The 72089-nt window shown below is 45.9% G+C and overlaps 1 long non-coding RNA gene across 1 annotated transcript; it reads right to left on the bottom strand.

The window, feature by feature from the left end:
* Window positions 1-28911: 28911 nt before the first annotated feature.
* LOC143813488 (uncharacterized) lies at window positions 28912-29450 on the bottom strand. The gene is made up of 3 exons (XR_013223611.1): window positions 29283-29450; window positions 29147-29199; window positions 28912-29021 (listed from the first exon to the last, which is right to left on the bottom strand). It is a non-coding gene; the product is annotated as an uncharacterized LOC143813488 (long non-coding RNA).
* Window positions 29451-72089: the final 42639 nt, after the last annotated feature.

The following is a 72089-nucleotide window of genomic DNA, read 5'->3' as shown; positions in this document are numbered from 1 at the left end:
AACCAATAATCACCCCATGTAAAGGTATCTTTATAAGTTAAAGATTCAGAATACTATGACTTTTATCATATCCTGAACAGTCAAGTTTTTTATGAACCGTTAAGGTTTTCTGGTTGAAGTAAAAAAAACTCTGAGTGTTTACAGTTTGAAACCATAAAATGTTGAAAAATTATGTCATTCTTGAGTATATCACTCAATGGTGCTCATAAACGTGTCAAATTTGATCTATAATATACTTTAATATACGTTACTTTAATCTTTAATATACTTAAGAACAGGGCCCCAGACATCACACAGGGGGTCTGAAACACCGCACAGTGGTCCAAAATATCGCTGTGCTCTGCCTGGGGCCCCATATGCTGCCTGGGGCCCCTGTGCTCTGCCTGGGGCCCCATATGCTGCCTGGGGCCCCTGTGCTCTGCCTGGGGCCCCTGTGCTCTGCCTGGGGCCCCATGTTCTGCCTGGGGCCCCTGTGCTCTGCCTGGGGCCACTGTGCTCTGCCTGGGGCCCCATATGCTGCCTGGGGCCCCTGTGCTCTGCCTGGGGCCCCATAGGCTGCCTGGGGCCCCTGTGCTCTACCTGGGACCACTGTGCTCTGCCTGGGGCCCCATATGCTGCCTGGGGCCCCTGTGCTCTGCCTGGGGCCCCTGTGCTCTGCCTGGGGCCCCATGTTCTGCCTGGGGCCACTGTGCTCTGCCTGGGGCCCCATATGCTGCCTGGGGCCCCTGTGCTCTGCCTGGGGCCCCTGTGCTCTGCCTGGGGCCCCATGTTCTGCCTGGGGCCCCTGTGCTCTGCCTGGGGCCACTGTGCTCTGCCTGGGGCCCCATATGCTGCCTGGGGCCCCTGTGCTCTGCCTGGGGCCCCATATGCTGCCTGGGGCCCCTGTGCTCTGCCTGGGGCCCCTGTGCTCTGCCTGGGGCCACTGTGCTCTGCCTGGGGCCCCATAAGCTGCCTGGTGCCCCTGTGCTCTGCCTGGGACCACTGCGCTCTGCCTGGGGCCCCATATGCTGCCTGGGGCCCCTGTGCTCAGCCTGGGGCCACTGTGCTCTGCCTGGGGCCCCATATGCTGCCTGGGGCCCCTGTGCTCTGCCTGGGGCCCCATATGCTGCCTGGGGCCCCTGTGCTCTGCCTGGGGCCCCTGTGCTCTGCCTGGGGCCCCATGTTCTGCCTGGGGCCCCTGTGCTCTGCCTGGGGCCACTGTGCTCTGCCTGGGGCCCCATATGCTGCCTGGGGCCCCTGTGCTCTGCCTGGGGCCCCATATGCTGCCTGGGGCCCCTGTGCTCTGCCTGGGACCACTGTGCTCTGCCTGGGGCCCCATATGCTGCCTGGGGCCCCTGTGCTCTGCCTGGGGCCACTGTGCTCTGCCTGGGGCCCCATATGCTGCCTGGGGCCCCTGTGCTCTGCCTGGGGTCCCATATGCTGCCTGGGGCCCCTGTGCTCTGCCTGGGGCCCCATGTTCTGCCTGGGGCCCCTGTGCTCTGCCTGGGGCCACTGTACTCTGCCTGTGGCCCCATATGCTGCCTGGGGCCCCTGTGCTCTGCCTGGGGCCCCATATGCTGCCTGGGGCCCCTGTGCTCTGCATGGGGCCCCTGTGCTCTGCCTGGGGCCCCATGTTCTGCCTGGGGCCACTGTGCTCTGCCTGGGGCCCCATAGGCTGCCTGGGGCCCCTGTGCTCTGCCTGGGACCACTGTGCTCTGCCTGGGGCCCCATATGCTGCCTGGGGCCCCTGTGCTCTGCCTGGGGCCACTGTGCTCTGCCTGAGGCCCCATATGCTGCCTGAGGCCCCTGTGCTCTGCCTGGGGCCCCATATGCTGCCTGGGGCCCCTGTGCTCTGCCTGGGACCACTGTGCTCTGCCTGGGGCCCCATATGCTGCCTGGGGCCCCTGTGCTCTGCCTGGGGCCCCTGTGCTCTGCCTGGGGCCCCATATGCTGCCTGGGGCCCCTGTGCTCTGCCTGGGACCACTGTGCTCTGCCTGGGGCCCCATATGCTGCCTGGGGCCCCTGTGCTCTGCCTGGGGCCACTGTGCTCTGCCTGGGGCCCCATATGCTGCCTGGGGCCCCTGTGCTTTGCCTGGGGCCCCATATGCTGCCTGGGGCCCCTGTGCTCTGCCTGGGGCCCCGGTGCTCTGCCTGGGGCCCCATGTTCTGCCTGGGGCCCCTGTGCTCTGCCTGGGGCCACTGTGCTCTGCCTGGGGCCCCATATGCTGCCTGGGGCCCCTGTGCTCTGCCTGGGGCCCCATATGCTGCCTGGGGCCCCTGTGCTCTGCCTGGGGCCCCTGTGCTCTGCCTGGGGCCCCATGTTCTGCCTGGGGCCACTGTGCTCTGCCTGGGGCCCTATAGGCTGCCTGGGGCCCCTGTGCTCTGCCTGGGACCCCTGTGCTCTGCCTGGGGCCCCATATGCTGCCTGGGGCCCCTGTGCTCTGCCTGGGGCCCCTGTGCTCTGCCTGGGGCCCCATATGCTGCCTGGGGCCCCTGTGCTCTACCTGGGACCACTGTGCTCTGCCTGGGGCCCCATATGCTGCCTGGGGCCCCTGTGCTCTGCCTGGGGCCCCATATGCTGCCTGGGGCCCCTGTGCTCTGCCTGGGGCCCCTGTGCTCTGCCTGGGGCCCCATGTTCTGCCTGGGGCCCCTGTGCTCTGCCTGGGGCCACTGTGCTCTGCCTGGGGCCCCATATGCTGCCTGGGGCCCCTGTGCTCTGCCTGGGGCCCCATATGCTGCCTGGGGCCCCATATGCTGCCTGGGGCCCCTGTGCTCTGCCTGGGGCCCCTGTGCTATGCCTGGGGCCCCATGTTCTGCCTGGGGCCACTGTGCTCTGCCTGGGGCCCCATAGGCTGCCTGGGGCCCCTGTGCTCTGCCTGGGACCACTGTGCTCTGCCTGGGGCCCCATATGCTGCCTGGGGCCCCTGTGCTCTGCCTGGGGCCACTGTGCTCTGCCTGGGGCCCCATATGCTGCCTGGGGCCCCTGTGCTCTGCCTGGGGCCCCATATGCTGCCTGGGGCCCCTGTGTTCTGCCTGGGGCCCCATAGGCTGCCTGGGGCCCCTGTGCTCTACCTGGGACCACTGTGCTCTGCCTGGGGCCCCATATGCTGCCTGGGGCCCCTGTGCTCTGCCTGGGGCCACTGTGCTCTGCCTGGGGCCCCATATGCTGCCTGGGGCCCCTGTGCTCTGCCTGGGGCCCCATGTTCTGCCTGGGGCCACTGTGCTCTGCCTGGGGCCCCATAGGCTGCCTGGGGCCCCTGTGCTCTGCCTGGGACCACTGTGCTCTGCCTGGGGCCCCATATGCTGCCTGGGGCCCCTGTGCTCTGCCTGGGGCCCCATATGCTGCCTGGGGCTCCTGTGCTCTGCCTGGGGCCCCATATGCTGCCTGGGGCCCCTGTGCTCTGCCTGGGACCACTGTGCTCTGCCTGGGGCCCCATATGCTGCCTGGGGCCCCTGTGCTCTGCCTGGGGCCACTGTGCTCTGCCTGGGGCCCCATATGCTGCCTGGGGCCCCTGTGCTTTGCCTGGGGCCCCATATGCTGCCTGGGGCCCCTGTGCTCTGCCTGGGGCCCCTGTGCTCTGCCTGGGGCCCCATGTTCTGCCTGGGGCCCCTGTGCTCTGCCTGGGGCCACTGTGCTCTGCCTGGGGCCCCATATGCTGCCTGGGGCCCCTGTGCTCTGCCTGGGGCCCCATATGCTGCCTGGGGCCCCTGTGCTCTGCCTGGGGCCCCTGTGCTCTGCCTGGGGCCCCATGTTCTGCCTGGGGCCACTGTCCTCTGCCTGGGGCCCCATAGGCTGCCTGGGGCCCCTGTGCTCTGCCTGGGACCCCTGTGCTCTGCCTGGGGCCCCATATGCTGCCTGGGGCCCCTGTGCTCTGCCTGGGGCCACTGTGCTCTGCCTGGGGCCCCATATGCTGCCTGGGGCCCCTGTGCTCTGCCTGGGGCCCCATATGCTGCCTGGGGCCCCTGTGCTCTGCCTGGGGCCCCATAGGCTGCCTGGGGCCCCTGTGCTCTACCTGGGACCACTGTGCTCTGCCTGGGGCCCCATATGCTGCCTGGGGCCCCTGTGCTCTGCCCTGGTGTAGGACACTGGTGACGTCACTTATCTCCGGACATTAGCTCCGGACATTAGCTCCGGACATTAGCTCCGGACATTAGCTCCGGACAAAGCCACGGAAGTTGGCACAAATTGCAGGAAGTAGTATTCTAGGCAATTAATCTCCGGACATTAGCTCCGGACATTAGCTCCGGACATTAGCTCCGGACAAAGCCACGGAAGTTGGCACAAATTGCAGGAAGTAGTATTCTAGGCAATTATATATTAGATACATTTATGCAAGCTTATGAAATGTTTATATTTGTATTTCAGTAACCATAAAAACATTAGACTCAAAAATATAAAAACACCCCGAAAACCAAAATATGTGTCAGTCTCAAAACTTTTTGCCATGATTGTAGAAAGCACTTACGGTACTTCAGGCTTTTAAGTAAATTTAAGGGCATCTGTCAGTAGGATCAGCCTTCCTCAGCCATTTATATGGGCATGTAGGTCATAGGAAGCTGAATAAAATGATACCTTTATATCTGCAATCTGGTGTCTGGTTCCAGAGAAATCCACGTTTTTCTTATATGTAAATGAGCTGTTAAACTCTATGGGCCGGACATAGATCTCCCGGAGAATCTGCCCCCAGAGGTTATTGTAAATGAAGGAGGAGTCACCAGTGTGATGCGTGATGGCCGCTCTCTACTCTCCTGATCTCACAGCAGAGCTGTGTGTGATTATACCTGACACATCTGCAGGTTTCTCTCAGCTTCAGCTGAACATTTTCCTGCCATGACAACTGCTTTAATGGAAAGATGAAGATGCTTTTACCAGAGATGCCAGTTTTCTCTTTTAGATACTGGACTGAATTGTCTGGCCTAGCCGACGGGCTTTCTGGATCTCCAGATTTATATGCGGTGGTGGAAACAATATATTGGTGAGCTACTAAAAATTTGTTTGCTGTCTGACCAAACTCATCAATGCAAATCTATGGAAAAAAGTGGATAGCACTCGGTTGCCATCCGTGCGCTCTTTTTCACATACTATTTGATAGAAGAAGCTTGAGAAACCTCCATTTTTTTTTTAATCCTAGAAAAACTGGTGAAATTCAGATCAAACCCTGCTGGTAAGGCCACATTCACACATTCAGTATTTGGTCAGTATTTTACCTCAGCATCTGTTAGCCAAAACCAGAAGTGGGTGATAAATACAGAAGTGGTGCCGTGTTTCTATTATACTTTTCATCTCCTGTTTTTTGCTTACAAATACTGACGTAAAATACTGACCACATACTGATAGAGTGAACGTGGCCTTCAGCTGACAATGACCTGATCTGACTAGGATTACACTGGTCAAAAAAACGGAAATGTGAAGAAGCCTTAATAACTTACAGGATAACTTTCTTGACCTGCTCAGTGTGACTGATGGTGCGGATTTTAAATCTGCAGCAATTAAATTTATACCACAGATTTAACAGCAGCTGTCATAATTTTCCTTAGGGCAAAAATGTTACGCATATGTAACTTTAAATTATATTCACACTCAAGTCATTTCACCACAAACTTCAGCAGTTGTCCTATTCATCTAGATGATGCATGCGGGAATCCATGCACCTCCTTCAGATTTAACAAATTAGTCAAATTTCTGTAACAAGTCTGCTGTGTGTAAACCTACCATAGCTCTATTCATGCACAGCTGTATGTCCTGTGTGGCTGCTGTACAGGCAGTTGCATTTCTGGAAATATTTATCCATAACAGCAATACATATAGAATCCAGCAAGCGACACTACTCTATTCTACTCCTCCTGGACTTGTCCTCTGCCTTTGACACAGTGGACCATTCCCTATTACTACAGACCCTCTCATCCCTTGGCATCACAGACTTGGCCCTATCCTGGATCTCGTCATACCTAACTGACCGAACATTCAGCGTCTCCCATTCACACACCACCTCCTCACCTCGCCCCCTATTTGTCGGAGTCCCGCAAGGTTCAGTTCTAGGGCCCCTGCTCTTCTCCATTTACACTTTTGGCCTGGGACAGCTCATAGAATCTCACGGTTTTCAGTATCATCTCTATGCTGATGACACACAGATCTACATCTCTGGACCAGATATCACCACCCTACTAACCAGAATCCCTCAATGTCTATCCGCTATTTCATCCTTCTTCTCCGCTAGATATCTAAAACTTAACATGGACAAAACAGAATTCATTGTCTTTCCCCCATCTCACGCAACCCCCCCAACGAACTTATCCATTACAGTAAACGGCTGCCCACTCTCCCCAGTCCCACAAGCTCGCTGTCTCGGGGTAATCATTGACACTGATCTCTCCTTCAAACCGCATATCCTAGCCCTTTCCACTTCCTGCCGCCTTCAACTCAAAAATATTTCATGGATCCGTACATTACTAAACCAAGAATCTGTAAAAACCCTAGTCCATGCCCTCATCATCTCCCCCCTCGACTACTGGAACCTCCTGCTCTGTGGCCTCCCCTCGAACACTCTCGTACCCCTCAATCTATTCTAAACTCAGCTGCCTGACTAATCCACCTGTCCCCCCGCTATTCCCTGGCCTCTCCCCTCTGTCAATCCCTTCACTGGCTCCCCATTACCCAAAGACTCCAGTACAAAAGCCTAACCATGACATACAAAGCCATCCACAACCTGTCTCCTCCATACATCTGTGACCTCATCTCCCGGTACTTTCCTGCATGCAACCTCCGATCCTCACAAGATCTCCTTCTCTACTCCCCTCTTATCTCCTCTTCCCACACTTGCATGCAAAATTTGTCTTGCGCATCACCCCTACTCTGGAACTCTCTACCATAACACATCAGACTCTCACCTACCATCGAAACCTTCAAAATGAACCTGAAGATCTACCTCTTCCGGCAAGCCTACAACCTGCAGTAATCACCGATCGACCAAACCGCTGCACGACCAGCTCTACCCTCACCTACTGTATCCTCACCCATCCCTTGTAGATTGTGAGCCCTCGCGGGCAGGGTCCTCTCTCCTCCTGTACCAGTTGTGACTTGTATTGTTCAAGATTATTGTACCTGTTTTTATTATGTATACCCCTCCTCACATGTAAAGCGCCATGGAATAAATGGCGCTATAATAATAAATAATAATAATAATAATCCCACAGAAACATATCTGTGTGCAACAGTAATGTCCCACAAGGTGAAACAACTGCAATAACAATAAGTGCAATAGGTTTTTATCCGAGTAACAGTGGGGAGACCAGAGGCAATGGTACTCACCTGGTGTGGTTGTGTAAGCACCAACCAGAAGAAAGGCTCAAGGATGCTGTAGACCCACAACTGAAAACATGTGAATTGGAATGAAAGGGTTAATTCTGTGCCTCCGGTAGATCAAGGATGGAAGATGAAAGCAGTATCCAGATATGTGGTTTATTAGTCAGCGCGTTTCGAAGTTACAACGAAGTTTGATGAAGTAACTTTGAAACGCCTTGACTAACAGACCGCAGTTCTCGATACCGCTTTCATCTTCCATCCTTGATCTACCGGAGGGGCAAAATTAACTCTTTCATTCCAATTCACATGTTTACAGTAATGGCCCGCACACTTGTAAAGGTATGGTAACAAGACCGTTTTCTCCAGGTCCGAGAAAAACGGTCCGATTATTCTGATCAGAATCTGATCACAGAGACATCAGTTTTTCTCGGACGTGGAGAGAGAAAAAAAATCTAAAACATGTCTCATCATCACCATTCTGTCAGTCCATGAAAATCAGACCATAGACTTGCATTGTCCATTTTGATCCGACCCTCAGATCGAAATAGGACATGTGCTCAGCCCCATAGAATATGATGGGTAAGAGTGCTATCCATGAAAACCACAGATAGCACTAGTACGAGAAAATCAGCTGTCTGCACAAGCCTTTAGGGTGCTGCACGAGATTAAGACCAGATGTGCAGTTTTACCTTTATACATCACCCTTACAGGTGTATTGGTCATAGAATTGTGCAGCTATTGGCTATCGCTCACTCACTATTACCAATACCAGAACGACTTTTATACCAACCCCATGTTTGGTCTTTCCTTTCAGCTCTATACAACTGAGCTTTTCACACCAAAAGGAATGATCTACCACTCAACTTTCAATAATAATGAATAGCAAATTTTCAAGCAGTTTTTTTTTTTAAAAAAAAGGGGAAATGTTAGAGAAATGCTGCAATAATTAAATTAGTTTGACAAAATGAATGCTTTAATCAAAATATATGCAGGAGAAATTGGGGAATGAGTTAGCAGATGTCACATATCTCATTGTTATGCTGAAGAAGGAGTAAATGTCATATGTGAAGAGTAATCTGTCTGCAGAAGACATTGTACTGGGTGTTAGTTTCTGAATGCAAGACGTCGTTCATTTGTGAACGCAGCATACGCAGTGATCACTAGATCTCTTTCTGTATCAGATCATACTGGTTTCTGATTTATCATTATGTGCCATACTGGTATGTAGCACCAACATGCGGCTGCTATTTCATGCCATTCGACATATCTTTTAAAATGTTTCACCCTCTTTTTGACAAGTTGTAAAAAGGTTCTGGTGAGCTAATTGCTTGTGAACTTTTAGGGTATGTGTCCACGGTCAGTAAACGCTGCGCAGAGCTGCAGCGTCAAACACGCAGCATCCAGATGTTCCAGCATAGTGGAGGGGATTTTATGAAATCCCGTGTCCACTATGCGTGGAAACCCGCACGCGGCGGGCCTGCGACTCCGGACATGCTGCGCGTCTTTTCAGATCGCAGCATGTCCGTACACCTTGCGGGGACGCAGCGTCCCCGCAAGGCATAACACAGGGCCCTATGCGAGGGTGCGATGATCCCAGATGTGTACAGTTAACACATCCGGCATCATCGCGTCCCAGAAAGGGGGCGGGGCTTAGCGCGGAGCGGCTTCGCCGCTCCGGCGATACCGCCGGCCATCCTGACCGTGGACACGTACCCTAAGAAAGATTAGTTTACATTTGTATATACAGTTAGGTCCATATATATTTGGACAGAGACAACATTTTTCTAATTTTGGTTATAGACATTACCACAATGAATTTTAAACAAAACAATTCAGATGCAGTTGAAGTTCAGACTTTCAGCTTTCATTTGAGGGTATCCACATTAAAATTGGATGAAGGGTTTAGAAGTTTCAGCTTCTTAACATGTGCCACCCTGTTTTTAAAGGGACCAAAAGTAATTGGACAGATTCAATAATTTTAAATAAAATGTTTATTTTTAGTGCTTGGTTGAAAACCCTTTGTTGGCAATGACTGCCTGAAGTCTTGAACTCATGGACATCACCAGACTCTGTGTTTCCTCCTTTTTGATGCTCTGCCAGGCCTTCACTGCAGTGGTTTTCAGTTGCTGTTTGTTTGTGGGCCTTTCTGTCTGAAGTTTAGACTTTAACAAGTGAAATGCATGCTCAATTGGGTTGAGATCAGGTGACTGACTTGGCCATTCAAGAATATTCCACTTTTTTGCTTTAATAGACTCCTGGGTTGCTTTGGCTTTATGTTTTGGGTCATTGTCCATCTGTAGTATGAAACGACGACCAATCAGTTTGGCTGCATTTGGCTGGATCTGAGCACACAGTATGGCTCTGAATACCTCAGAATTCATTCGGCTGCTTCTGTCCTGTGTCACATCATCAATAAACACTAGTGACCCAGTGCCACTGGCAGCCATGCATGCCCAAGCCATCACACTGCCTCCACCATGATTTACAGATGATGTGGTATGCTTTGGATCATGAGCTGCACCACGCCTTCGCCATACTTTTCTCTTTCCATCATTCTGGTAGAGGTTGATCTTGGTTTCATCTGTCCAAAGAATGTTCTTCCAGAACTGTGCTGGCTTTTTTAGATGTTTTTTAGCAAAGTTCAGTCTAGCCTTTTTATTCTTGATGCTTATGAGTGGCTTGCACCGTGCAGTGAACCCTCTGTAGTTACTTTCATGCAGTCTTCTCTTTATGGTAGATTTGGATATTGATACGCCGACCTCCTGGAGAGTGTTGCTCACTTGGTTGGCTGTTGTGAAGGGGTTTCTCTTCACCATGGAGATTATTCTGCGATCATCCACCACTGTTGTCTTCCGTGGGCGCCCAGGTCTTTTTGCATTGATGAGTTCACCAGTGCTTTCTTTCTTTCTCAGGATGTACCAAACTGTATATTTTACCACTCCTAATATTGTAGCAATTTCTCAGATGGGTTTTTTCTGTTTTCGCAGCTTAAGGATGGCTTGTTTCACCTGCATGGAGAGCTCCTTTGACCGCATGTTTACTTCACAGCAAAACCTTCCAAATGCAAGCACCACACCTCAAATCAACTCCAGACCTTTTATCTGCTTAATTGAGAATGACATAACGAAGGGATTACCCACACCTGTCTATGAAATAGCCTTGGAGTCAATTGTCCAATTACTTTTGGTCCCTTTAAAAACAGGGTGGTACATGTTAAGGAGCTGAAACTCCTAAACCCTTCATCCAATTTTAATGTGGATACCCTCAAATGAAAGCTGAAAGTCTGAACTTCAACTGCATCTGAATTGTTTTGTTTAAAATTCATTGTGGTAATGTCTATAACCAAAATAAGAAAAATGTTGTCTCTGTCCAAATATATATGGACCTAACTGTATGTGAAGCTGATCTGAGTTTGTCAGTGCAGTGAAGAATTGGCTACCTGTGACAGCACGGGATGATATCACAATCAGGTTTTTTGGGTGGTTTTAAGTGTAATTTTATCTCAGTTTAGTAAGTTCTTTCACTATGTATGTTTAGGCCTAACTCTGGGCTGCACTGGGACAATCTGTTGAGCTGACTCTTGGAGAGGCAATGGTTACTGACATCACAACCAGAAACATAACCTGAAATCTCCCCTGTACCTGTCTCTTTGGGATATCATCCATCATTGCCACAAAAAACCTGAATCAAGAAGTATATTTTGACATCTACTATAGTCAGGGGCCAGCTGGAAAATTTTATCCTGAATTGGCAAGCACAAAGCACTGACCCTTGAGTGGCACAGACTTTTATATTGATGGCCTACCATTGGGATATGTGATCAATATCTGATCAGTGGGGTGTGCCAACACCCAGCACCCTCTGACGATCAGCTGTTCCCTATGCCATTTAGGTCAGGATTAGTGATGAGAGAATTTACTCGTTGCTCGGGTTTTCCAGAGCACGCTCGGGTGGTCTCCGAGTATTTCTTAGTGTTCAGAGATTTTGTTTTCCTTGCTGCAGCTAGATGATTTGCGACTACTAGCCAGCTTGATTACATGTGGGGATTCCCTAGAAACCAGGCAACCCCCACATGTACTTAAGCTGGCTAATAGCTGTAAATCAAGCAGCTGCGTCAACAAAACCTAAATCTCCCAGCAGGCATAAATACTCGGAGATCACCCGAGCATGCTCGGGAAAACTCGAGCAACAAGTATATTCGCTCATCACTAGTCAGAATGTGTTGAGTTGTGGAGTTACACAACTCTGTCAATGGAATAGTGGCCGGCCCCGGGTATTGCAAATCTGCCCCCTATGCGATTCAATATTGGGTGGATGTGCACAACCTGGCTGAGGCCATAATACAGCTTGCAACACATGAAAGGAATCTTGTTGCTGAACAAGATCCGTCAGAAGACGCTTACCATTTGAACAGGGGTATGTAGACTTTTTGTATCCACTGTGCACTTCTGCTTTTACACACATCCTACAAACAAATATGCATATACTCAATATTATCCGAACTCCTAAAGTAGCACTGAAAAAGGGGAAAGAACCATAAGCCCCAGTAATACCTAACTCAATAGGAGGAGAGGTCGGCACGTAGTCTGACATAGAGACATAGTCATGACATAGGATTTAATATATTTAGAAAACTTAGTACTGTCTACTATTCAATATCACTTTAGTAATGGTGACTTTTGTTCTTAATGTGTTGACCCTCTGGCCATAGGATTGGTTGAGCCTAATATTCATCATCGCAGACAATATACTGTACACATTGCATAAATATTTTTTTCTTTATGCTGCCCTTCCTTACATGATGTGTTTTCACACTTGAGTCTTCACCTCCGATTTTTGATATCTTTGTATGTACTGTACTTTGTCGTATTTGTATTTTCCAATAAAACTTTATCTATCATAGATGGCAGATGTATGACTCCATTCTTTTTGTAGGATCTATAAACACATATGCACACATATACACACATACTGGGGTGCTTTTACATATGAGAATCAGGACTGCTAGCTGTCTAACTAATTATGCCTCACGCTCTGTTAAAAAAAAATTAAAAATTACTTGGTGAAGTAGGCAGGGTCACAGCGCATATGCGCAGTCACAGATGGGCATAGCTACCACCTTTTATAGAAAGAGATATATCTTGCATCACTAGCATAGTAAATATACCCCGGCTGAAACCCCTTAGTATTCTCACCCACTATAATATCACTGTCATGGATCCCATAGAGTATGATGTCCCCTAAATGCCCCCACACAGTACAACAACCCCATAATGAATTTGTTCACAGTACACCCCACAAACACAGTATGATGACCCATGAGTGATCCAAACAAAGTTTCATGTCCTCACAACGTATCTCCCTCAACATAGGATAATGCCTTGATAGCCCCTCTATGTGTAGTATGATGGCCCCACAGCCCCCTATATACAGTATGATGGCCCAATAGCCCCTTATACATAGTATAATGTCTTCACAGCCCCCTACATACAGTTTGAAAGCTCCATAGCCCCCTATACACTTGGCTAATGCCACCACAGCTTCCCCATATTTTTTAATATTGCTGTATAGCCCTCTTATATGCAGTATGATGGCCCCTTAGTCCTCCTATACAGTATAATAGCACCCAATACACAATATGATGGCTCCTTAGCCCCTCCTATACACAGTATAATGCCCCAACAGGTCCTCAATACACACTATAATGGCACCATAGCCCCCATGCTCAGTACTATGGCCCCATAGCCCCTATACACAATATAATGCCACCACAACTACCCAATAAACACTTTAATGGGCCCCATATAATTCTTATACACAGTATGATTGCCCTATAGCCCTACACATAGTATAATTTCCCATAGCCCCTATACACCATATGATGGCCCCATAGCTCCTATAGTCAGTATGGTGGCACCAAAGCCCCCACACACTCACTCCCAGTATGATAGTCCCAAAGCCCAATACACAGTACGATGCTCCCACAGCCACCCCAATACACACTGTCATGGCTTTTTAGTCCCACTGTGCACATTATGAAGGCCCTATAGCCCTGATATGCAAAGAATATACACAGTATGATGGCCTCATAGCTCCCCATACACAGAATAATGCTCCATAGCTTACCTATACACAGTATGATGGCACCATAGCCCCAATACACAGTATGATGGCCCTATAGCCCCCTATGCATAGTATAACACCCCCACTCAGCCGTCTTATACACATCAGTCGTCCTATAGATACAATGAGGGCCACCTGCACAGTATATACAGTATTATTTCCCCACAGCCCCTAGAAAAAAACACTGTGATAGCCCTGGGCCCCCCTTATGTACAATACTGCATGATGGACCCATAGTCGTGCTATACATTATATACATTATACATTATTTATTGACCCCATAGCCCCCTTATCTGATGGCCTCATCACCCCTAAACATGGTATGATGGTCCCACAACTCTTCACTACAGTATAATGTACCCCTTAGCCCCTATACACAGTGTAATGACCCCTGTAGCTCCCATACACAGTATGTTCGTCCCATAGCCTCCTATAAACCATTTGATAACCTCAAAGACCCCACAATACACACATTTAGATCTCCATAACCCCCAATACACACTATAATGACACTACAGAATTGATGCACAGTACTACTGTACTATTAGACCCCCTGTGCACAGCATAATGCTCCCATAGCCCCTAAATACACACGATGATGGCACCATAGCCCTCCATTCACAACACTATAGCCTTTAAGCCCTCTATTAAACAGTATAATGTCACCACAGCCCCAGTGTACACAGTATGATGTCCCCATAGCTCCGCTATACACAGTATAATGTCTCCACAGCTCCTATAGATAGTATGATGGCCCCATAGCCCTCCATCCTCTATTACATCATGGTGAGTGTTTTTTCTTGTTAAATATGAAGGGATGTTATCATTAATGCCACAGTAGTTTCTACTGACAAATTTATCAACCTCTCGGAGCTCTTCAGTAGGTGACATGCAGCCTCATGCCTTTTGAGACATTATGGTGAGCACTTAGACTCGCCATGAGAGACACAGATGCCATTATTTCTCACAGAAAGGGTTGCCTGCTCTATGTTTTCACATGTAGGAGAACATGGGCCACTCTCTCAATTTGTCTTTGAGCTCCAAAGTGCACTGCACCGTGAACACTTAGTATAGCATTGATTCCACACACTGTCCACATTCTTTTTTATGCAAGGTAAAGTACTGCCAATCGGTTACAGCTTGAAAACATGAGAGACAAAAGACATACAGGAGATGAGTTGCTGCTGTATATCAAGCAGCAAATTTCCCTCTAGATGGCTGAGTGTCAACTGCAACTGGGCATTGTCATGAGTGATAAACCACAGAACTTTGGTGATGTGACCACTTGACCAAAATACCTCACGCTGCCTTCATGACATACGTCCTTAACTTAATTGTGTAAAATTTCTTAGATAATTATACCCGCTTGAGGAAGATGGTGGTAAACTGGTATTATTATGGTGCTGTAATGCAATAGATCACGGATCAATCAATTCACAATCATACTAAACCTGTAGATCTATTAACTCCCTATCACTTAAATCTTTGATTATTATTCATAGACTTAAACTACAATTTCCATTTTCTGTGTTCGTCAGCGCTGCAGTATAATATCACACTCTGCTTTATGCCTTTATATCTCTACCTGTAAAAATAAGCTGTGTGCTCTAACTTCCTATCAATAAGGCTATAAAACCCTAAAATGGTCACAGCTTTCCCTGCCTCATCTTTTATAGTGGCTGGGATAATCCTTCAGGGTTGGCTGTACCAATCAAGGTTATCTATTAGCTGCAAGCTGAAAGGCATTATGGGTAAACCCAAGTAGCCATGTCTGAAATCAAGGGAGGCTACTCTCTAGCTGACACAATCTTCAGCAATGTGTGAAGTTGGAATATTTTTAAGCATTCAGTGCAAATGAATCATACTGATTTAATACATACCTTCAGTGTAAAGCTCTGCATCCTGGTTTTCGTTAAATCATAATGGTAAATTTCGGTTTCCTCGTGCGTCATGCACTATTTACCAGTAATTATCCTGAGTCTGCTGTTGGCGTGTGTCATTAAGGCGATCTGAAAAAATAATTACTCTGCTATTGCTTAAATAAATAGCGTAAATTTATCTAGCAGTTGCGCGACAGGTGTAAAGCCTGCTGATATACGCAAACATGACTATTTACCAGTAATTTTCCTGAATCTGCTGTTGATGTCTGTAATAAAGGCGATATTTAAAAAAAATTACTCTGCTATTGGTTAAATAAATAGCATATATTTAGCTAGCAGTTGTGTGACTAACGCAAAGCCTGAGGAGATACGTAAATGTTACTATTTACCAGTAATTTTTCTGAGTCTGCTGTTGGCATGTGTCATAAAGGAGATATTTTAAAAAAATACTCTGCTATTGATTAAATAAATAGCCTATATTTATCTAGCAGTCGTACGACTAGTGCAAAGCCTGCTGAGAATTGCAAGCGTGACTAGTTACCAGTAATTGTTCTGAGTCTGCTGTAGACATGTGTCATAAGGGCGATATTTAAAAAAAACCCTCTGCTATTGGTTAAATAAATAGCGTATATTTATCTAGCAGTCGTACGACTAGTGCAAAGCCTGCTGAGATACGCAAACGTGACTATTTACCAGCAATTTTACTGCGTCTGCAGTTGGAGTATGTCCTAAAGGTGATCTAAAAAATAATTACTCTGCTTTTGGTTAAATAAATAGCGTATATTTATCTAGCAGGTCTGCGACTGGCGCAAGGCCTGCTGGGATACGCAAGCATCACTATTTACCAGTAATTTTACTGAGTCTGCTGTTGGAGTGTGTCCTAAAGGTGATCTAAAAAATAATTACTCTGCTTTTGGTTAAATAAATAGCGTATATTTATCTAGCAGTTCTGCGACTGGCGCAAGGCCTGCTGAGATACGCAAGCCTCACTATTTACCTGTAATTTTCCTTTTCCGATGCCCCCAGAAGAAGGGAGCAGCGAAACGGCACCCGTCAGGCAGGAGGGAAAACACAGCTCCGTGATCAGCGTCCCTTACTAACACTATCTATTTTGTCTGCACCCGTACCAACCAGGTAATAAATGAATTTCTTGTAATAAGATACTTTTGATAGCAATGGGTAACTATTATTAGTGCTATTGTTGGGATGATGCCGTCTTTATTAAAGCAACATGTGGAAGTAATATGGTTGTTATATTTATAAGTATGGTACGCATTATTTTATATATTAGTATCTGACTGTTTCATAGTATATTGAGAATTGGCATCTTGATAATTTGCATAAGCATACCATACCATTAGATCTATCGATAATGCCAATGTGCTTAAAAAAGTAGGTTTATAAACCGATAATAGTATCATTCATAAGTTTTGAATTGCAGATATAGTATCTATTCACCGGATGTCTAATATATGTATATTTATGTAACAACTTTAATATCCGATATTGTTGCATCCAAACATCGAATCTGTGAATTTTCTCTCCGCATGGAGGTTTTTTATAGCCCTGTCTATTTTTAATTGGTTTTTAATTAAGTATAAATAAAAATGAATCCTTTATATTTTACTTGTGCTGGAATCACTTTGTGTCTGATGGCAATGGCACCATAACAGACGTTGTTGTTGAAATTTGTTTGAAGTGTCTATCTGGCAATTATTTTCTGTGGACATATAGAATTATAGTAATTTTCCTAAGTCTGTTGTTGGTGTGTGTAATAAAGGTGATACAGTTGTGGCCAAAAGTATTGACACCCCTGCAATTCTGTCAGATAATACTCAGTTTCTTCCTGAAAATGATTGCAAACACAAATTCTTTGTTATTATTATCTTCATTTAATTTGTCTTAAATGAAAAAACACAAAAAGAATTGTCCTAAAGCCAAATTGGATATAATTCCACACCAAACATAAAAAAGGGGGTGGACAAAAATATTGGTACTGTTCGAATCATGTGATGCTTTTCTAATTTGTGTAATTAACAGCACCTGTAACTTACCTTTGGCACCTAACAGGTGTTGGCAATAACTAAATCACACTTGCAGCCAGTTGACATGGATTAAAGTTGACTCAACCTCTGTCCTGTGTCCTTGTGTGTACCACATTGAGCATGGAGAAAAGAAAGAAGACCAAAGAACTGTCTGAGGACTTGAGAAACCAAATTGTGAGGAAGCATGAGCAATCTCAAGGCTACAAGTCCATCTCCAAAGACCTGAATGTTCCTGTGTCTACCGTGCGCAGTGTCATCAAGAAGTTTAAAGCCCATGGCACTGTGGCTAACCACCCTAGATGTGGACGGAAAAGAAAAATTGACAAGACATTTCAACGCAAGATTGTGCGGATGTTGGATAAAGAACCTCCACTAACATCCAAACAAGTTCAAGCTGCCCTGCAGACTGAGGGTACAACAGTGTCAACCCGTACTATCCATCGGCGTCTGAATGAAAAGGGACTGTATGGTAGGAGACCCAGGAAGACCCCACTTCTTACCCCGAGACATAAAAAAGCCAGGCTGGAGTTTGCCAAAACTTACCTGAAAAAGCCTAAAATGTTTTGGAAGAATGTTCTCTGGTCAGATGAGACAAAAGTAGAGCTTTTTGGGCAAAGGCATCAATATAGAGTTTACAGGAGAAAAAAAGAGGCATTCAAAGAAAAGAACATGGTCCCTACAGTCAAACATGGCAGAGGTTCCCTGATGTTTTGGGGTTGCTTTGCTGCCTCTGGCACTGGACTGCTTGAAGGTGTGCATAGCATTATGAAGTCTGAAGACTACCAACAAATTTTGCAGCATAATGTAGGGCCCAGTGTGAGAAAGCTGGGTCTCCCTCAGAGGTCATGGGTCTTCCAGCAGGACAATGACCCAAAACACACTTCAAAAAGCACTAGAAAATGGTTTGGGAAAAAGCACTGGAGACTTCTAAGGTGGCCAGCAATGAGTCCAGACCTGAATCCCATAGAACACCTGTGGAGAGATCTAAAAATGGCAGTTTGGAGAAGGCACCCTTCAAATATCAGGGACCTGGAGCAGTTTGCCAAAGAAGAATGGTCTAAAATTCCACAGAGCATTGTAAGAAACTCATTGATGGTTACAGGAAGCAGTTGGTCGCAGTTATTTTGGCTAAAGGTTGTGCAACCAAGTATTAGGCTGAGGGTGCCAATACTTTTGTCTGACCCATTTGTGGAGTTTTGTGTGAAATGATCAATGTTTTGCTTTTTGCTTCATTCTCTGTTCTGTTTTTTCATATAAGACAAATTAAATGAAGATAATAATACCAAAGAATTTGTGATTGCAATCATTTTCAGGAAGAAACTGAGTATTATCTGACAGAATTGCAGGGGTGTCAATACTTTTGGCCACAACTGTATTTAAAAAAAATTATTTTGCTACTAGTTAAAAAAAATATTGTATTGTCACTATTTACCAGTAATTTTTCTGAGTCTGCTGTTGGCATGTGTAATAAAGGTGATATTTTTTAAAAAATTACTCTGTTATTTGTTAAATAAATAGTGTATACTTATCTAGCAGTTGTGCGTCTGTCGCAAAGCCTGATGAGACACACAAACGTTACTATTTACTAGTAATTTTTCCTGAGTTTGCTGTTGGCGTGTGTCATAAAGGTGATATAAAAAATAATTACTCTGCTATTGGTTAAATAAATAGTGTATATTTATCTAGCAGTTGTGCCGAAATGTCTGCTGAGATACGCAAATAACTATTTGCCAGTAATTTTCCTGAGTCTGCTGTTTACGTATGTAATAAAGGTAATATTTAAGAAAAATTACTCTGCTATTGGTTAAATAATAATGTATATTTATCTATCAGTTGTGCGACTGGCGCAATGCTAATTGAGATACGCAAATGTGACTATCAGTAATTTTCCGGAGTCTGCTGTTGGCGTGTGTCATAAAGGCGATATTTAAAACAAACTTACTCTGCTATTGGTTAAATAAATAACACATATTTATCCAGCAGTTGTGCAACTGACGCAAAGCCTGTTGATACGCAAAAATCACTATTTACCAGTAATTTTCTTGAGTCTGCTGTTGCTGCGTGTAGTGTAATAAAGCTGATATCGAAAAAAAAATTACACACACATTACTAGATACAAGGAATTTGTACATAACACCTCTGTGAGGGTACTTGTGAAATATAAAGCCAGGACATTTTTTTTTCAGAGAGATGTGGCGGTGCTCGCCAAGGCCCTGTGACAGATCAGAAGGTGACTTTATCTTGTTCTAGCTTCCTGTCAAAATTCGGTCTGCGCGCTACACCACTGTCGAATCCAGACAACTGCGAGGATGTTGTGAGTTGGATGCCAGACAAAGGCTCCATTGTGTTGAAAAGCAGCACCACCAAGTCTTCCACACGGTCCAGTCTCAGTAGCCAAGAGGCTGGGCCTCACAATCCTCAACCTGGTCCTGCTTCCTCCCCCGATCAAGAGTCCCAGGAGGTCAGCATAAAATCGCAACTCAGAGGGAGGATCAGATTGATAAATTAGAAGACAATGTGGTCGATGATGAGGCCAATGATCCAACCAGGCACAGTGGCACATTTGTGAGCACAGCAGTGCTCAAAGGGATGCATGAAAATAGGCAAGAAGAGGTAGTGGTTTGACCAGAGGAAGAACTCAGTCAACTGTTACACAGAGGCCCCCCCCCCCCCCCCCAGGGAGCATTGTTCACCAGTATGGCAGTTTTTTTATGAAAGTCCTTCAGACAAAACAACTGTAATGTGCAGTATCTGCCATACCAAGCTGAGAAAGGGCAAGAACGCTGCCAACCTGAGCACCACCAGCATGCAGCCAAGCACCCCAGTAAGTGGGTGGAACGCCTGGGTAAAAAATCTGTGTCTGAACATGAAGCCACTGCCCCTTCCCCAGTGTTACAGCCTTCCCAATCTGCTGTCCAGGAAGCAGGCGCTGATGCCTCCTGCCCACAACCTGCAGTTGCACAGGCACAACAGTCAGCAACCACGTCCAGTTTGTTGTCCCAGCACAGCATTTAGTTGTCCCTGCCCCAAACATTTTACAGGAAGCAGAGATATCCACTTACCCACAGGCCCAAACAATAAACGCCCACATTGCCAGATTGCTATCCCTGGAAATGTTACAGTTTCGGCTTGTGGGAACTGAATCTTTCCGCAACCTCTTGGCGGTGGCAGCTCCACGGTACACAATTCCCAGCCAACACTATTTTTCCCAGTGTGCCATGCCTGTGTTACAGAAGCACATGTTGCACAATATCAGTCGTGCTCTTGCCAACGCAGTCACAGGGAAGGTCCACCTAACCACAGACACGTGGACAAGTTCTTGTCGACAGGGAAGCAAAAAATTCCCTGACGGCACACTGGGTGAACCTGGTGGAGTCTGGGACAGAGTCAGAGGCTGGGACATCACACATCTTACCCACACCAAGAATATCTGGCCCAACTTCCATCAAGGTTCCAGTCTCCTTGTATTTGAGTTCCTGTCTCTCCTCCTCATCCTCAGCTGAACTAGCTTCCCCGTCACTCCCCAGCTGGGAGCTCTGCAGCACTGCCTTGGTGAAGTGGCAGCACGCTCTGCTGAAGCTCATCTGTTCAGGTGATAAAGCTCATGACACAGCAGAGCTGTTGAAAGGAAAAAAAAGCAGATCGATCAGTGGCTCCCGCTGCTGTACCTCCAACCAGGTCTGGTTGTATGCGATAATGAGCGTAACTTGGTGACTTTAAAGCTCGACAAGCTGGTACACGTCCCATGCATGGTCCATGTGCTGAACTTGATTGTACAATGGTTTTTAAAAACATACCCTCATTTGCCTGACCTACTTGCCAAGGTACGCCTTTCAGGGCACATTTCCAAAAGTAATCTCAGGCTTTTGCTGGTCTAGCTTCAGTGCAGCAGCTCTTAAGTTTGCCTTGTCACCTACTAATTTGTGACCTGCCCACACACTGGAATTCGACCTGTCATGTGTTGGCAAGGCTTAGTGAGCAGCAGAGGGCAGTGTCTGAATTCCAGCTTCTCAATGCCAGACAGAGTAAGGGTATGACTCCACGATCAGGATGGCCGGCGGTATCGCCGCAGCGGCGAAGCCGCTCGGCGCTAAGCCCCGCCCCCTTTCTGGGACGCGATCATGCCGGATGTGTTAACTCTTCACATCCGGGATGATCGCTCTGTCCCATAGGGCCCTGTGATATGCCTTGCGGGGACGCTGCGTCCCCGCAAGGTGTACGGACATGCTGCGATCTGAAAAGACACGCAGCATGTCCGGAGTCGCAGGGCCGCCGCGTGCGGGTTTCCACGCATAGTGGAGACGGGATTTCATAAAATCCCCTCCACTATGCTGGAACATCTGGACGCTGCTTTTTTGACGCTGCAGCTCTGCGCAGCGTCAAAAAAGCAGCGTTTCCTGACCGTGGAAACATACCCTAACACTCAGCCCTCACACATAACAACTGCTGAGTGGGTGCAGATCGCTGACATATGTGAGGTTCTTCAAAACTTTAAGTACTGCACCAGGATGGTGAGCGCTGCTCTGCCTATTAAAACATTTGCTGCAGAATCTCAAAGAGGAAGGTTTGAATGCCGAGCAGGTGGCTATAGAGCAAGATTTTACAGTGGCTGATACCACACAACCCAGCCTCAGACAATATTCTCAGGCCACATTGGGTGATAATGAGGAGGAGAAGGAGGTTGAGGAGGAATAGGAGTTTTTGGTCTGCACTACAGAGGGGACTCCCAATCACAGCTTCACTTTTATCCAGCATGGATGACCTGAAGAGGGAGAGGTGAGGCGTTGTGAAGAGGAGATGATGATTAGTGTTCGTCCTGGTGGGGACACTGAAAGTTTAACACCTTGTAGTCTGCCACATATGGCACAGTTCATGTCCAGATGCCTTTCCCAAGTCTGTCACGTGAAACACATTTTTTCCACCTTGAAATACTGGCTGTGCACCTTTATTGACCCACGGTACAAGGAGAAATTTCCTTCTCTCATGTCGGAGGCAGACGTGCCATTTTCAGTGCATGCATGCCAGAGGGCCCTTGTTTAAGAGTTGCCTAATAGATTACCCTCAGATAATGCTGCTAGCAGATGTACTGCCTCTTTTCACCCACAAGGATTACAGAGGTGGGACACGCACACCAGGTGCAACTCGGGGGGGAGGGAATTTCCACCCACTGTGCCATTTTCATGAAACCATCACACCAACATGGGCTATCATTGGGTGTCACGATGACAAGGAGGGACACCTCTCCATTACTAAGCTGTGTTCTTGATGTCACCAGACTATACAAATGAGACATCAACCCCACAAATATGAACCCCACTTGCTACCGCTAAAGGGCAAGTGGGAAGAGCCGGGCAAAGTGCCAGAATTGGCACATCTAATAGATGTGACTTTTTGGGGCGTGGGAACCCCTCTATTCTTGATAACCAGCCTTGCTGACACTGACAGCAAAGAGTTCCAGCCCCCAGCTGTGAGTTTTGCCTTGCTGGTTACAGAAGATAGAGGGGAACCCAAGCCAGATTTTTTGAAAATTATTTATTTACAGCACAAGAGCAGGCTGAAGAATACCCCCGTCAGCCGCTCCTGCTCTCACTGTTATTAGCGGCAGCAGATGTAGGCTGATGGGAATAATAGTCCCATCAGCCGCTGCCTGCTGGCATTGTTCTCACTTGAATTCAACTCTCATCATTCTCCCTTGGCACCCATCCGTGTGAAACTGATGCGACACATGGGTGGCACATGGTTGCCACACATGTGCCGCAAGTATTACACACATGGACACACGGACACTTACATCTTCGGTACCGTTTTTTCCGGTACTGGAAATATCAGGACGTGTGAAACTGGCCTTATACAAATTTCAATTTTCTCAAAGTTTTCTCCTTCAGTATTTTTAGATCTTTTACTCAGATATTTCTGTTGTTACTGAAGTACAATTTTGAGCATTTCATACGTTTTTTAAATTTTATTGATGAATACAACAAGTTTATGCAAAGTCTCAGTATTTACAGTGTTGACTCACATTTTAATAAACCTTTGCAATTTACCCTGGCAGCTGGATATCAGTTTCTGGGCCAAAAACTGACCACAACCCACTTATGACTAATCAACACATGGAGTTTTTGTTTGTCCACCTTTTGAGAATTGACGACAGGTTCTTAATGGAACTGAGATCTGGGAAGTTTACTAGCCATGGACCTAAAATGTCAATGTTTTGTTCACTGAGCCACTTTGTTATCACTTTTGCCTTGTTCCCTGGTGCTCCTTAATCTTGAAAAAGCATTTTTTATCTCCAAATTGCTCCTGGATCATTGGGAGAACTTGCTCCTGGAGGATGTTTAGATCTCAATTTTTATTTATGGTCGTGTTCTTACATGAAATTGTCAGTGAGTCCACACATGAATGGTGTCAGGGCGCTTTACTGTTGGCAGAACAAAGGACTTTTGGTAGCACTCAACTTTTCTTCTCATGAGAATCATTATTGCAGATGTCCCAAACAGTCTGAAGAGGGCTTGATCAGATAAAATAACTATACCCCAATCAATGCAGTCTAAGGCTAGAGTCACACATAACGTATAAAAAAATTGGTCCATTTTGCACTACCGAGAATCGCAGAAATGTTCCCTGAACATTGATCCGTATGTCATCCGTGTGCAATGCGAGGATGCGATTTTCTCTCATCTAAGCATCCGTGTGACATGCGTATGGCATCGGTATGGCGAGATTTTCTTGCCGGCTTGCAAAATGGACATATAATGGATCTCGGCCCAGAAAATCATGAATAATTAATGTGGAAGCCTATTTATTGACTCCACAAGTTCCATCCTACAAGCGAAAAAAATTGCATGGTCTCCCGCGCAATTTTCTTCGCCAGAGAGGGAAAGCCGACGGCCGGGGCCCATATTTGTAGCCTGGGGAGTGGTTAATACCCATGGATCTTCCCAGGCTATGAATATCAGCCCGCAGCTGTATATTTAGCCTTTACTGGCTATTCTAATAGGGGGACCCCCCAAAAAAATTATGTGAGGTCGCCCTATAATTAATAGCCAGAAAGGCTATGCAGACAGCTGCGGGCAGATATTCATAGCCTAGGAAGGGGCCATGGATATTGACCCCTCCGGCTAAAAATACCAGCATCCAGCAGCCCCAGAAAAGGCGCATCTATATATTCTTTGGAATCTCTTGCCCCTCTCAGACATACCAAAGCTCGCAAAATCAACAGACAGCCCTGGCACACCAGCCTGACCAAAGAACTGAGGCAAGCTTGCAGGGCTGCTGAGCAGAGATGGAAAAGATCCAACTCCAATGAGCACTTTATCGTATTCAAACAGTCCCTCACTACTTTCAAGACCACACACGCCACAGCTAAACAAACCTACTTCTCATCTCTCATATCCTCCCTGTCTCACAACCCTAAACAGTTATTCAACATCTTCAACTCTCTCCTCCGTCCCCAGAACCTCCTCCCTCCCCACACATCTCAGCTGAAGACTTTGCCTCATTGTTCAAGCAGAAGATTGAGAATATCAGAGACAGTTTTAGTCGACAACCCCCAGAGCCCTTCTTCCCAACTACCCAGCCCTCCACCTCGAAAACCAGCTTCTCCACCATTACAGAAGATCGACTCTCCACTCTACTCTCAAGATTGCATCTCACCACCTGTGCACTTGATCAGATCCCTTCCCACTTCATCCCAAACCTCGCCACAGTCTTCATCCCAACTCTAACCCATCTCTTCAACCAATCACTAACAACTGGTGTTTTCCCCTCAAGCTTTAAACATGCCTCAATCACACCTATCCTCAAAAATCCCTCTCTTGACCCATCCTCTGTATCTAGCTATCGCCCTATATCACTTCTCCCCTATGCCTCAAAACTACTGGAACAACACATCCATCTTGAACTGTCCTCCCATCTATCTTCCTGCTCCTTTTTCGACCGCTTACAATCAGGCTTCCGGTCACACCACTCCACTGAAACTGCCCTAACTAAGGTCACCAATGACCTATTAACCGCCAAGAGCAAGCGACACTACTCTATCCTCCTCCTCCTGGACCTGTCCTCTGCCTTTGACACAGTGGACTATTCCCTACTACTACAGACCTTCTCATCCCTTGGCATCACAGACTTGGCCCTATCCTGTATCTCGTCATACCTAACTGACCGAACATTCAGCGTCTCCCATTCACACACCACCTCTTCACCTAGCCCCCTATCTGTCAGAGTCCCGCAAGGTCCAGTTCTAGGGCCCCTGCTTTTCCATTTACACTTTTGGCCTGGGATAGCTCATAGAATCTCACGGTTTTGATGACACACAGATTTACATCTCTGGACCAGATAACACCACCCTACTAACCAGAATCCCTCAATGTATATCCGCTATTTCATCCTTCTTCTCCGCTAGATTTCTAAAACTTAACATGGACAAAACAGAATTCGTCATCTTTCCCCCATCTCACGTGACCCCCCAACAAACCTATCCATTACAGTAAACAGCTGCCCACTCTCCCCATTCCCACAAGCTCGCTGTGGGAGGGGTAATCCTTGACACTGATCTCTCCTTCAAACCGCATATCCAAGCCCTTTCCTCTTCCTGCCGCCTTCAACTCAAAAATATTTCACGGATCCGTACATTCCTAAACCAAGAATCTGCAAAAACCCTAGTCCATGCCCTCATCATCTCCCGCCTCAACTACTGTAACCTCCTGCTCTGTGGCCTCCCCTCTAACACTCTCGCACCCCTCCAATCTATTCTAAACTCAGCTGCCCGACTAATCCACCTGTCCCCCCGCTATTCCCTGGCCTCTCCCCTCTGTCAATCCCTTCACTGGCTCCCCATTATCCAGAAACTCCAGTACAAAAGCCTAACCATGACATACAAAGCCATCCACAACCTGTCTCCTCCATACATCTGTGACCTCATCTCCCAGTACTTTCCTGCACGCAACCTCCGATCCTCATAAGATCTCCTTCTCTACTCCCCTCTTATCTCCTCTTCCCACAATCGCATACAAGATTTCTCTCGCGCATCACCACTACTCTGGAACCCTCTACCACAACATATCAGACTCTCACCTACCATCGAAACCTTCAAAAAGAACCTGAAGACCTACCTCTTCTGGCAGGCCTACAACCTGCAGTAACCACCGATCGACCAAACCACTGCACAACCAGCTCTATCTTCACCTACTGTATCTTCACCCATCCCTTGTAGATTGTGAGCCCTCGCGGACAGGGTCCTCTCTCCTCCTGTACCAGTCATGACTTGTATTGTTCAAGATTATTGTACCTGTTTTTATTATGTATACCCCTCCTCCTGGAATAAATGGCGCTATAATAATAAATAATAATAATAATCTATAGGATACGCCAATTCTGGCACTTAGACTCTCTCTTCCCACTGCCCTGTAGCGGTGGCATATGGGGTAATAAGGAGTTAATGTCACCTTGCTATTTTAAGGTGATATTAAGCATGGTTAATAATGGAGAGGTGTCAATAAGACACCTAAAAAACAGAAAACACACTGAAAAGTCACCCACCACCATCAAAGTGATAAAGGGATCCAAACCCTAACCCTAACGCTGCCCCTAACCTCACCCCTAACCGTCTAATGAACATTTTCTGACAGTCATAGTGCCACGTATTTCAGTGCCACGTATTTCAGTGCCACGTATTTAAGTGCCATGATATTTCAGTGCCACGTATTTCAGTGCCACGTATTTCAGTGCCACAATATTTCAGTGTTACGTATTTAAGTGCCACATATATAAGTGCCACGATATTTCAGTGTTATTTCAGTATTTCAGTGCCATGATATTTCAGTGCCACGTACACTCACCGGCCACTTTATTAGGTATACCATGCTAGTAACGGGTTGGACCCCTTTTGCCTTCAGAACTGCCTCAATTCTTCGTGGCATAGATTCAACAAGGTGCTGGAAGCATTCCTCAGAGATTTTGGTCCATATTGACATGATGGCATCACACAGTTGCCGCAGATTTGTCGGCTGCACATCCCAAAGATGCTCCATACAAGGCAGGATGGATCCATGCTTTCATGTTGTTTACGCCAAATTCTGACCCTACCATCCGAATGTCGCAGCAGAAATCGAGACTCATCACACCAAGCAACGTTTTTCCAATCTTCTACTGTCCAATTTCGATGAGCTTGTACAAATTGTAGCCTCAGTTTCCTGTTCTTAGCTGAAAGGAGTGGTACCCGGTGTGGTCTTCTGCTGCTGTAGCCCATCTGCCTCAAAGTTCGACGCACTGTGCGTTCAGAGATGCTCTTAGGCCTACCTTGGTTGTAACGGGTGGCGATTTGAGTCACTGTTGCCTTTCTATCAGCTCGAACCAGTCTGCCCATTCTCCTCTGACCTCTGGCATCAACAAGGCATTTCCGTCCACAGAACTGCCGCTCACTGGATTTTTTTTCTTTTTCGGACCATTCTCTGTAAACCCTAGAGATGGTTGTGCGTGAAAATCCCAGTAGATCAGCAGTTTCTGAAATACTCAGACCAGCCCTACTGGCACCAACAACCATGCCACGTTCAAAGGCACTCAAATCACCTTTCTTCCCCATACTGATGCTCGGTTTGAACTGCAGGAGATTGTCTTGACCATGTCTACATGCCTAAATGCACTGAGTTGCCGCCATGTGATTGGCTGATTAGAAATTAAGTGTTAACAAGAAGTTGGACAGGTGTACCTAATAAAGTGGCCAGTGAGTGTATTTCAGTGCCACGATATTTCAGTGCCATGTATTTCAGTGCCACGTCTTTCAGTGCCACGATATTTATTTCAGTGCCACGTATTTCAGTGCCACGTCTTTCAGTGCCACGATAAAGCAGTGCCACGTATTTCAGTGCCACGTATTTAAATGCCACGTACTATAAATACTATAACTACGTGGTTATACTTGGCACTTAAATGCGTGGCACTGAAATATCGTGGCATTTACGTGAAATACGTGGCACTGAAATACGTGGCACTGAAATATCGTGGCACTGAAATACGTGGCACTGAAACACGTGGCACTTATATACGTATATACGTATATAAACGTATTTCAGTGCCACGTATTTCAGTGCCACGTATTTTCAGGTTAGGGTTAAGGGTAGGGTTAGGGGTAGGGTTAGGGTTAGGGGTAGGGTTAGGGTTAGGGTTTTTTGGTTTTTTCTTGTTTTCTTGTGTTTTTCTATAAAAACGCATGCGTCCAGGGCCGTATTTAGAGTTTCTGCTGCCCTAGGCACTTTTCGTGCTGCCTCCCCCATTGGCGAGTATGACTAATGCAGACTCTATCGGCAGTGACTTAGGCTACTTTCACATCAGCGATTTTTGACATTTGCGGCAGATCCGGCAGTTTTTCCGCATCCGTAACGGATCACTTATGGCAACACTGTGTTCGGCCTCATTCATTCCCTATGGGACTTGCGGCACTTGCGGTTTTGCTGCGATACGGCAAATGCGGTACTTGCAGCAACAGGAAAAAAAAATGATGCTAGCTCCTTACCAGCCTCTCATCTCCTCCCCTTACCAGCCTCCCCTCTCCTCACTCACATCAGCAGACTCCCGTCTCCTCTCTCACCTCACTCCTCTCTGCAGCTTCCTGAGTCCTCACACACTGCCCGCCTCCTCTCCCTGCTCACCGCCGACTTCAGTATCGTCTCCCACAAACATGTCCGTCCTGCTTCTCTACAAAAAAGCAAAATGTCTTCCAGCTTGAAACGTGTAAATCACCACAATCTGTGTCTCCCCTGTATGTGCATGCTGAGACTTATAGTGCCACAGCAGCTGAGACAGGACGGAAGGGCTCTTACCTGCAGACAGCAGCCATGGACCTTAGCAGGGTCCCCCCTCTGACAGGCAACATCTGAGGGGGCAGACAAGCACAGAGGTGAGACCCCCAATATCCCCAGACCCCCCTGATGCTCCCTGTACAAACCCCCCAGTCACCTTCTCACCACATGGGGGACAGTACTGGCAGAGCACAAGAAGTGCAGCACTGAAACACTTCCCCCGCAGATGACACAGAAAGGTTCCTTGTTACCGAGGAGACAGGAAATCCTCGGGCTGACAGCAGTTAACTCCTTACTGTCTGTGCCGTCACCTGCGGAGTATTCCTGAGGGCTCTCACACCTCCAGTCTGCTCCAGTGCTCCTACATAAGAGTCGCAGCGTGTCACATGACCCGCGTCAGGACCGTGATACACTTGGGCCTGCTGCTTAAAGGTACAGCACCCATTTCTGCCCCATACAGTAGTCAGGGCTGTAATGCCCTGATGGCGGCCCTGCGCCCGAGACCCCCTCCCCCCGCAGCAGCCAAGACTGAGGTGGGTGGGTGGGGCCAGGGGTGAACCTAGCCTCTATGCTGCCTGAGGCAAACTGCAAAATGGCGCCCCCCCCCATAGTAAAATCAGTATAAATAAATCTGGTTTACTCTTTACTTACATTCAATTTACATTACATTTACTCTTTACATGCATTCAGTAGTTTGAAGTCACATAGAGTGCAGAAATATGTCTACAGCCCTGAACACCCCTTTAATTGCTACGTACTGTAGATCTGTATCCAGATGTACGATAAATAATAATGATTGCAGGGGCCTTCACCATTTGACCCCCACTAATCACAGGCTGCAGTGGTCGTACTATTATGTACAGCAAATGACTGTGAGGTCAGTGATTGGCTGCAGCGGTCATGTAAATAATGCACAGGTCGACATCACTTTTGGTACCAGAGGGGAACACCGACACGAATGAGAATCACTAAATAATGTAATCGGGGGTTTTCAATTTTATTTTTTAAGACCATCCCTTACTCTTTTGAAAATTTGGCAAAATAAGAGAAAATTAAAGCCCACAACTGTCAGGTGACTGGCACAGGCCCCCTTCAGAGAAGCGTCTAAGGCTATGTGCACACATTGCGGATCCGCCGCTGTGGGTCCGCAGCAGTTTCCCATGCGTTTACAGTACAATGTAAACCTATGGAAAACGGAATCCGCAGTGCACATGCTGCGGAAAAATCGTGCGGAAACGCTGCGGTTTACATTCCGCAGCGTGTCAATTCTTTGTGCGGTTTCTGCAGCGGTTTACACCTGCTCCATAATGGGAATCTGCAGGTGTAAAACCGCAGGTGAAATTCGCACAAAATGCGCAAAAAAAACAAAACACAGTAAACCCGTGGCAAAACGCAGTGCCTTTTACCTGCGGATTTCTGAAATCCTCTGCGGAAAAATCCGCAGCCCTCAAAAATACATGTGCACATAGCCTCACAGTCACCTGACCGCTGCAGTTAATCACAGGTTTTATCTGTTCTGTGACATCCAGATGGTGCAGTCATCGCTTCCAGAACGCTGTCGACCAGGTCTGTGGCTGAATTCCCGGGGGTGACAGGAGAGCAATATCTCTCTGTGTAGGATTTATTTTCAATAAACTAGTATGTATATACTGTATATTTCCCCATCTCAGACAACCCCTTTAATGCCAGGCAGGATACAATACAAACATAACACATCCTCTTCTATTTACCTTCATGGTCGCACAGTCTCCTGCTGCCTGTGGCTCCTGTGCTTACCTGGTGTATACCAAAGAGGGCACACAGCAGGCAGCCAGGGGGGACTGGTACCATTGTCATATTAAGGAAGCAATTTATGACGTGGGATTTACCCTGCTGGCATCACTGCTATATTCTAGTGACAGTGACAAGCGCATAATACCAGGGGCATAGGAGAATAGATGGGGGCACGAGAGAACAGAGGGGGGGGGGGGGGGGGCACGAGAGAATTACAGTGACGGTTGCGCACTCTAATTGTGAATATAGGGGAACCTCAGAATATGACCTCGCTGTTATTGAAAATAAATCTATATACAAAAACGAACACTGATTTTACCGCCATATTGTGACAATATGCAACTCTGATGGTCGCAATACTCTGAGTGCCCCTATAACAATACAATAATGCTGAAGTGCCCACTTTACATTTAATAATGTCCCCTAAGTCCCTCATGTACTGCTCCATTATACACAGTATGGTGAGCTCAAAGCTTCCATATACACTGTATAAGGCCCCCACAGCTCCCCTATACACAGTATGATGGGCCCACAGCTCCTCTATACACAGTATGATGGGCCCACAGCTCCCTTGTACACAGTATGATGGGCCCGCAGCTCCCTTATACACAGTATGATGGACCCACAGCTCCCTTATACACAGTATGATGGACACACAGCTCCTCTATATACAGTATGATGGGCCCACAGCTCCTCTATACACAGTATTATGGGCCCACAGCTCCCTTATACACAGTATGATGGGCCCGCAGGTCCCTTATACACAGTATGATGGGCCCGCTGCTCCCTTATACACAGTATGATGGGCCTACAGCTCCCGTATACACAGTATGATGGGCCCACAGCTCCCTTATACACAGTATGAGCCCACAGCTCCCTTATCACAGTATGATGAGCCCGCAGCTCCCTTATACACAGTATGAGCCCACAGCTCCCTTATCACAGTATGATGAGCCCACAGCTTCCTTATACACAGTATGATGGGCCCACAGCTCCCTTATACACAGTATGATGGGCCCACAGCTCCCTTATACACAGTATGATGAGCCCACAGCTCCCTTATGTGTAGTATGATGGGCCCGCAGCTCCCTTATACACAGTATGATGGGCCCGCAGCTCCCTTATACACAGTATGATGGGCCCGCAGCTCCCTTATACACAGTATGAGCCCACAGCTCCCTTATCACAGTATGATGGACCCACAGCTCCCTTATACACAGTATGATGAGCTCACAGCTCCCTTACCACAGTATGATGAGCTCACAGCTCCCTTACCACAGTATGATGGGCCCGCAGCTTCCTTATACACAGTATGATGGGCCCGCAGCTTCCTTATACACAGTATGATGGGCCCGCAGCTCCCTTATACACAGTATGATGGGCCCGCAGCTCCCTGTCATGATTTGGCAGTCTGCAGTCACATAAAGTGACTGCAGACATTTATTCCAAACCTTTATCAACTTTATAGTATTAAATTGCTTATTATTAAATTATTAAAGCACCACTCTAGCAGGGTTTTTTTCCACCGCTGGAGTGGTGCTTTAAGCGCAGGTCCCCATTCCCAGTCATTTACTCATCCTCCGGTGTATTCACTATTTTATGGCACGCTCAAACTTGTGAGTGCAGCTTCTGACAAGCCAGAAGTGAGAAGCTATGTCACAAGCGCTCAATGTAAGACTATGAGGCTATGTGCACACGTTGCGGATTTGTATGCGCATTTTTCCCGCACAGTTTTTGCAAAATCCACAGGTAAAATGTGCTGCATTTTACATGCGTATTTACCGCAGATTTCCTGCTTTTTTGTGAGGATTTTGCCTGCGTTTTTACACCTGCGGATTCCTATACAGGAGCAGGTGTAAAATGCTGCGGAATCCGCACAAAGAATTGACATGCTGCGGAAAATACAAAGCAGCGTTTCCGTGTGGTATTTTCAACACCATGGGCACTGCGGATTTGGTTTTCCATAGGTTTACATGGTGCTGTACACCGCATGGAAAACTGCTACGAATCCGCAGCCAAATCCGCACCGTGTGCACATAGCCTGAGAGTGAGAAAGAGGCCAGAACGAGGCTCCCACAGACTCACATTGATTAGTGACCTCTGCGCCGCTTCATGAAACACTGGAGCCTCGGACAGGACACAAACTGCAGGAGACGGAGCCGAGCGGAGACTAAAACAGATGAAAACGCCAGAAGGTGAGTATCAGACAGGAGGCAGGGGACGTGGATTGTCAGCACCGCTCCAGCAATGAAATAAAAAATAATGCTGGAGTGGTGCTGTAAATGTGATGCAGCTCTTGGTTACTGTATGCGGCTCCTTATACTAATACTCATAAAGACCCAGGTGGTACGCATCAAAAGCCCCCGACCCCCCCATCTCCAGCCTCCCCACACAGCAAATATCACATGATGGAGCACATATAATATCATAACAAAACATTATAATATTCAGCCCCAATACCCCCATCATCTCACATCCACCCCTCGGTGCCCTGTCCCACTTCACCCACCTTCAGCCCCCACAACACCCCCATGGTCTCACATTTACCCCCCAGTGCCCTGCCTCCCCTCCCCCACTTCAGTACCCAATACCCCCATCATCTTTCATTCACCCCATCAGTACCCTGTCCCCCTCACCCACTTTCAGCGCCCACAACACCCCCATAGTCTCACATTCACCCCCCAGTGCCCTGTCTCCCTCCCCCACAACACCCCCATGGTCTCACATCCACCCCCTCAGTACCCTGCCCCCCTCACCCACTTTCAGCTCCCACAATACCTCAATGGTCTCACATTCACATCACAGTGACATACCTGAGTTTAATAAGCCTAAAATGTTCCATCCCCAGCACTTACTGATAAAGTTTGCAGACAGGACCAGGAAGTGTCTTGGTGAAATGCAACATGTGGGCACTAGGACCCAGCGTGCCTGAGCCAATCCCAGCGTGCACAGAGAGAAGAACTGCAGCCGGGGAAAAGCTTCATGATCAGGTCAGAAGGGGCGAAACCATTCACTGCAGGAGGGAGACTGCAGCCGGCCACTGTGCTAGCAGCCTGCAGAGTCTCCGTCAGATGGGAGCAGAGCAGACATTATACTGCTCTGCTCCTATGCTGTGTTCTGTATGTCACAGAGGTGGCCCTGGCTCCCGGTGGGCCCCTTCATGTGACAGTGCCCAGGGCGATGCAGGCAAGCAGCCACAGTCCCCGCCCACAGGCTGTGCTTAGTTCGTTCAAGTAGCTCGTCTCCCTGGCTGCCTGGGCATGCTTATGGCTACTGCTAGTACCCGGCACATCTGATCTGACTGCAGGGGGCAGCGCTGTGCTGCCGCCCCCTGTTTTGAGGGACTGGATGCCGCTAGAGGTGAAGTGCTCAACTCACCTCATTATAGCGGCGCCCCTGGGTGGGGCGACCCCGGACTTTCAAAAAAAAAAATATATTTTTTTTTTTTCTTAAACTTGCTCAGGTGCCGCCCCCTGCATTGTCCCCGCCCTAGGCACGTGCCCTCGAGTGCCTAGTGGCAAATACAGCCCTGCATGCGTCTAAAAAACGCATGCGTTTTACCGCGTTTACATGCGTTTTTTCACATGCGTTTTTTTTAACCCCTTCACCCCCGGAGCTTTTTCCGTTTTTCCGTTTTCGTTTTTCGCTCCCCTCCTTCCCAGAGCCATAACTTTTTTATTTTTCCGTCAATTTGGCCATGTGAGGGCTTATTTTTTGCGGGACGAGTTGTGCTTTTGAACGACATCATTGGTTTTAGCATGTCGTGTACTAGAAAACGGGAAAAAAATTCCAAGTGCAGTGAAATTGCAAAAAAAGTGCAATCCCACACTTGTTTTTTGCTTGCCTATTTTGCTAGGTTCACTAAATGCTAAAACTGACCTGCCATTATGATTCTCCAGGTCACTACGAGTTCACAGACACCTAACATGACTAGGTTATTTTTCACCTAAGTGGTGAAAAAATTCCAAACTTTGCAAAAAACAAAACAAAACAAAATTGCGCCATTTTCCGATACTCGTAGCGTCTCCATTTTTCGTGATCTGGGGTCAGGTGAGGGCTTATTTTTTGCGTGCCGAGCTGGCGTTTTTAATGATAGCGTAGATACATTCTTTTGATCGCCCGTTATTGCATTTTAATGCAATGTCGTGGCGACCAAAAAAACGTAAATCTGGCGTTTCGAATTTGTTTCTCATTACGCCATTTAGCGATCAGGTTAATGCTTTTTTTTTATTGATAGATCGGGCGATTCTGAACGCGGCGATACCAAATATGTGTAGGTTGGGGTTTTTTTTTATTGATTTATTTTGATTGGGGCGAAAGGGGGGTGATTTAAACTTTTATATTTTTTTTATTTTTTTCACATTTTTAAAAACTTTTTTTTTTAACTTTTGCCATGCTTCTATAGCCTCCATGGGAGGCTAGAAGCAGGCACAGCCCGATCGGCTCTGCTACATAACAGCGATCATCAGATCGCTGTTATGTAGCTGAAATGCAGGTGTGCTGTGAGCGCCGACCACAGGGGGGCGCTCACAGCCACCGGCAATCAGTAACCATAGAGGTCTCAAGGACCACGTGACGGGGGTCGGCGATGCGCTCATATCCGGCCGCACGGCCGGATGCGGTAGTTAAATGCCGCTGTCTGCGTTTGACAGCGGCATTTAACTAGTTAATAGCGGCGGGTGATCGCGATTTCACCCGCCGCTATTGCGCGCACATGTCAGCTGTAAAAAACAGCTGACATGTCGCGACTTTGATGTGCGCTCACCGCCGGAGCGCACATCAAAGCGGGGGTCCCGACATGTGACGTACTATTCCGTCACATGTCGGGAAGGGGTTAAAAAACGCATGCAGATAAAAACGCAAGTGTGAAACCAGCCTAAGTGTGTGACAGCTGTCAATCATAAAAATCCGATAAAAAAACAGCTATAAAAGTAAATCAAACCCCCCTTCATGACCCCCTTAGTTAGGTAAAAATAAAAATTTTTTAAAAATGTATTTATTTCCATTTTCCCATTAGGGCTAGGGCTAGAGTTACGGTTATGGCTAGGGTTAGGGTTAGGGTTAGGGCTAGGTTTAGGGTTAGGGTTAGGGCTAGGGTTAGATTTAGGGCTGAGGTGTGGGCTAGGGTTAGGGCTAGGGTTAGGGCTAGGGTTATGGCTAGGGTTATGGTTAGGGCTAGGGTTAGGGCTAGGGTTATGGTTAGGGTTAGGGCTAGGGTTAGGGCTAGAGTTAGGGTTAGGGCTAGGGTTAGGGCTATGGTTAGGGCTAGGGTTAGGGCTAGGGTTGGGGTTAGGGGTGGGGCTAGGGTTATGGTTTGGGCTAGGGTTAGGGCTAAAGTTAGGGTTAGGGCTACTGTTAGGGCTGGGGCTAAAGTTAGCGTTAGGGCTGAGGCTAAAGTTAGGGTTGGGGCTAAAGTTAGGGTTAGGGCTACAGTTAGGGTTGGGGCTAAAGTTAGCATTAGGGTTGGGGCTAAAGTTGAGTTGAATTACATTTAAGGTTGGGATTAGGGTTAGGGGTGTGTCAGGGTTAGAGGTGTGGTTAGGGTTATGGTTGGGATTAGGGTTAGGGGTGTGTTTGGGATAGGGTTTCAGTTAGAATTGGGGGTTTCCACTGTTTAGGCACATCAGGGCTCTCCAAACACAACATGGCGTCCGATCTCAATTCCAGCCAATTCTGTGTTGAAAAAGTAAAACAGTGCTCCTTCCCTTCCGAGCTCTCCCGTGCGCCGAAACAGGGGTTTACCCCAACATATGGGGTACTAGCATACAAATTTGACAACAACTATTGGGGTCCAATTTCTCTTGTTACCCTTGGGAAAATAAAAATTTGGGGGGCTAAAAAAACATTTTTGTGGGAAAAAAATTAATTTTTATTTTCACGACTCTGCGTTATAAACTGTAGTGAAACACTTGGGGGTTCAAAGTTTTCACAACACATCTAGATAAGTTCCATGGGGGGTCTAGTTTCCAGTATGTGGTCAATTGTGGGGGATTTCTACTGTTTAGGTGCATCAGGGGCTCTGCAAATGCAACGTGATGCCTGCAGACCAATCCATCTAAGTCTGCATTCCAAATGGCGCTCTCTCCCTTCCGAGCTCTGCCATGCGCCCAAACGGTGGTTCCCCCACATATGGGGTATCAGCGTACTCAGGACAAATTGGACAACAAGTTTTGGGGTCCAATTTCTCCTGTTACCCTTGGAAAAATACAAAACAGGGGGCTTAAAAATAATTTTTGTGGAAAAAAATTATTTTTTATTTTCACGGCTCTGCGTTATAAACTGTAGTGAAACACTTGGGGTTCAAAGTTTTCACAACACATCTAGATAAGTTCCTTGGGGGTTCTAGTTTTCAATATGGGGTCACTTGTGGGGGATTTCTACTGTTTAGATGCATCAGGGGCTCTGCAAATGCAACGTGACGCCTGCAGACCAATCCATCTAAGTCTGCATTCCAAATGGCGCTCTTTCCCTTCCGAGCTCTGCCATGCGCCCAAACGTTGTTTCCCCCCCACATATGGGGTATCAGCGTACTCATGACAAATTGGACAACAACTTTTGGGGTTGAATTTCTCCTGTTACCCTTGGGAAAATACAAAACTGGGGGCTAAAAAATAATTTTTGTGAAAAAAAAAAGAATTTTTATTTTCACGGCTCTGCGTTATAAACTGTAGTGAAACACTTGGGGGTTCAAAGCTGTCAAAACACATCTAGATAAGTTCCTTAGGGGGTCTACTTTCCAAAATGGTGTCATTTATGGGGGTTTTAATGTTTAGGCATATCAGGGGCTCTCCAAACTTGACATGGTGTCCCATCTCAATTCCAATCAATTTTGCATTGAAAAGTCAAATGGCGCTCCTTCCCTTCCAAGCTCTGCCATGCGCTCAAACAATGGTTTACCCCCACATATGGGGTATCGGCCTACTCAGGACAAATGGCACAACAAATTTTGGGGTCTAATTTCTTCTCTTACCCTTGGGAAAATAAAAATTGGGTGGCGAAAAGATCGTATTTGTGAAAAAATATGATTTTTTATTTTTACGGCTCTGCATTATAAACTTCTGTGAAGCACTTGGTGGGTTAAAGTACTCACCACACATCTAGATAAGTTTCTTAGGGGGTCTACTTTCCAAAATGGTGTCACTTGTGGGGGCTTTCAATGTTTAGGCACATCAGGGGCTCTCCAAACGCAACATGACGTCCCATCTCAATTCCTGTCAATTTTGCATTGAAAAGTCAAACGGCGCTCCTTCCCTTCCGAGCTCTTCCATGCACCCAAACATGTGGCATACCAGCATACTCAGGACAAATTGTACAACAACTTTTGAGGTCCATTTTCTCCTGTTACCCTTGGTAAAATAAAACAAATTGGAGCTGAAGGAAATTTTTGTGAAAAAAAGTTAAATGTTCATTTTTTTTTTAAACATTCCAAAAATTCCTGTGAAACACCTGAAGGGTTAATAAACTTCTTGAATGTGGTTTTGAGCACCTTAAGGGGTGCAGTTTTTAGAATGGTGTCACACTTGGTTATTTTCTATCATATAGACCCCTAAAAATGACTTCAAATGTGATGTGGTCCCTAAAAAATATTGGTGTTGTAAAAATGAGAAATTGATGGTCAACTTTTAACCCTTATAACTCCCTAACAAAAAAAAAATTTGGTTCCAAAATTGTGCTGTTGTAAAGTAGACATGTGGGAAATGTTACTTATTAATTATTTTGTGTGACATATCTCTGTCATTTAGGGGCATAAAAATTCAAATTTGGAAAATTGCAAAATTTTAAAAATTTTTGCCAAATTTCTGCTTTTTTTCACAAATAAACGCAAGTTATATCGAAGAAATGTTACCACTATCATGAAGTACAATATGTCATGAGAAAAAAATGTCAGAATCGCCAAGATCCGTTGAAGCGTTCCAGAGTTATAACTTCATAAAGGGACAGTGGTCAGAATTGTAAAAATTGGCCCGGTCATTAATGTGCAAACCACCCTTGGGGCTTAAGGGGTTAATAATGCCATACACTTTAAATGATCATGCATACATCCATGGATCTCCGTCCAATTACAGACCGCAATGGACAGACTGACCGCGAGTCTAAAAACCGGATCACGACAGCCTCATGTATTTTTATGAAGCTGTCATGCTTTGGTCAGGAGACCCACAGCCAGTCCGTCCATTGCGGTCTGTGATTGGATAGAGATCCATGGATGCATGCATGAGCACTAAATGTGAAAAATGTGTCTCTTCTGGTGTCGCTTAAAAAAGTCACATAGTTATAAGTGCTTTTTCCACTTGAATATATATTTTTCAGGCCTCTCACAATCCTTTGCAAGCCCTTCCTCCAGCAGCAATCTGTGCGCTGCATCATATATTTCCCATTTCTCTCCAACTTCATTATCTTTTTGATGACCTAGTAATTTCCTCTTACATCTTTTATCTTTTTGTTTATATATTTTTGCTGAGTTCTTCACTTTCTCCTTACTATAAACCAGTGGCTCCTTCTACAAATTACACAAGAATGGATTTAATAGGATATTCAGCTTTTATTGACTACATCCTAGTGTTTTTGCTATATTAAATTTACCAGTGCAGGCGAGATAATCTGCTTTTGGAGTTTTATGACATTTTCAAGGAGTTTTTTTTTCTGTATTCTGCTACTGATAGATACAAATATATAAGGAGGTCTATATACACTTCTGCAGCTTCCAGTGGGATAAATAAGACAGCAGCATAAATACAATAATGATAAGTTTATGTTTATTGGTCTTGTTCAGACAGCACAGGCTGAGGAGGCATTTAAAGTGTCATTGTGCACTTACGCAGTTTTTTTTTTATTAACATACTGTTTTGACATTGTATTCACATTCTGTGTTTAAACTAAGCCCCCACCCTGGCACTGAAAAGTGGCTATACATTTTTCATGTTGATTTTTTATTTAATGGCCATTGGTTCGATCTTGAGCCATGGTGACTTGATGGATGAACAGTCTATAGGGAAATCTATTTGGTGGAAGAATAGATAGGTCCACCAAGGTCTTCTCTACTTTTATCTTGATAGTATCAAGCCATCAGGTCCCTGGTTTTCCTGTTCACCATTTTCTTCTATTCTTCCAGCCATGATGTCTTTCTCCAGTGATTGCTCGCTTCGCATGATGTGTCTAAAGTAGGCAAGTCGTAGCTTGGTGATCCTTGCTTCGAGAGACGTGTCTGGCTTTAGTTGTTCCTAAATTGATTTGTTTGTTCTTTTTATCATCCATAGTCAACCTAAAAAGTGTCCTCAATTTGCCTCCCGCTGCTTCCTCTGCTCATATCAGCGCTGCTTTCTTTCTGATTCCATGATGGTTTCTGCAATTGAATGGGATGCGCAGTGACTACTCTGAACCACCATTCTCCCTATTCCACTATGCCTTTTTCAATGCAAGAGGGATGGAAAGCGATCTAGGCAAAGGAAGCAGCAGAAGCCAAAAAGAAGGGCACCTGGTAGAATGAATATACATGAGAAACATATAGTCACTTATCAGTCCCAGGTTGAAGGGTCAATTTAACTATTTAGAGAATGTTATATGATATATTCTCACTTTTTTCAGCATAACCATTTTGTCTGGGTTTTGAATATTATAGAAATATATACACTATAAAGGATTTTTAGGGATATTTTAAAGGTGACATGCTATTCCTCATTTTAAATTTCAGGGCTTTACAGATTCCTGTCTGAATTAAGTGGAGGATGAGCATGTGCATCTCCTTTTCATTCACTCTTTATGGGGCTTCCAGAAAAAGACTAACACTGATCTCTGTTGTTGCCAACAGTACCATAGACAATGAGTGGAGATGCTCCTTTTAGAGCTTTTAGAGGGGACTTTCAGATCATTCTTTGTTTTCGTTTTTTTAAGGCTCGAAGGATATTCATAATACAAAAAAGTGAAACATTAGAAAAATGCCAAGGAAAAAGACAAACAGACAGGTAACAAAGTGACTAGTAATATAGACATCTATTGAGGTAATGTATATGTTAGGACTGGCAGAACGCACCAAATATTAATTAGAGGCGATATAAGATGCGTTCGCAGTCAGGGGTCCACTGTGGAGAAAAGACACCTGCTGCTCGGTAATGACGGACTATATGGCGGTATTAAGAGAAGATACACAAGGGTTACCTTCACCCGGTATGAAGGAAGCGAACCCTGTTGCGTCACAGGGCCGCGATACCGCACAGAGAGCGCAAGCAAGGCGACATAGAACTCTGACCCAAGACTCAGGTTAAGAGTCCCTCTAGAGAGATTGTGCCTGGTGCTGGATGGCACTAACTAGCGCTAGGCAGCTCCAACATTCGCGAGCATTCAACAACTCTAGGGATGGAACGATTCGGAGCTTTCACCAGAACAGGCATACATCCACACACACACACAATAACTGGTTTACACTAGCACATAGCCGAGCAGCTATGCGAACCTTTTATAGTAGTAGAGCTACTTGAAGAAGCGGCGTGTTGTAGCCGCGAAACGCGCGTCGGGGACGTTACTCTGGCGGGGTCCCTCTCCTCTCTCTCCCCCTCGATCCGGTAAGCTGATCCAGGCTCTACTGTGACTCTAATGTAATTATTTATAGCTTTGGTACTTTACTACTTTATCAGCTTGCCACTGCATTCGGTTATACCACATGGTAGGGGTTCATTGTACATTCCCCTCTCAGGGTTATCATGTAGCACGGGGAGTTTTTTGAGGGGTGGGTTCTCTCTCTATCTATGCTAGTCATGGGACTAATAAGCACTTTAAAGTATTACTGATTTATGTTTTTAAAAATCTTTTGTATCAATAAAAGCATTTTTTATATATTATGCTCCGGGTTCTCCTATCTTTATCCTGTCTATCTATTTGTAGTATGTCTGCTGCTTCCCTGCTGTGTAATTAGCAAAAGTTTTTTATTCACTGCTGTCCATCAATTTATCATACTTTTCTAATTGTCTTACCTGCCTTCCTGTAGCTCCTCCCATCTGATCTCACCTGGTATATTTAATGTGCAATTAAAGTTGAATAAATCTGGAGCACTAGGTATATGACTGTGGTCTATGCATGTATCTTCTCAAGGGCAGCTGTTAAATACACATTAGAAATATACCAGAAATGTCCCAGAAGTAACCAGAAACTAACTGTTATTAACTGTGTTTACTTCTTTATCTCTTTATTTCTATCTATCTTTATCTCACACTTGCATGCTTATCTATGCTCTTAAAATTTGTTACACTAATCCTTATTTTCCTTCACTACCTCAAAACCTCAGCATTCTCCAAACTAATGTTTTTCTCACCTTCCCTCTTACTTTCCCAACTGTCCTCATCTGCAGACCTGCTCCTTAACATCAGATCCCTCCTACTCAAATGCAAAACAAGCCGGCCTCTTTCCTTTTCTCACCTTTCTCTCTCTTTTCTTCTCCTCATTATTGGCTATATATCTCCCAATCCTGGACCTCCACAGCTAATACCCCCCATTTAATCCCTCCTATAACTCACCACCTGCTAGAAAATATTGCAATCTCCATAATATAAAACCCATTTCTTTGACCCCGCTCCGCGGCTCTCTTTCTCTGGAGAGCTTTTGAATTTCATTCCGTCTGCGATATTCTCCACGACATTCACAACCTCTTCACCTCTCATAATCTATCCTTCTTGTGCCTCTCTGAAACATGGCTGACACCTTTCGACATGGCCTCACCCACTGTGCTATGTTATGGTGGCCTTCACTTCACCCGCACTCCTCGCACTGACAATAGACAAGGTGGATGAATGAGTCTTCTTTCTAACAACTGCACCTTCAACCCAATCCCAACTCTACCCTCCCTCACCCTCCCTTCGTTTGAAGTGCATTCTGGTCATATCTACTCTTACCCAAACTACAAGTGACCATCATATACGTATCAACAGGCCTGGCCACTTCCTTTGTTGACTACTTCTGCACTTTCTCTCTGCTGACATTCCCACCATCAACATGGGTGACTTTTACATCCCCATTGACACGCATCAGCATCCAACCTGCAAACTCCTGTCACTTGGTTCATCATTTGGTCTTACCCAGTGGTCCTCCGCTGCCACACACAAGGTTGGACATACATTACACCTTATTTTCACCCACCCCTGCTCCCTATCTAACCTCAAAACCTCACCTCTCCCCCTATCTGACCACCATCTACATCCCTTTCCTCCTCACCTGCCCCACTATAAACAGCAACTAGGATATCACCACAGAAACCTTGCACATCTAGACACTCACACACTCCTTGACTGTATTCAACCGCTGTCCTCCATATCGTCACTCCATGACACTGTTTTCTACAATGCCCAGTCACTAGGGTTGAGCGACTTTCATTTTTTTAAGATCGAGTAGGGTTTTGGGAAACCCGATTTTGTCCAGAGTCGAGTCGAGTGCAGTCGGCCGATTATCGCTAAAAGTCGGGGATCGACCGAAACACGAAACCCAATGCAAGTCAATGGGGAAGCATAGTCGGCAGTGAGTGGAGGCCAGGAAAACACCTACAGTGCCCATTTTAATGCCAAAAACATCCATTCTTGTTTCTGAAGCTTGCCAATCTTAATTAACTGTATAATAATAGTTGGGCATAGGGAATTGGGGGAAAGTTGTGGGGGGAGTAGGGCTGGCTCAAGTTTTTCGTGGGCCCAGGAAATGCGGACTACGTCACGGCGGTGTTGCAGGGAAAGGTAAGTATTTAAAAGTTGCAAGTGCTGTGATCCTGAGCAAGCAGGGGGGGGCCCACTCGTTCGCATTGCCACTGGCACAGGGCCCCTCAAAGTACGGCGGTGTGTTTGCATGGCGGGGGCGCCTCCCACCAGCAGCGACACTTTTGCGTACTCTGAGGGGCCCTGTGCCAGTGACGTCGCCAACGAGTATGCCCCCCCACCTGATGAAGGAACCTGCACTTTCATCTGCACCTTCCTCTTTGTCCCTGTGTAAGGTGGTATAACATGCGGGAAGGGGAACCTTACTTTCAGCAGGGTCAGATTCTGGCTGTGTAGAGTACAAGGGGAATGTAGTGGTCTAGGTCAATGTACCAGCAGACTCATTTAGCAGTGGCTGGGCAATGGGCAGGATGAGGAGGAAACAGATATAGGGCCAAAGAATAAAGTAGGCTACATGCAGTTCAAAATTGGTAACAGGACTAAACAGGCGGCATTGCTTTGTTCAGTGGAGTAGCAAACCCAAGAGCAGCAGACACTGTTTCAAGGGCCTAACCACACTAGTAGGCCAAATGCAGTTTAATATCTGATAGTATAGGGCGAAAGCCAGAATGTGGAAGCTCAGCTTTGTTCAGTTGAGGACAACACCAGGGAGGGGCAGACACCTTTAGTAGGCCGGAAAAGCCTATTGCATTTTTTAAAATGGTAATTTGGAGCAGAAGGTTGAAGCTCAGCTTTATTTAGTTGAGGGCAACACCAGGGAGGGGCAGAAGCCGTTAGTAGGCCCTAACCACCATTTTTTTTTTTTAAAACCACTTAATGAGAGCCGGAAGGTTGAAGCTCAGCTTTATTTAGTTGAGGACAACACCAGGCAGGGGCACACAGACAGACACCTTTAGTAGGCCGGAAAAGCCTATTGCATTTTTTAAAATGGTAATTTGGAGCAGAAGGTTGAAGCTCAGCTTTATTTAGTTGAGGGCAACACCAGGGAGGGGCAGAAGCCGTTAGTAGGCCCTAACCACCCTTTTTTTTTTTTAAAACCACTTAATGAGAGCCGGAAGGTTGAAGCTCAGCTTTATTTAGTTGAGGACAACACCAGGCAGGGGCACACAGACAGACACCTTTAGTAGGCCGGAAAAGCCTATTGCATTTTTTAAAATGGTAATTTGGAGCAGAAGGTTGAAGCTCAGCTTTATTTAGTTGAGGACAACACCAGGCAGGGGCACACAGACAGACACCTTTAGTAGGCCGGAAAAGCCTATTGCATTTTTTAAAATGGTAATTTGGAGCAGAAGGTTGAAGCTCAGCTTTATTTAGTTGAGGGCAACACCAGGGAGGGGCAGAAGCCGTTAGTAGGCCCTAACCACCATTTTTTTTTTTTAAAACCAATTAATGAGAGCCGGAAGGTTGAAGCTCAGCTTTATTTAGTTGAGGACAACACCAGGCAGGGGCACACAGACAGACACCTTTAGTAGGCCGGAAAAGCCTATTGCATTTTTTAAAATGGTAATTTGGAGCAGAAGGTTGAAGCTCAGCTTTATTTAGTTGAGGGCAACACCAGGGAGGGGCAGAAGCCGTTAGTAGGCCCTAACCACCATTTTTTTTTTTTAAAACCACTTAATGAGAGCCGGAAGGTTGAAGCTCAGCTTTATTTAGTTGAGGACAACACCAGGCAGGGGCACACAGACAGACACCTTTAGTAGGCCGGAAAAGCCTATTGCATTTTTTAAAATGGTAATTTGGAGCAGAAGGTTGAAGCTCAGCTTTATTTAGTTGAGGGCAACACCAGGGAGGGGCAGAAGCCGTTAGTAGGCCCTAACCACCCTTTTTTTTTTTTAAAACCACTTAATGAGAGCCGGAAGGTTGAAGCTCAGCTTTATTTAGTTGAGGACAACACCAGGCAGGGGCACACAGACAGACACCTTTAGTAGGCCGGAAAAGCCTATTGCATTTTTTAAAATGGTAATTTGGAGCAGAAGGTTGAAGCTCAGCTTTATTTAGTTGAGGACAACACCAGGCAGGGGCACACAGACAGACACCTTTAGTAGGCCGGAAAAGCCTATTGCATTTTTTAAAATGGTAATTTGGAGCAGAAGGTTGAAGCTCAGCTTTATTTAGTTGAGGGCAACACCAGGGAGGGGCAGAAGCCGTTAGTAGGCCCTAACCACCATTTTTTTTTTTTAAAACCACTTAATGAGAGCCGGAAGGTTGAAGCTCAGCTTTATTTAGTTGAGGACAACACCAGGCAGGGGCACACAGACAGACACCTTTAGTAGGCCGGAAAAGCCTATTGCATTTTTTAAAATGGTAATTTGGAGCAGAAGGTTGAAGCTCAGCTTTATTTAGTTGAGGGCAACACCAGGGAGGGGCAGAAGCCGTTAGTAGGCCCTAACCACCATTTTTTTTTTTTTAAAACCACTTAATGAGAGCCGGAAGGTTGAAGCTCAGCTTTATTTAGTTGAGGACAACACCAGGCAGGGGCACACAGACAGACACCTTTAGTAGGCCGGAAAAGCCTATTGCATTTTTTAAAATGGTAATTTGGAGCAGAAGGTTGAAGCTCAGCTTTATTTAGTTGAGGGCAACACCAGGGAGGGGCAGAAGCCGTTAGTAGGCCCTAACCACCATTTTTTTTTTTTAAAACCACTTAATGAGAGCCGGAAGGTTGAAGCTCAGCTTTATTTAGTTGAGGACAACACCAGGCAGGGGCACACAGACAGACACCTTTAGTAGGCCGGAAAAGCCTATTGCATTTTTTAAAATGGTAATTTGGAGCAGAAGGTTGAAGCTCAGCTTTATTTAGTTGAGGGCAACACCAGGGAGGGGCAGAAGCCGTTAGTAGGCCCTAACCACCATTTTTTTTTTTTAAAACCACTTAATGAGAGCCGGAAGGTTGAAGCTCAGCTTTATTTAGTTGAGGACAACACCAGGCAGGGGCACACAGACAGACACCTTTAGTAGGCCGGAAAAGCCTATTGCATTTTTTAAAATGGTAATTTGGAGCAGAAGGTTGAAGCTCAGCTTTATTTAGTTGAGGGCAACACCAGGGAGGGGCAGAAGCCGTTAGTAGGCCCTAACCACCCTTTTTTTTTTTTAAAACCACTTAATGAGAGCCGGAAGGTTGAAGCTCAGCTTTATTTAGTTGAGGACAACACCAGGCAGGGGCACACAGACAGACACCTTTAGTAGGCCGGAAAAGCCTATTGCATTTTTTAAAATGGTAATTTGGAGCAGAAGGTTGAAGCTCAGCTTTATTTAGTTGAGGACAACACCAGGCAGGGGCACACAGACAGACACCTTTAGTAGGCCGGAAAAGCCTATTGCATTTTTTAAAATGGTAATTTGGGAGCAGAAGGTTGAAGCTCAGCTTTATTTAGTTGAGGGCAACACCAGGGAGGGGCAGAAGCCGTTAGTAGGCCCTAACCACCATTTTTTTTTTTTAAAACCACTTAATGAGAGCCGGAAGGTTGAAGCTCAGCTTTATTTAGTTGAGGACAACACCAGGCAGGGGCACACAGACAGACACCTTTAGTAGGCCGGAAAAGCCTATTGCATTTTTTAAAATGGTAATTTGGAGCAGAAGGTTGAAGCTCAGCTTTATTTAGTTGAGGGCAACACCAGGGAGGGGCAGAAGCCGTTAGTAGGCCCTAACCACCATTTTTTTTTTTTTAAACCACTTAATGAGAGCTGGAAGGTTGAAGCTCAGCTTTATTTAGTTGAGGACAACACCAGGCAGGGGCACACAGACAGACACCTTTAGTAGGCCGGAAAAGCCTATTGCATTTTTTAAAATGGTAATTTGGAGCAGAAGGTTGAAGCTCAGCTTTATTTAGTTGAGGGCAACACCAGGGAGGGGCAGAAGCCGTTAGTAGGCCCTAACCACCCTTTTTTTTTTTTAAAACCACTTAATGAGAGCCGGAAGGTTGAAGCTCAGCTTTATTTAGTTGAGGACAACACCAGGCAGGGGCACACAGACAGACACCTTTAGTAGGCCGGAAAAGCCTATTGCATTTTTTAAAATGGTAATTTGGAGCAGAAGGTTGAAGCTCAGCTTTATTTAGTTGAGGACAACACCAGGCAGGGGCACACAGACAGACACCTTTAGTAGGCCGGAAAAGCCTATTGCATTTTTTAAAATGGTAATTTGGAGCAGAAGGTTGAAGCTCAGCTTTATTTAGTTGAGGGCAACACCAGGGAGGGGCAGAAGCCGTTAGTAGGCCCTAACCACCATTTTTTTTTTTTTAAACCACTTAATGAGAGCCGGAAGGTTGAAGCTCAGCTTTATTTAGTTGAGGACAACACCAGGCAGGGGCACACAGACAGACACCTTTAGTAGGCCGGAAAAGCCTATTGCATTTTTTAAAATGGTAATTTGGAGCAGAAGGTTGAAGCTCAGCTTTATTTAGTTGAGGGCAACACCAGGGAGGGGCAGAAGCCGTTAATAGGCCCTAACCACCATTTTTTTTTTTTAAAACCACTTAATGAGAGCCGGAAGGTTGAAGCTCAGCTTTATTTAGTTGAGGACAACACCAGGCAGGGGCACACAGACAGACACCTTTAGTAGGCCGGAAAAGCCTATTGCATTTTTTAAAATGGTAATTTGGAGCAGAAGGTTGAAGCTCAGCTTTATTTAGTTGAGGGCAACACCAGGGAGGGGCAGAAGCCGTTAGTAGGCCCTAACCACCATTTTTTTTTTTTAAAACCACTTAATGAGAGCCGGAAGGTTGAAGCTCAGCTTTATTTAGTTGAGGACAACACCAGGCAGGGGCACACAGACAGACACCTTTAGTAGGCCGGAAAAGCCTATTGCATTTTTTAAAATGGTAATTTGGAGCAGAAGGTTGAAGCTCAGCTTTATTTAGTTGAGGGCAACACCAGGGAGGGGCAGAAGCCGTTAGTAGGCCCTAACCACCCTTTTTTTTTTTTAAAACCACTTAATGAGAGCCGGAAGGTTGAAGCTCAGCTTTATTTAGTTGAGGACAACACCAGGCAGGGGCACACAGACAGACACCTTTAGTAGGCCGGAAAAGCCTATTGCATTTTTTAAAATGGTAATTTGGAGCAGAAGGTTGAAGCTCAGCTTTATTTAGTTGAGGGCAACACCAGGGAGGGGCAGAAGCCGTTAGTAGGCCCTAACCACCCTTTTTTTTTTTTTAAACCACTTAATGAGAGCCGGAAGGTTGAAGCTCAGCTTTATTTAGTTGAGGACAACACCAGGCAGGGGCACACAGACAGACACCTTTAGTAGGCCGGAAAAGCCTATTGCATTTTTTAAAATGGTAATTTGGAGCAGAAGGTTGAAGCTCAGCTTTATTTAGTTGAGGACAACACCAGGCAGGGGCACACAGACAGACACCTTTAGTAGGCCGGAAAAGCCTATTGCATTTTTTAAAATGGTAATTTGGAGCAGAAGGTTGAAGCTCAGCTTTATTTAGTTGAGGGCAACACCAGGGAGGGGCAGAAGCCGTTAGTAGGCCCTAACCACCCTTTTTTTTTTTTAAAACCACTTAATGAGAGCCGGAAGGTTGAAGCTCATCTTTATTTAGTTGAGGACAACACCAGGCAGGGGCACACAGACAGACACCTTTAGTAGGCCGGAAAAGCCTATTGCATTTTTTAAAATGGTAATTTGGAGCAGAAGGTTGAAACTCAGCTTTATTTAGTTGAGGGCAACACCAGGGAGGGGCAGAAGCCGTTAGTAGGCCCTAACCACCATTTTTTTTTTTTAAAACCACTTAATGAGAGCCGGAAGGTTGAAGCTCAGCTTTATTTAGTTGAGGACAACACCAGGCAGGGGCACACAGACAGACACCTTTAGTAGGCCGGAAAAGCCTATTGCATTTTTTAAAATGGTAATTTGGAGCAGAAGGTTGAAGCTCAGCTTTATTTAGTTGAGGGCAACACCAGGGAGGGGCAGAAGCCGTTAGTAGGCCCTAACCACCCTTTTTTTTTTTTAAAACCACTTAATGAGAGCCGGAAGGTTGAAGCTCAGCTTTATTTAGTTGAGGACAACACCAGGCAGGGGCACACAGACAGACACCTTTAGTAGGCCGGAAAAGCCTATTGCATTTTTTAAAATGGTAATTTGGAGCAGAAGGTTGAAGCTCAGCTTTATTTAGTTGAGGGCAACACCAGGGAGGGGCAGAAGCCGTTAGTAGGCCCTAACCACCCTTTTTTTTTTTTAAAACCACTTAATGAGAGCCGGAAGGTTGAAGCTCAGCTTTATTTAGTTGAGGACAACACCAGGCAGGGGCACACAGACAGACACCTTTAGTAGGCCGGAAAAGCCTATTGCATTTTTTAAAATGGTAATTTGGAGCAGAAGGTTGAAGCTCAGCTTTATTTAGTTGAGGACAACACCAGGCAGGGGCACACAGACAGACACCTTTAGTAGGCCGGAAAAGCCTATTGCATTTTTTAAAATGGTAATTTGGAGCAGAAGGTTGAAGCTCAGCTTTATTTAGTTGAGGGCAACACCAGGGAGGGGCAGAAGCCGTTAGTAGGCCCTAACCACCATTTTTTTTTTTTAAAACCACTTAATGAGAGCCTGAAGGTTGAAGCTCAGCTTTATTTAGTTGAGGACAACACCAGGCAGGGGCACACAGACAGACACCTTTAGTAGGCCGGAAAAGCCTATTGCATTTTTTAAAATGGTAATTTGGAGCAGAAGGTTGAAGCTCAGCTTTATTTAGTTGAGGGCAACACCAGGCAGGGGCACACAGACAGACACCTTTAGTAGGCCAGAAAAGCCTATTGCATTTTTTAAAATGGTAATTTGGAGCAGAAGGTTGAAGCTCAGCTTTATTTAGTTGAGGGCAACACCAGGGAGGGGCAGAAGCCGTTAGTAGGCCCTAACCACCATTTTTTTTTTTTAAAACCACTTAATGAGAGCCGGAAGGTTGAAGCTCAGCTTTATTTAGTTGAGGGCAACACCAGGGAGGGGCAGAAGCCGTTAGTAGGCCCTAACCAAAGTTGAAGGCCAAATGCAGTTTAATTTCTGATACTATAGGCCGAAAGCCAGAAGGTGGAAGCTCCGATTTAGACAGTGGAGGACAATTTGAATTAGGGACTGCAGACAGACTTAGTAGGCTGTCCCCTGTGGACCATGCATCCACCACATTAACCCATTGCGCCGTAATGGACACGTAATCTTCCGTGGCCATGCCTACAGGTCCATGCGTCTGTTGTCAGGTGCACCTTTGTACTCACAGATTGCCAGAGTGCATGGACAATGCGGTCTTCTACATGCTGGTGGAGGGTTGGGATGGCTTTTCTCGCAAAAGAAGTGTCGACTGGTTAGCTTGTAGCGTGGTACAGCGTAGTCCATCATGGCCTTATTAATAGTAAATAAAATATATAACTAGGCTCTATGAACTTTTAAATAGGTTCCAGGGGTACACGGGCAGCATTGGTGTGGTCAGTGGAGGAGTATTGCAAGTAGGGGCTGCAGACAGGCTATCAAAGGCCTAAAATAACAAACAGTAGGCAGTCATGGCAGTTTTACATCGGTTACATGGATACACAGGCAGGCACTCCAGGCAGCATTGTGGTCAGTGGAGGAGTATTGCAAGTAGGGGCCGCAGACAGGCTATCAAAGGCCTAAAATAACAAACAATAGGCTCATTGCAGTTTTACAGCGGTTACATGGATACACGGGCAGGCAGCTTGGTGGTCAGTGGAGGAGTATTTAAAGTAGGGACCGCAGACAGGCTTCAAAGGCCTAACATAAGAAAATGGGCTGGCTGTAGGCACTTTATAATTGGTTCCAGGGGTACACGGGCAGCAGTGGTCTGGTCAGTGGAGGACTAGTGGAAGGAGGGACCGCAGACAGGCTTCAAAGGCCTAACATAAAAAAATGGGCTGGCTGTAGGCACTTTATAATTGGTTCCAGGGGTACACGGGCAGCAGTGGTCTGGCCAGTGGAGGACTAGTGGAAGGAGGGACCGCAGACAGGCTTCAAAGGCCTAACATAAAAAAATGGGCTGGCTGTAGGCACTTTATAATTGGTTCCAGGGGTACACGGGCAGCAGTGGTCTGGTCAGTGGAGGACTAGTGGAAGGAGGGACCGCAGACAGGCTTCAAAGGCCTAAAATAACAAACAATAGGCTCATGGCAGTTTTACAGCGGTTACATGGATACACGGGCAGGCAGCTTGGTGGTCAGTGGAGGAGTATTTAAAGTAGGGACCGCAGACAGGCTTCAAAGGCCTAACATAAGAAAATGGGCTGGCTGTAGGCACTTTATAATTGGTTCCAGGGGTACACGGGCAGCAGTGGTCTGGTCAGTGGAGGACTAGTGGAAGGAGGGACCGCAGACAGGCTTCAAAGGCCTAACATAAAAAAATGGGCTGGCTGTAGGCACTTTATAATTGGTTCCAGGGGTACACGGGCAGCAGTGGTCTGGTCAGTGGAGGACTAGTGGAAGGAGGGACCGCAGACAGGCTTCAAAGGCCTAAAATAACAAACAATAGGCTCATGGCAGTTTTACAGCGGTTACATGGATACACGGGCAGGCAGCTTGGTGGTCAGTGGAGGAGTATTTAAAGTAGGGACCGCAGACAGGCTTCAAAGGCCTAACATAAGAAAATGGGCTGGCTGTAGGCACTTTATAATTGGTTCCAGGGGTACACGGGCAGCAGTGGTCTGGTCAGTGGAGGACTAGTGGAAGGAGGGACCGCAGACAGGCTTCAAAGGCCTAACATAAAAAAATGGGCTGGCTGTAGGCACTTTATAATTGGTTCCAGGGGTACACGGGCAGCAGTGGTCTGGCCAGTGGAGGACTAGTGGAAGGAGGGACCGCAGACAGGCTTCAAAGGCCTAAAATAACAAACAATAGGCTCATGGCAGTTTTACAGCGGTTACATGGATACACGGGCAGGCAGCTTGGTGGTCAGTGGAGGAGTATTTAAAGTAGGGACCGCAGACAGGCTTCAAAGGCCTAACATAAGAAAATGGGCTGGCTGTAGGCACTTTATAATTGGTTCCAGGGGTACACGGGCAGCAGTGGTCTGGTCAGTGGAGGACTAGTGGAAGGAGGGACCGCAGACAGGCTTCAAAGGCCTAACATAAAAAAATGGGCTGGCTGTAGGCACTTTATAATTGGTTCCAGGGGTACACGGGCAGCAGTGGTCTGGTCAGTGGAGGACTAGTGGAAGGAGGGACTGCAGACAGGCTTCAAAGGCCTAAAATAACAAACAATAGGCTCATGGCAGTTTTACAGCGGTTACATGGATACACGGGCAGGCAGCTTGGTGGTCAGTGGAGGAGTATTTAATGTAGGGACCGCAGACAGGCTTCAAAGGCCTAACATAAGAAAATGGGCTGGCTGTAGGCACTTTATAATTGGTTCCAGGGGTACACGGGCAGCAGTGGTCTGGTCAGTGGAGGACTAGTGGAAGGAGGGACCGCAGACAGGCTTCAAAGGCCTAACATAAAAAAATGGGCTGGCTGTAGGCACTTTATAATTGGTTCCAGGGGTACACGGGCAGCAGTGGTCTGGTCAGTGGAGGACTAGTGGAAGGAGGGACCGCAGACAGGCTTCAAAGGCCTAAAATAACAAACAATAGGCTCATGGCAGTTTTACAGCGGTTACATGGATACACGGGCAGCTTGGTGGTGAGTGGAGGAGTAGTGCAAGGAGTGTCTGTCCCAGTACTCCCAAAATATAAATAGATGTTAATGTCTCGCAAAACAACCAAAACAAAAAAAAAGGTGGCATACTTAGGTACAGGGGTGGGCTCATCTGCTGAGTTTCTGACATAGTAATTTGGCAGTAACTATTTAATGGTGCCAATATAGGACACAGACACAGACTACTTTAAGTTGCATCGTAGATGTCTACAAATTTGTATTGTCAGTGCCAGACATTGAATGATGTCAGCGAATAGACTAAAGATTGGTGGAGCTGTGCGACATAATTTTGCATGTGGTAGAGCACATTTTGAGCTGGGGTAGGGGGGAACTCTCTAGAGGCCGGCGGGACCGCCCCAGGGCCCCTCATGTTACAACGGTGTGTCTGACGTTGGGTGTGCACCACCACCGCCAGAGACACTACATTGTACTATGAGGGACCCAGTAGCAATGCCGTCAACCAAAAGCGAGCACACCCACCTCTTCAGACAAACAGCAGTCTCACGGGTGCTTGCGCCAAGTCGCGATACCACGGCCCCGTGTGGGGAGTTTGGCCATTTAGGGAGGTGTAAACATGTCGTATGCTGTACAATCAGCTGCAGCAAATTAGACATTAGAAAAGTAATTCACAGGCAAGAGCCTTTCATAGGAAAGCTAGGTGTCGGCCGGGCAAGGTGGGGCAAAAGATTTCGAAATCCAGTTGTGGTTCATTTTAATGAATGTTAGATCGTCAACATTTTGGGTAGCCAGACGAGTCCTTTTTTCGGTTAATATTGAACCTGCAGCACTGAATACTCTTTCTGATAGGACACTTGCTGCCGGGCAAGCAAGCTCCTGCAATGCATATTCTGCCAATTCTGGCCAGGTGTCTAATTTGGAGGCCCAGTAATCAAATGGGAATGACGGTTGAGGGAGAACATCGATAAGGGATGAAAAATAGTTAGTAACCATACTGGACAAATGTTGTCTCCTGTCACTTTCAATTGATGCAGCAGTACCTGTCCTGTCTGCGGTCATAGCAAAATCACTCCACAACCTGGTCAGAAAACCCCTCTGTCCAACGCCACTTCTGATGTGTGCACCCCTAACACTCCTAGTCTGCTGCCCCCTGGAGCTCGTGTGAGAACGATCACGTGCGCTGTGTGCTGGGAATGCCTGAAGCAAACGGTCAACAAGAGTTGATTGTTTGGTTGCTAATATTAGTTCCAAGTTCTCATGTGGCATAATATTTTGCAATTTGCCTTTATAGCGTGGATCAATGAGGCAGGCCAACCAGTAATCGTCATCGTTCATCATTTTCGTAATGCGTGTGTCCCTTTTTAGGATACGTAAGGCATAATCCGCCATGTGGGCCAAAGTTCCAGTTGTAAAATCTCCGGTTGTGATTGGTTGAGGGGCAGTTGCAGGCAAATCTACGTCACTTGTGTCCCTCAAAAAACCAGAACCCGGCCGTGACACGCAACCAATTTCCTGTGCCCCCGGGAAAGGTTCGGCATTAAAAATATACTCATCCCCATCATCCTCCTCGTCCTCCACCTCCTCTTCGCCCGCTACCTCGTCCTGTACACTGCCCTGACCAGACAATGGCTGACTGTCATCAAGGCTTTCCTCTTCCTCTGGTGCAGACGCCTGCTCCTTTATGTGCGTCAAACTTTGCATCAGCAGACGCATTAGGGGGATGCTCATGCTTATTACGGCGTTGTCTGCACTAACCAGCCGTGTGCATTCCTCAAAACACTGAAGGACTTGACACATGTCTTGTATCTTAGACCACTGCACACCTGACAACTCCATGTCTGCCATCCTACTGCCTGCCCGTGTATCCTCCCACAAATAAATAACAGCACGCCTCTGTTCGCACAGTCTCTGAAGCATGTGCAGTGTTGAGTTCCACCTTGTTGCAACGTCTATGATTAGGCGATGCTGGGGAAGGTTCAAAGACCGCTGATAGGTCTGCATACGGCTGGCGTGTACAGGCGAACGTCGGATATGTGAGCAAAGTGCACGCACTTTGAGGAGCAGGTCGGAGAACCCAGGATAAGTTTTCAATAAGCACTGCACCACCAGGTTTAAGGTGTGAGCCAGGCAAGGAATGTGTTTCAGTTGGGAAAGGGAGATGGCAGCCATGAAATTCCTTCCGTTATCACTCACTACCTTGCCTGCCTCAAGATCTACTGTGCCCAGCCACGACTGTGTTTCTTGTTGCAAGAACTCGGACAGAACTTCCGCGGTGTGTCTGTTGTCGCCCAAGCACTTCATAGCCAATACAGCCTGCTGACGCTTGGCAGTAGCTGGCCCATAATGGGACAACTGGTGTGCAACAGTGTCATCTGCCGATGGAGTGGTTGGCAGACTGCGTTCTGTGGAAGAGCTGTAGCTTCTGCAGGAGGACGAGGAGGAGGAGGAGGAGGGGGTGCGAACGCCTACAGCCAACTGTTTCCTAGACCGTGGGCTAGGCACAACTGTCCCTAAATTGATGTCGCCTGTGGACCCTGCATCCACCACATTCACCCAGTGTGCCGTGATGGACACATAACGTCCCTGGCCATGCCTACTGGTCCATGCATCTGTAGTCAGGTGCACCTTTGTACTCACAGATTGCCTGAGTGCATGGACGATGCGCTGTTTAACATGCTGGTGCAGGGCTGGGATGGCTTTTCTGGAAAAAAAGTGTCGACTGGGTAGCTCGTATCGTGGTTCAGCGTACTCCATCAGGGCTTTGAAAGCTTCGCTTTCAACTAACCGGTAGGGCATCATCTCTAACGAGATTAGTCTAGCTATGTGGGCGTTAAAACACTGTGTACGCGGATGCGAGGATAAGTACTTCCTTTTTCTAACCAGAGTCTCATGTAGGGTGAGCTGGACTGGAGAGCTGGAGATCGTGGAACTTTCGGGTGTGCCGGTGTACATGGCAGACTGAGAGACGGTTGGAGACGGTATTGTTTCCGCCGGTGCCCTAGATGCAATATTTCCTCCTACAAAACTGGTGATTCCCTGACCCTGACTGCTTTTGGCTGGCAAAGAAACCTGCACAGATACTGCCGGTGGTGCGGAAAATGGTGGCCTTACAGTGACGGAAGGGATGTTGCGTTGCTGACTAGCTTCATTGGCCGAGGGTGCTACAACCTTGAGGGACGTTTGGTAGTTAGTCCAGGCTTGAAAATGCATGGTGGTTAAGTGTCTATGCATGCAACTAGTATTTAGACTTTTCAGATTCTGACCTCTGCTTAAGCTAGTTGAACATTTTTGACAGATGACTTTGCGCTGATCAGTTGGATGTTGTTTAAAAAAATGCCAGACTGCACTCTTCCTAGACTCGGATCCCTTTTCAGGGATTGCAGACTGAGCTTTAACCGGATGGCAACGCTGTGCTCCAACAGGTTTTGGCTTTGACACGCGTTTTGGGCCAGATACGGGCCCGGCAGATGGAACCTGTTGCGATGTTGATGCCTGCTGCGGCCCCTCCTCCACCTCCGCTTCTGAACTACTGCCGCCTGCACCCTGTTCCCCCAATGGCTGCCAATCGGGGTCAATAACTGGGTCATCTATTACCTCCTCTTCGAGCTCGTGTGCAACTTCGTCTGTGTCACTGTGTCGGTCGGTGGTATAGCGTTCGTGGCGGGGCAACATAGTCTCATCAGGGTCTGATTGTGGATCTGTACCCTGAGAGGGCAATGTGGTGGTCTGAGTCAAAGGAGCAGCATAGTACTCTGGCTGTGGCTGTGCATCAGTGCACTCCATGTCAGAATATACTTGTAATGGGCATGGCCTGTTAAATGTTTCACTTTCTAAGCCAGGGACGGTATGTGTATGACCAAACAAGACAAGTATTTACTGTACAATCACCACAATCCCGACATATACCAGACACTTGCTCCTCACTCATAACCTTCCTCTGTGTAAGGTACTAGCAGGAACAAGGGATGCAGGGACGAGCAGGAGGCAGAGCAAGAGTTAACAGATTTTATATCATAATATGCCCCAACAGTAAATACTCCACGCAGGGAGAAAGGGGGTGTAAGCATACGGGCCCACAAAATATATTAATCAATAAAGGAATTGCAACAGGTGTAAAACTATGGGTTAACTTATGAGTCTCTGGTTCCTTGATGAATATTGGTGGAAGATCCCATGATGGCGCGTGATGTCCCGGAGCCTGTCCTGGAGAAAGGGGAAGCACTGTATCTGTATGGCGGCATAGTATCCTGTTCTTTTTATACGTGGTCTGGTGATCCTGGAAAGAGGTGCAGTATGAGGGAAGGATTGCTGCACAGCCAAAGAAGTGCAAAGTCTCAGAGTGTAGGCTGCAGTGTCAAAGCTGTGGACCACTGGTGTCACTGGATCAGTGTTGCGTAAAGAGTCAGCGGGTGTCAGTTGCACTGACCGGTTAGTGCTGTCAAGGTCAGGGGTTAATGGGGGTTAGTCTCTAGAATTGCACAGTTTGTGTGTGCATGGGTGTAATGCTGGGAAGCGTGCCTGTAAGCTGGCGGCAGTCTGCAGAGAGGGAGTCAACCTCCTGTTGCACAAGCTGGGTCCCCGCCAAAAGCCCTGTTTTCACGCGCGTAGTCCCCTTTATCTCATACCCGCCCCCAGAAGTCATGTGCAAAGGTCTATCCCAGTCAGAAAGTACTTCCCTCAGCAACAAAGGTGACAGACCCGATAGTTCCAGCCCGGACACATAGGAGAGACTACTATTCTGGTCCATCTTCCTACATCTGCACCATCACTGACGGTGAACTTTCTCATCTCTACAGCTTGTGCACTAGATCCCATCCCAGCTCCTCCCCAACCTCACCACCATGCTTGTCCCAGTCCAAAACCATCTCTTCAGCCTAGTGTTAACTTCCCTATTGCTTTCAAACACACCAAGATTACACCTATCCTCAAGAAACCATACCTTGACAAGAACACTGCATACAGCTATCAACCCATATCACTCCTCCTGTTTGCCTCCAAACTACTTGCTGTACTTTCCTCCCACCTTGCATGTAACTCACTCTTTGACGACTTACAATTCTCTGTGGTCCAGAATCCCACAGTGTCTAACAGCCATATCCTCCTTCTTCTTCTCTTGCTTCCTAAAACTCAGTCTGGACAAAACTGAAATTACAATTTTTCCTGCATCTCACCTAACCCCCTTACCTGATCTATCTAATTAACGAGACCACCCTTTCCACTAGTACCAGAAGTCCGTGGCCTTGGAGTTACTCTTGACTCTGTCTTGTCCTTCAAACAAACTCAAAAATATTTCCAGAATGCATCCTTTCCTGAATCTACTAAAATATTAATGCATACCCTCATCATATCCTGCCTCAAATACTTCAATATCCACCTCTGTGGGCTCCCTGCTGACATTCTTGCACCTCTCCAGTCCATCATTAACTTTTCTGCCTGATAAATCTACCTCTCTCCATGCTATTCCTCTGTTTCTCCTCTCTGCAAATCCATTCATTGGCTCCCAATTCCTCAATGTAAAATAGTTTACATAGTTTTAAATTGCTAACACTGACCTACAAAGCCATCCATAATCTGTTTCCTCCGTATATAAACAAACTAATCTCCCAATATCTTACAACACTCAACCTCCGGTCCTCTCAAAACCTCCTCTTCCACGGTCATACTTTCCTCACCCAATCACCTCCAAGACTTCTCCCGAGTGTCCCTCATCTTCTGAAATTCTGTTCCTCAACACATACAACTATTCACCACACTCGGAACTTTCAGGCTGAACATGAAAACCTAATTCTTCTGGAAGGCTTACAGCCTGCAATAACCCTGCTGCCACCACATCACCAAGAAGGCTGCCGCAACCCGCTACTGTACTGTCTCCTTCCCCATTATCCTGTAAACTGTTATTCCACAAGGGCAAGGCCCTCTCCTTTCTGTATGAGTCACCTTGATAAAGGGTATGGCATCCTTAGGCCTCAATCCCCTCATTTCACACATACACTTCACCTGATCTTCTTGATCCAATAAGGATTCAGGTTTATATAGCTTAAAGTTGTTAAACTGCAAAAAAATGATATGGTGAAAATGCTCTCTTGCCTAATAATTGTGACCAAAGTGTATATTCTCCTGCAGGGGACTCAGGAAACTTGCTGTCATGGGGATACCGCAACAGAAAGGGACAGGAGATTGCAGCGACTGGTTACACAAATGCATAAACTTATTAGAACTGCTTCACTATCCTATTACACTGTTCTCTTTTTACTTGCTCTGTCATGTCAAGCTAACACTAGTTCAGCTGATCTCCTGGAGCTCTCCATCCTCAATTGTCTCAGCTGTTCTGTGTTGGCCACTCTCCTCTGGTATGTATGCTTGCCACTCACACTTGGGAGTTGACAGTGATAGTTCTACTTCTTGGTTTGGTGTTGAAGGACAAACATCAGTGTTTGGAGTAGGCGGTTGAAGAGTTTTTCTGGAAATTGCTGGAGTTTTTTTGCATGTTTATCCTTCTAGTCTCACATTTGGTTTTCCTTTCCTATACCTCCCCTGTTTTCCACTGCATTGTTTTGTGAGTGAATTTGTCAATGTAGTTTCCTTCTATCCCTGTGTAAAGATTATAAGGGATAACTCAGGAGACTCTTTGCATGGAACAAGACAACTACAGGACACAGTTTTATAAGTGGTAAAGTCTATATTATCACACGGTGATTCAAACAGGTGCAGAGAGAAACTCAAGTCCACAACACTTGGTGTAAATATTAAACGCAGCTTAACAGTCTATAGGAAACTTCAGAGGAAAATGCAATCACGCAGAAAGTCTATGAAGCACAATGATTCTTGAGGATACTTGACACAAATAAGTCCTTGGTAGTCCAAACACAGATAGATATGCTTATAAGGCAGTTCAAATAATATCTTAGCACAACCAGGGATGCCTGGGTAAAAGTCTCAGGTTTAAGCAGAGCAGCAACAGCTTACATGTCCAGCAAATGCAGATGGAAACAAACACAAGCAGCCAGATGGAGGATTACTGGAAACCGATGTATGCAGCAGAAACTCAGAGCTGAGTAGCAGGATCTCCACACAGGTTCACAGGAGCAGGTGCAGGTGCAGATGCAAAGCCAGGGAGTCGTCAGGAGCTGGATGCAAGGCAGAATACTCTAGCACAGACTAAAGGCTGGGGTGGAGTTATAAAGCAGGAAGACACAGTGCACGTGAGACCAAAGACGCCATCTTGGAAAAGGGCAGTAATGCACAAAAGGTAATCAAAATGTTCAGAGTCCTGACACCCATCTGTTTACTCCATCTGTCTGGTTAGTGTTTTTCCTATAGACTTCAGCCCCTCACTTCCCTGGGTGGGGGAGAGATCAGATAAGGGTTCAGTAAGCAGCATAGATACTGTAGGTACGACACCCTGGCATCTCCACCATTCGGGGTAATGCGGGGGACCGGGATAGACTAGGGCACCTCTAGTTTGATGAATCTGGTAGGTGCCCATAGTCCCTTGTCACTGAGTGACATTTGCATAATAACCTTACCAGCAGCTTTTTAATTTTTTATTTAATAAACTCTATTTAGAAAAATATTCCGGTGATAGTTTTACTTTTAAGTATAGTATATTGCTAAATACTAATTTAATTATGGCAATTTTCAAAAGACAGGCTTCAACATTATTCAAGCTTAAGGAGAAGCTTGATCTTATTTAGCATACTTAAAAAAATATATTTTAATATAATTTTAATTCTTTCCTTAGATCTACTTTAGAGAATTTGTGAATCTATCCTGTATTTACAAAAAAAAACTGCAAAGAAATGTTTTACTGTACCAAACTGAAAGAAGGATTAATTGTTTGCTTGTAGGGGGTAAGGTGAAGCGGATAGGCTATAAATTAAACTACCGGGAAGTCATCTTCTATGTAGCATGTTCTCAGTGTGAACCTGACAGCTGCCTATAGCTTGAAAAAGCACTTTCTCCTTCTCCATAACAAAGGTCCCGCTAAGGGAGCATGAAGATACCGCATTTGTTGCTGACAGGTGAAAGTTAGTGACTGTACGAATTTGATATATATTTATATATTTTTTAAATAATATTGTTAGTTTCTTTTTTTAAACATTTTTAACAACTCCTAACAAATGTTTCTGTGTGATTGGTTGCCATGTCACATACAGTGCCTTGAAAAAATATTCATACCCCGTGACCTTTTCCACATTTTTTCACATCACACCCACAAACTGAAATGTTTTTTTTTATTTGGATGTTACGTGATATACCAACACAAAGTAGCAAGTACCAAAAAAATTATTATAGGCCTAGAAAATGGCACTTCCTATCATATATACTCCTACCAAAAGGGAAGTCACTGCCCAGTATTCAAAAATTAATAAACTTAATTTACCATACATAATCTAAAATCCTCTTCCAATGGAGATACATGTACAAAAATAAATCACATAGATCAGGTGTACGTTATTCTAGTCACACTACATGCATTTCTTCCTTGATACAAGACCCAAGGCAAAGTATAAGGGTATAAACTTAAGTAGCTGCTAGATTAGATACATGTATATATTAGACAACAGTGCATTTTCAAAAAATTAGATGTATAACAAAGTGCTTAGTGCACAATACTAAATACTATATCAGTAGGTCATGTATGTAGCAAAGTGCATCATAAAGTAGATGACCCACTGATAATAAAATGAACAATAAAGTGTATGAGGTATATCATAGCAGCATAGAATTCAGACATAGTAGTCAACTTCACAGAGCAGTTGTAATTATGAGGTGAATAAATTACCCACAGGTGTACTCAATTCACAAATTATGTGACTACTGGAGGCATTTGGTCACTCAAGATTTTATTTAGTGGATACAGGGGGCTGAATACTAATGCACGTCACAATTTTCAGACTTATATTTTTAAATATCCTTCCCATCAACTCTGACCAGCTTCCATGTTCCTACTGAAGAAAAGCATACCCACAGCATGATGCCGCCACCACCATGTTTGACAGTTTGAATGGTGTCTTCAGGCTGATGTGCAATGTTAGTTTTCTGCCACACATAACAAATTGCATTTAACTCAAAAAATTAAACTTTGGACTTTTTTTGCAACTTTGGATTTCTTTGCAAACTGCAAACGGGACTTCTTAAGGCTTGCTTTCAAAAATCGCTTTCTTCTTGCCACTCTCATTTTTGGATGATAGACTGAAAAGAGCTCGGTGAATTTTTCAGTGTTTGGGATAATTTTCATAACGTAACCAAGCATTAGTCCTCTCCACAACTTTATCTTTGACCTGTCTGGTATGCTCCTTGGCTTTCTTGATGCTGTTTGATCCATAATGTCCTCACACAAACCACAGAGGCTTTCACAGAGCAGTTGTAGTTATGAGGAGAATAAATTACACACAAGTGGACTCAATTCACAAATTATGTGACTTCTGGAGGCATTTGGTCACTCAGGATTTTATTTGGAGGATTACAGGTGGCTGAATACTAGTGCACGTCACAATTTTCAGATTTATATTTTTAAAATATTTACAAAACCACGTATCACTGTGGTTTTGTCATGATGAAGAACTGTAGTGCAGCGGGGTTAGTGCAGTGCAACAGATAGGCAGGGGCCACAAAAAAGTTCAAAGCAAATGTCTTTTAATGTCCAAAGAAACTCACAACTGGAAAACAAATGATGTCCCCCGGAACGCAGCCAGGGCACCAAGACAGTTCCTATGAGAGACTAGTTGCTGTGGGCAACTGCAATGCCTTGTCATGCTGAAGGGTGCCAGGTTCCATGTTACTTCACACAGGCTGAATCTTGTTGAGCCGCCTGCTCTGCAGTTTGCAAACCAAGACTGGCACACCCAACCCTAGCTGCAGGTTTTTTTTTAAATGGAATCTGTGGCCATGGGCCACTTGTAAGACTTGGTCTGGAGGGAGCGAACTGCCCCACTACCATCCTGTAGTTTGCTCCAAAAATAAAAGCCCATGCTGGGTTTTCTTAAGTCTGCCTTGGGCAAATAGCTTGCCCAAGACCAAACTTACTTTTATTCTGCATTGCAATCACAGCTATGCCTGTGACTGCAATGCACTCCAGCGGCCTCAATATGCTTCTATGCACATCCTGAGGGATACATATCAACCCTCACATATGATCCCCCTCACTTTCTTACAAGAACTTTAAAACTTCGAAATGGATTGTCTGTTAAAACCACATTCCTGGACATTTTTCTTTTCTTTATCCTTCCATACCAGTAGCAGAGAATTAAACCTTTTGTTTCATTTTTTCTCCAAGCCGTGAGTCTGCAGCAGCCTTGAGCCTTTTAGTAGTTGTGGGTACACAACCACATCAGGTGAGTACCATTACCTTTGGTCTCCCTTTTGTACTCAGGTAAAACCCTATTGTGCTTTTTATTATTTCAGTTTCGTCAAATTACATGTTTCCCTTTTGATTGATACACTTTGTCATTCACCTTAGGCTATATATTAACGTCTATCTTCGGATCCTCCATTGCAGATTGTATCAGTGCTATAGTCTTATTCTTCTTGTCAAAATGACTTAAACCAAGATGGAACCTGACGAACCCCATTATAACTCAGTCATTTTGATAGATTTGGCAATGCAGATAATGTCTTATATTTTGCATGAGTGAACAGATCCTATATTCGACAGCAAAATAGATCTTTATATGTGATAGAAATAAAAGTACATAACCTGCATTTACAAAAATGTCAAATATTTTTCACCTCTATTTTCACCTAATAAAGGAAAACATTTTCTACGTTGTTATGTGAAGGCAGCCGGCTGGCTAGCTCATTTTAGTCACCATAGCCAGCCCTTTCTTTTTATCAGAAATTATAGACGTGTACAATCCCTTTGGTTTGATCTGTTTACAGATCAAGTCCTTAATAAAAATTTTTTAAAAAGAATGAAAAATGGATGTAGATAGATACATTCAATAGCTTTATGTTCTGAAAATTCAACCAGATATTAAGAAAATATTAAAAACTGATGTAGACCGATGAGTAGTGATGAGCGAACGTACTTGCCACTACTCATTACTCACCCGAGTATCACTATGCTCAGTGTAGTCGGCGAGCACCGAGTATTTCCGGGATTATTTGGCGGGAGCTCGGGTCTCCGCCCTGCAATTCTGGCGCTCTTTAGAGCCAGTGACAATGCAGGGATTGTCAGCCATGCACTGTAATGCCACATGGCTGGCAGAACAGCGTCATCAGGTCTATAAGAGACCTGGCGCCGCCCTGCTTGCCGCATTCTGCTCCGGACTTAAGGAGTGTAGGGAAAGCTGCTGCTGAGATAGGATCAGAATCGTCCTGTTAATAGTTAGTGTAGGTCTGCAACTGTTCAGTCCACAACTCCTGAGAAACCAACAGTCCTTTTTAGGGCTAATTCGGGGGTCCCGAGATTGCAGTGCTAGGTAGGCAGGGGAGTCTATGTGCACATATCCACATCAGTGCAAGGCCTGCAGGCACTGTATGTGCGTACATAGTATAAAGCTCTCACTGCATACCTCCAAAAGCTCCATTACTGTCCGCTGCTGCTTATTTAATATATAGCTAACTGCAGTTTTCTTTGGCTTTTTTTTCTTCACCTGACATCTGCTCCTTTTATTCAAAACTTAGCAATCCATAGCCCCTTATTTTAACATTTATTTGCTTATTCACGCTGTCTACTACAGCCAGGTTATTGAAATCTAAGAACGTGCAAATCGACCTTTTTTTTTTTGTCCCAGACACCAGGTGTGAGTGCGCCAAAAAAAATCATTTTTTTTTCTTTTTGTTTCTGTGCCAATGCCAACTTGTTGACACAATTTAGGTGTGCCCAAAACAATCAAGGCCACATTTAGATCAGCCTGTTATCTGAGGCTGACGGCTGGTGTATCGGTGGTGGAAAAATCGTAGCTTCGGTAGCTTCACAGGCATAAGTTCCATAGTTCTGTCTGCTAGCCTTGTTCCACTTTAAAAAAAAATAATATATATATATATATATATATATGTATATATATATATATATATATATATACAATGTATACTGTCTGTTATGTCAGGCTGAGGCCTGGTGTATCGGTGGTGGAAAAATCGTAGCTTCACAGGCATAAGTTTCATAGTTCTGTCTGCTAGCCTTGATCCACAATTTTTTTGTTATTTTAACCCCTTAATCCCATATGACATACTATCCCATCGAGGTGACCTGGGACTTAATTCCCAGTGACGGGATAGTACGTCATATGCAATCGGCAGCGCTCACGCGGGAGCGCGGCCGATCATAGCCGGGTGTCAGCTATCGCAGCTGACATCTGGCACTATGTGCCAGAAGCGGTCATGGACCACCCCTGGCACATTAACCCCCGGAACACTGTGATCAAACACGATTGCAGCGTTCTGGGGGCATAGGGAAACATTTGGCAGGGAGAGGGCTCCCTGCGGGCTTCCCTGAGATCCTCAGTACAAGGCGATGTGCTCACCTTGTACCGAGCATCTCCTCCCTGCAGGTCCCGGATCCAAAATGGCCACGGGGCTACTTCTGGGTCCTGCAGGGAGGTGGCTTACAAGCGCCTGCTTGGAGCAGGCGCCTGTTAGGCTGCCGTCACACTAGCAGTATTTGGTCAGTATTTTACATCAGTATTTGTAAGCCAAAACCAGGAGTGGAACAATTAGAGGAAGAGTATAATAGAAACATAAGCACCACTTCCGCATTTATCACCCACTCCTGGTTTTGGCTTACAAATACTGATGTAAAATACTGACCAAATACTGCTAGTGTGACGGCAGCCTTAGCCTTCAGCAGTGCACGTCAGATCGTTGATCCGACACAGTGCTCTGCAAAGTGTCAGATCAGTGATCTGTCACTATATAGTGATGCCCCCCCCTGGAACAATGTGATAATGTAAAAAAAAAATATTTAGATGTGTAAAAAATAAATAAATAAAAATAATTCCTAAATAAAGAAAAAAAAAATTGTTCCCATAAATACATTTCTTTATCTGAATGAAAAAACAATAAAAGTACACATATTTAGTATCCCTGCATCCATAACGACCCAACCTATAAAACTGTCCCACTAGTTAACCCCTTCAGTGAACACCGTAAAAGAAAAAAAAAGGCAAAAAAAACCGCTTTATTATCATACCGCCAAACAAAAAGTGAAATAACACGCGATCAAAGGGACAGATATAAATAACCATGGTACTGCTGAAAACGTCATCTTCTCCCGCAAAAAATGAGCTGCCATACAGCATCATCACTGAAAAAATAAAAAAGTTATAGTCCTCAGAATAAAGCGATGCAAAAAAAAAATATTTTTCTATAAAATAGTTTTTATCGTATAAAAGCGCCAAAACATAAAAAAATGATATAAATGAGATATTGCTGTAATCGTACTGACCCAAAGAATAAAACTGCTTTATCAATTTTACCAAATGTGGAACGGTATAAACGCACCCCACAAAAGAAATTCATGAATAGCTGGTTTTTGGTCATTCTGCCTCACAAAAATCGGAATAAAAAGCGATCAAAAAATGTCACATGCCCAAAAATGTTACAATAAAAATGTCAACTCGTCCCACAAAAAACAAGACCTCACATGACTCTGTGGACCAAAATATGGAAAAATTATAGCTCTTAAAATGTGGAGACGCAAAAACTATTTTTTTGCAATAAAAAGCGTCTTTTAGTGTGTGACAGCTGCCAATCATAAAAATCCACTAAAAAACCCGCTATAAAAGTAAATCAAACCCCCTTCATCACCCCCTTAGTTAGGGAAAAATAATAAAATTAAAAAAATGTATTTATTTCCATTTTCCCATTAGGGTTAGGGCTAGGGTTAGGGTTAGAGCTAGGGTTAGGGCTAGGGTTAGGGCTAGGGATAGAGTTAGGGTTAGGGCTAGGGTTAGGGCTAGGATTAGTGCTAGGGTTATGGCTAGGGTTAGGGCTAGGGTTAGGGCTAGGGTTGGGGTTAGGGTTGGGGCTAGGGTTAGGGTTGGGGCTAGGGTTAGGGCTACAGTTAGAGTTGGGGCTAAAGTTAGGGTTAGGGCTGGGGCTAAAGTTAGGGTTAGAGTTGGGGCTAAAGTTAGGGTTAGGGTTGGGGCTAAAGTTAGGGTTAGGTCTACAGTTAGGGTTGGGGCTAAAGTTAAGGTTAGGGTTGGGGATAAAGTTGGGGTTAGGGTTGGGGCTAAAATTAGGGTTAGGGCTGGGGCTAAAGTTAGGGTTAGGGTTGGGGCTAAAGTTAGGGTTAGGGCTACAGTTAGGGTTGGGGCTAAAGTTAGGGTTAGGGTTGGGGATAAAGTTAGGGTTAGGGTTGGGGCTAGGATTAGGGCTACAGTTAGAGTTGGGGCTAAAGTTAGGGTTAGGGCTGGGGCTAAAGTTAGGGTTAGGGCTACAGTTAGGGTTGGGGCTAAAGTTAGGGTTAGGGCTGGGGCTAAAGTTAGGGTTAGGGTTGGGGATAAAGTTAGGGTTAGGGCTAAAGTTAAGGTTGGGGCTAAAGTTAGGGTTAGGGCTACAGTTAGGGTTGGGGCTAAAGTTAGGGTTAGGGTTTGGATTACATTTACGGTTGGGATTAGGGTTAGGGGTGTGTCAGGGTTAGGGGTGTGGTTAGGGTTATGGTTGGGATTAGGGTTAGGGGTGCGTTGGAGTTAGGGGTGTGGTTACAGTTGGAATTAGGGTTAGGGGTGTGTTGGGGTTAGGGGTGTGGTTGGGGTTAGGAGTGTGGTTGGGATTAGGGTTAGGCGTGTGTTTGGGTTAGAGTTTCAGTTACAATTGGGGGTTTCCACTGTTTAGGCACATCAGGGCTCTCCAAACGCGACATGGCGTCCGATGTCAATTCCAGCCAATTCTGCTTTGAAAAATTAAATCAGTGCTCCTTCCCTTCCGAGCTCTCCTGTGCGCCTAAACAGGGGTTTACCCCAACAAATGGGGTACCAGCATACTCAGGACAAATTGGACAACAACTTTTGGGGTCCAATTTCTCCTTTTACCCTTGAAAAAATACAAAACTGGGGGCTAAAAATAATTTTTTGTGGAAAAAAAATGACTTTTTATTTTCATGGCTCTGCGTTATAAACTGTAGTGAAACTGTAGTGAAACAAGTTCAAAGTTTTCACAACACATCTAGATAAGTTCTTTGGGGGGTCTATTTTCCAATATGGGGTCACTTGTGGGGGGTTTCTACTGTTTAGGTACATCAGAGGCTCTGCAAAAGCAACGTGACGCCAATTTCTTCTCTTACCCTTGGGAAAATAAAAAATTGTGGGCAAAAAGTTCATTTTTGTGAAAAAATATGATTTTTTATTTTTACGGCTCTATATTATAAACTTCTGTGAAGCACTTGGTGGGTCAAAGTGCTCACCACCCATCTAGATAAGTTCCTTAGGGGTCTACTGTCGAAAATGGTGTCACTTGTGGGGGGTTTCAATGTTTAGGCACATCAGTGGCTCTCCAAATGCAACATGGCGTCCCATCTCAATTCCTGTCAATTTTGCATTGAAAAGTCAAACGGCGCTCCTTCCCTTCTGAGCTCTGCCATGCGCCCAATCAGTGGTTTACCCCCACATGTGGGGTATCGGCGTACTCAGGACTAATTGTAAAACAACTTTTGGGGTCCAGTTTCTCCTGTTACCCTTGGTAAAATAAAACAAATTGGAGCTGAATGAATGTTTTGTGAAAAAAGTTAAATGTTCATTTTTTTAAACAGTCCAAAAATTCCTGTGAAACACCTGAAGGGTTAATAAACTTTTTGAATGTGGTTTTGAGCACGTTGAGGGGTGCAGTTTTTAGAATGGTGTCACACTTGGTTATTTTCTATCATATAGACCCCTCAAAATGACTAAAAATATAATGTAGTCTCTAAAAAAATTGGTGTTAAAATGAGAAATTGCTGGTCAACTTTTAACCCTTATAACTAGTGTTGAGCGATACCGTCCGATACTTGAAAGTATCGGTATCGGAAAGTATCGGCTGATACCGGAAAAGTATCGGATCTAATCTGATACCGATACCCAATACCAATAAAAGTCAATGGGACTCAAGTATCGGACGGTATCCCTGATGGAAACTCTCCTTCAGGCCCTGGGATCCATATCAATGTGTAAAATAAAGAATTAAAATAAAAAATATTGCTATACTCACCTCTCCGACGCAGCCTGGACCTCACCGAGGGAACCGGCAGCGTTCTTTGCTTAAAATGCGCGCGTTTACTGCCTTCCGTGACGTCACGGCTTCTGATTGGTTGCGTGCCGCCCATGTGGCCGCGACGCGACCAATCACAGCAAGCCGTGACGTAATTTTCAGGTCCTCAATGCCTAATTCTAGGCATTGATGATTTTAAAATTACGTTCCGGCTTGTGATTGGTCGCGTCGTGGTCACATGGGTGACGCGACCAATCACAAGCCGTGACGTCACGGGAGGCAGGAAACACGCGCATTTTAAAATTACGTCACGGCTTGTGATTGGTTGCGTGCCGCCTATGTGACCGCGACGCGACCAATCACAGCAAGCCGTGACGTAATTTTCAGGTCCTGAATGCAGAATTAGGCATTCAGGACCTGAAATTACGTCACGGCTTGCTGTGATTGGTCGCGTCGCGGTCACATGGGCGGCACGCAACCAATCACAAGCCGTGACTAGTGTTGAGCGATACTTTCCGATATCGGAAAGTATCGGTATCGGAAAGTATCGGCCGATACCGTCAAAATATCGGATCCAATCCGATACCGATACCCGATCCCAATGCAAGTCAATGGGACGAAAATATCGGAATTAAAATAAACCCTTTATACACTTGTAGGTTCATTCTACATGAAGGAAAACAACTAAGAATAATGTAGGATGTATTGGGGGACGTGGCGGAGACATTAAAGGCACAGAGGTTTAGCCCAATGTAATAGAATAGCAGGATTTTTTTTTTTTTTATGACGTTCGGCGTTAGAAAGAATTTGACTATGTTATTTTTTTTTTTTTTTATGTCACATATTGATGTTTCACTATCACTACTTCAACGCCCTTCACCTTCTTTTTTACTTCTCCCACGCTTTCTTCTTCATTATCCTCATCATCAGCTTCTTTGACATCAACTTCTTCACCTTATTCATCTTCTTCTTCATCTTCTACCTATTATTTTTTGGGTTACATTGTTCATATTCTTTTTATTTTACTATTATCTTCATCATATTCTACTTCTTCATCATATTCTTATTTGTGACAGGCATTCCCGTAGTTGTTATCTATAAAAGTTTGAAGATTACACCTTCCGTTCTGCCTGTCACAAAAGAGTTACATTTGTCCGCGTTCAGTTTGGCCTGCAACATCAGGCTTTATCCAGGGGCACCACGAGGAGGAACGGACTCACCCCCATACACTGCTTAGTCTTCTTCTGCTTATAATTTAGATAATATTTTTTGCTCTGATATTTAGTGTTATGCTTAATGTTCTTCTGCTCTTTGTTCTGCAGCCTCTTGTTCTTCTGCTTCTCGGTCTTCCAGGTCGTCGTCGTCTCCAGGGTTGTCGTCTCCGGGGTCGTCGTCATCGGGGTGGTCTTCAGGGTTGTCGTCTCCGGGGTCGTCGTCATCACGGTGGTCTTCAGGGTCATCGTCTCCAGGGTCGTCGTCATCACGGTGGTTGTCGTCTCTGGTGTCGTCGTCATCTTAGGGGTGTTCTTCCGGGTCATCGTGTTTAGTCTCTTGAACTTGGAAATGTAGCAGAAGGTACAAGAAGGCTGAGAAAATGCCGAGAACCAGCTGATGGAACTGGAACTCGGATGGCTACCCGAAGGTCCAAGAGCCAATGGAACTACCGAGGACCAGCTGACGTTACTGGAACCCGGTTACTAAGCAGGAGGTACCCGTGCCTGAAAGCACTACCAAGGACCACCTGACGTTGGTGGAACTCGGATACCCAGAGGGAGGCACCTAAGCCAAAGGCTCTGCCCGGAACCAGCTGACGGTACTGGAACCAGGATGGGGAGCAGAAGGTACAAGAGCAAAAGACACTGCCGAGAACCAGCTGACGGTGCTGGAACCCGGATGGGTAGCCGAAGGTCCAAGAGCCAATGGAACTACCGAGGACCAGCTGACGTTACTGGAACCCGGTTACTAAGCAGGAGGTACCCGTGCCTGAAAGCACTACCAAGGACCACCTGACGTCGGTGGAACTCGGATACCCAGAGGGAGGCACCTAAGCCAAAGGCTCTGCCCGGAACCAGCTGACGGTACTGGAACCAGGATGGGGAGCAGAAGGTACAAGAGCAAGTGTCTGCGTGGCTTTTGCAGGACACGATGCCGGCTGCACAGCAGGGGAACAGCTGGCGGTGCTGAACCCCACTGACACATTGGCTGGTGTTTTTCTCTGTGCAGCTAGCAGTACCGGGCCCCAACTGGCGGTGTTGGAGCCCGGGGTCAGCAGGAGGAGGAGATGGAGCAGAGTGTAGGCCGAAGCCTGCACTGGCGGCAGCTTTTGGGTCTGTTGTGCCTGCGTGGCAGTTGCAGGACACGTTGCCGGCTGCACAGCAGGGGAACAGCTGGCGGTGCTGAACCCCACTGACACATTGGCTGGTGTTTTTCTCTGTGCAGCTAGCAGTACCGGGCCCCAACTGGCGGTGTTGGAGCCCAGGGCTCTGCAGGGGGAGCAGAGTGTAGGCCGAAGCCTAATTGAACCAATTTCAAAGGTAACCTTTAACCCCCCCTCAGGGGTTACAAAGTAGAAGAGCCACAGCTTATGCAGCAGTAGTGCTGCACAAGTCAAAGGTTGCTCTTTTAATTTCGCTCCTTGCACACGCTGAAAGGAACACGTATAACATTTAGCCCTTTATACAGTCAAACTGTGTTGGAGGCGCGAGTTCCCTTTGTAATGAGACGCAGCACAGATGTCAAGAATCCCACCTTGGTGCTGGGTGCAGCCTCCTGAGCGTTGTTATTTGCTGT

Source organism: Ranitomeya variabilis, chromosome 1 (assembly GCF_051348905.1).
Source record: "Ranitomeya variabilis isolate aRanVar5 chromosome 1, aRanVar5.hap1, whole genome shotgun sequence".
Lineage (NCBI taxonomy): Eukaryota > Metazoa > Chordata > Amphibia > Anura > Dendrobatidae > Ranitomeya > Ranitomeya variabilis.
The sequence above is the reverse complement of the archived record's forward strand: the minus strand, read 5'-3'. Positions and strand labels throughout refer to the sequence as shown.